The sequence below is a fragment of the Zea mays genome, chromosome 1, assembly GCF_902167145.1.
Source record: "Zea mays cultivar B73 chromosome 1, Zm-B73-REFERENCE-NAM-5.0, whole genome shotgun sequence".
NCBI lineage: Eukaryota > Viridiplantae > Streptophyta > Magnoliopsida > Poales > Poaceae > Zea > Zea mays.
In genome coordinates, this window is record NC_050096.1 from 198181413 (window position 1) to 198251887 (window position 70475).

Consider the following 70475-nt stretch of genomic DNA (forward strand, 5'->3'; position numbering starts at 1 on the left):
GAATCTGGCTGCAGCGGCGATACTACTCCGAGCGATGTCGGAGCCATCCACCACTGAGGGGCGGCGTATCCAGGGAGAACTCAAGAATCTCCTGGAGGATGTCGCAGTACGACGGGCCGAGAGCTCTGCCTCTCAAAGGCAAGGGCACCCCCCGGAGCATCGCGCCGCGACTTCCCGATTCATGCGGGAAGCCTCGGTCCACACCGGGCGCACGCGGGACGCAACGCCTGCAGCCCCGGGTCGCCTCGGCAACGAGCACCACCGCCGCGACCGTCGAGCCCGCCTCGACGAGAAGGTGCGCCGAGGCTACCACCCCAGGCGTGGGGGACACTACGACAGCGGGGAGGATCGGAGTCCCTCGCCCGAACCACCCGGTCCGCAAGCTTTTAGCCGGGCCATACGACGGGTGCCGTTCCCGACCCGGTTCCGAGCCCCGACTACCATCACTAAGTACTCGGGGGAAACGAGGTCGAAACTATGGCTTGCGGACTACCGGCTGGCCTGCCAGCTGGGTGGAACGGACGATGACAACCTCATCATCCGCAACCTCCCCTTGTTCCTCTTCGACGCCGCCCGAGCCTGGCTGGAGCATTTGCCTCCTGCGCAGATCTCCAACTGGGACGACCTGGTCAAAGCCTTCGCCGGAAACTTCCAAGGCACATATGTGCGCCCTAGGAACTCTTGGGATCTCCGAAGCTGCCGCCAGCAGCCAGGGGAATCCCTGCGAGACTACATCCGGCGATTTTCGAAGCAGCGCACCGAGCTACCCACATCACCGACTCAGATGTCATCGGGGCGTTCCTCGCTGGCACCACTTGCCGCCACCTGGTGAGCAAGCTGGGTCGCAAGACTCCCACCAAGGCGAGTGAGTTGATGGACATCGCCACCAAATTCGCCTCTGGTCAGGAGGCGGTCGAAGCCATCTTCCGTAAGGACAAGCAGCCTCAGGGACGCCAGCAGGAAGACGTCCCCGAGGCGTCCGCCCAGCGCGGCATGAAGAAGAAGGCCAAGAAGAAGTCGCAAGCGAAACGCGACGCCGCCGACGCAGATCTTGTTGCCGTTGCCAAGCACAGGAACCCTCGGAAGCCTCCCGGAGGGGCCAACCTGTTCGACAAGATGCTCAAGGAGTCGTGTCCCTATCACCAGGGTCCCGTCAAGCACACCCTTGAGGAATGCGTCATGCTTTGGCGCTACTTCCATAAGGCCGGGCCCCCGGCAGAAGGTGGCAAAGGCCAGTACAACGACAAGAAGGAGAGCGACAAGGCAGAAGAGTTCCCCGAGGTCCACGACTGTTTCATGATCTACGGCGGGCAAGTGGCGAACGCCTCGGCTCGGCACCGCAAGCAGGAGCGCCGGGAGGTCTGCTCGGTGAAGGTGGCGGCGCTAGTCTACCTAGACTGGTCCGACAAGCCCATCACCTTCGACCAAGGCGACCACCCCGACCGCGTGCCGAGCCCAGGAAAGTACCCGCTCGTTGTCGACACCGTCATAGGCAACGTCAGGCTCACCAAGGTCCTCATGGACGGAGGCAGTAGCCTCAACATCATCTACGCCGAGACCCTCGGGCTCTTGCAAATCGATCTGTCCACGATCCAGGCCGGTGCAGCGCCCTTTCACGGGATCATCCCCGGGAAGCGTGTCCAGCCCCTTGGACAACTCGATCTGCCCGTCTGCTTCGGGACTCCCTCCAACTTCCGAAAGGAAACCCTCACGTTCGAGGTGGTCGGGTTCCGAGGAACCTACCACGCAGTGCTGGGGAGACCATGCTACGCCAAGTTCATGGTCGTCCCCAACTACACCTACCTCAAGCTCAAGATGTCGGGCCCCAACGAGGTCATCACCGTCGGATCCACGTACCGACACGCGTACGAATGCGACGTGGAGTACGTTGAGGCCCTCGCCGAATCCGAGGCCCTCATCGCTGACCTGGAGTGCCTCTCCAAGGAGATGCCTGATGCGAAGCGCCACGCCGGCAACTTTGAACCAGCGGATGCGGTTAAGTTCGTCCCCCTCGACCCCAGCAACGACGCCTGCAAGCAAATCCGGATCGGCTCCGAGCTCGACCCCAAATAGGAAGCAGTGCTCGTCGACTTTCTCCGCGCAAACGCCGAGGTGTTTGCATGGAGTCCCTCGGACATGCCCAGCATACCGAGGGATGTCGCTGAGCACTCGCTAGATATCCGAGCCGGAGCCCGACCCGTGAAGTAGCCTCTGCGTCGATTCGACAAAGAAAAGCGCAGAGCCATAGGCGAGGAGATCCACAAGCTGATGGTTGCAGGGTTCATCAAAGAGGTATTCCATCCCGAATGGCTAGCCAACCCTATGCTTGTGAAAAAGAAAGGTGGGAAATAGAGGATGTGTGTAGACTACACTGGTCTAAACAAAGCATGTCCGAAGGTTCCCTACCCTCTACCTCGCATCGATCAAATCGTGGATTCTACTGCTGGGTGCGAAACCCTGTCATTCCTCGATGCCTACTCAGGTTATCACCAAATAAAGATGAAAGAGTCCGACCAGCTCGCGACTTCTTTCATCACACCTTTTGGTATGTACTGCTATATTACTATGCCATTTGGTTTGAGGAATGCAGGTGCGACATACCAAAGGTGCATGAACCACGTGTTCGGAGAGCACATCGGCCGAACGGTCGAGGCTTATGTCGATGACATCGTAGTCAAGACGAGAAAAGCCCCCGACCTCCTCTCTGACCTTGAAACGACATTCAAGTGTCTGAAGGCGAAAGGCGTAAAACTCAATCCCGAGAAGTGTGTCTTCGGAGTCCCCCGAGGCATGCTCCTGGGGTTCATCGTCTCCGAGCAGGGCATCGAGGCCAACCCGGAGAAAATCACGGCCATCACCAACATGGGGCCTATCAAAGACTTGAAAGGAGTACAGAGGGTCATGGGATGCCTTGCGGCTCTGAGCCGATTCATCTCGCGCCTCGGCGACAGAGGCCTGCCCTTGTACCGCCTCTTAAGGAAGACCGAGCGATTCGCTTGGACCCCCGAGGCCGAGGAAGCCCTCGGAAACTTAAAGGCGCTCCTTACAAGCGCACCCATCTTGGTGCCCCTCGCTGCGGGAGAAGCCCTCTTGATCTACGTAGCCGCAACCACTCAGGTGGTCAGCGCCGCGATCGTGGTCGAGAGACGAGAAGAAGGGCATGCATTGCTCGTCCAGAGGCCGGTCTACTTCATCAGTGAAGTGCTATCCGAGACCAAGATCCGCTACCCGCAAATTCAGAAGCTACGGTACGCGGTAATTCTGACGCGGCGAAAGTTGCGACACTACTTCGAGTCTCATCCGGTGACTGTGGTGTCGTCCTTCCCCCTGGGGGAGATCATCCAATGCCGAGAGGCCTCGGGTAGGATAGCAAAGTGGGCAGTGGAGATCATGGGCGAGACAATCTCGTTCGCTCCTCGGAAGGCCATCAAGTCCCAAGTCTTGGCGGACTTCGTGGCTGAATGGGTCGACACCCAGCTTCCAACAGCTCCGATCCAACCGGAACTCTGGACCATGTATTTTGATGGGTCGCTGATGAAAACAGGAGCGGGTGCGGGCCTGCTCTTCATCTCACCCCTCGGGAAGCACCTCCGCTATGTGTTGCGCCTCCATTTCCCGGCATCAAACAACGTGGCCGAGTACGAGGCTCTGGTTAACGGGTTGCACATCACCATCGAGCTAGGGGTTCGGCGCCTCGACGCTCGTGGCGACTCGCAGCTTGTCATTGACCAAGTCATGAAGAACTCCCACTGTCGTGACCCGAAGATGGAGGCCTACTGCGACGAGGTTCGGCGCCTGGAAGACAAGTTCTACGGGCTCGAGCTCAACCACGTCGCTCGACGGTACAACGAGACTGCAGATGAGCTGGCTAAAATAGCCTCGGGGCGAACAACGGTTCCCCCGGACGTCTTCTCCCGAGACATACATCAACCCTCCGTCAAGACCGACGACACGCCCGAGCCCGAGGAAGCCTCGGCCCAGCCCGAGGCATCCTCGGCCGCCGAGGATGAGGCACTGCACGTCGAGGAAGAGCGGAATGGGGTCACGCCTAATCGAAACTGGTAGACCCCGTACCTACAATATCTCCACCGAGGAGAGCTACCCCTCGACAAAGTCGAAGCTCGGCGACTGGCGTGGCGCGCCAAGTCGTTCGTCTTATTGGGTGACGAAAAGAAGCTCTACCACCGTAGCCCCTCAGGCATCCTCCAACGATGCATATCCATCGCCGAAGTTCAGGAGCTATTGCAAGAAATACACTCGGGGGCTTGCGGTCATCACGTAGCACCTCGAGCCCTCGTTGGTAACGCCTTCCGACAAGGTTTCTACTGGCCGACCGCGGTGGCCGATGTCACTAGGATTGTACGCTCCTGCCAAGGATGTCAATTCTACGCAAGACAGACGCACCTGCCCGCTTAGGCCCTGCAAACAATACCCATCACCTGGGCGTTTGCTGTGTGGGGTCTGGACCTCGTCGGTCCCTTGCAGAAGGCACCTGGGGGCTTCATGCACCTGCTGGTCGCCATCGACAAATTCTCCAAGTGGATCGAGGTCCGACCCCTAACCAGCATCAGGTCCGAGCAGGCGGTGGCATTCTTCACCAACATCATCCATCGCTTTGGGGTCCCGAACTCCATCATCACCGACAATGGCACCCAGTTCACTGGCAAGAAGTTCCTGGACTTCTGCGAGGACCACCACATCCGTGTGGACTGGGCCGCCGTAGCTCACCCCATGACGAATGGGCAGGTAGAGCGTGCCAACGGTATGCTTCTGCAGGGACTCAAACTGAGGATCTACAACGACCTCAACAAGTTCGGCAAGCGATGGATGAAGGAACTACCCTCGGTGGTCTAGAGTCTGAGGACGACGCCAAGCCGAGCCACGAGCTTCTCGTCGTTCTTTCTAGTCTATGGGACCGAGGCTATCTTGCCCACGGACTTAGAATACGGTTCCCCGAGGACGAGGGCGTACGACGACCAAAGCAACCATACCAGCCGAGAAGACTCACTGGACCAGCTGGAAGAGGCTCGGGACATGGCCTTACTACACTCGGCACGGTATCAGCAGTCTCTGCGACGCTACCACGCCCGAGGGGTTCGGCCCCGAGACCTCAAGGTGGGGGACTTGGTACTTCGGCTGTGGCAAGACACCCGAGGGCGCCACAAGCTCACTCCTCCCTGGGAAGGGCCGTCCATCATCGCCAAGATTTTGAAGCCCGGAACATACAAGCTGGCCAACAGTCAAGGCGAGGTCTACAACAACGCTTGGAACATCTGACAGCTACGTCGCTTTTACCCTTAAGATGTTTTCAAGTCGTTCATATACCTCGTTCTCTTTACATACACAAATAAAGTCTAACCGTCAAGGAAGGGACAGCCTTGCCTCGGTAAAGCCCGACCCTCCCTCGGGGGCTAGAAGGGGGGAACCCCCTCTGCGTCAAAAATTTCCTCGAAAAAAATCTTTCTGCCAGAACATCTTTCGTGCTTTTCGATTGCTTCGATAGCGGGGTCCTAAAAATGACGGAGTACACATAAGCGACAAGGCCGACCGAGCCGAGGGACTCCTACGCCTCTGGGATATGGATACCTCACTCATCACCTTCCACGATAAGTAACTCTCGCTCGGATAAGCGATTCCGCTGCCGAACAAGTCTTAACGCTTAAAAACTTTTTTGGCAGAACGATCTTTCGTGCCTCCTCGACTATATCGATAACAGAATCCTGCGGACGAGTAAGAGTACACGTAAGCGGCAAGGCCGACCGAGCCGAGGGACTCCTACGCCTCCGGGATACGGATACCTCACTCATCACCTTCCACGATAAGTAACTCTCGCTCGGATAAGTGATTCTGCTACCGACGAACAAGTCCTGATACTCGAAACAAGAGGAAAGGAAATGCGGCTTTATAACACGACAATGATATGTTTGGGCCTCGGCGGCCGCAAAAAACATACGCATACTACAGACAAACTGTTCCTGCAGGTTCAGACATCGATAGAGGGAACAACAGCACCCTCAGCGTTGTTTCCACCTTCGGCGGGATCTGACCCAGCCTCGGACGGCGACACGGGCGGAAGGATCTCCATCTCGAAGGAAGATGTCGGCACCGCGCCTGGGCCATCGCTGCCAGGGTCTCCTCCAGGATCCCGGCCCGAGCAGACAGCTCGGCTGGCCGCTCCGTAGCCTCAGCCAGCTATCCCCGAAGGCATCAGCCCGGCTCACGGCCTCGGAAGCGTGACTCCGAAGTTGGTCCCGCTCACGGATGACCCGGCCAGGCTCCAGTCGCCGCTGCTGCACCTCCTCGGCCTGGGAAGTCACCTGCTCCTGGGCCGACGAAGCCCCTTTTCGAGCCGACTCCGCCTCTGTCCATGCTAACACCGCTGCCTCCGGCTCTGGCTCATCGCAGAGCAGCCGAGGGTTCCGTAACTGAGCAAGAGAAGCCTTGAGTGGCAAGGCCGACCGTGCCGAGGGACTCCTACGCCTCCGGGATACGAATACCTCACTCGTCACCTTCCGCGCAAAGCAACTCACACTCGGTTAAGCGGCTCAGCTAGTCGACAGGTGAGTCCCAATGCTAGAAATGAGGGGAAAACAAGGCTTCACGCCCAAATACACAGATGTTCAGGCCCCGACAGCCGCAATGAACATACACCGGCACTCAAGGTGCCATTACAAACGGAACTTCGGTTCCACTCCCGTGGGTATGAACAACCTCCACATTGGGGGGCCTGCGGGACGACAAACTCCGGGTGGCACGCCGGCAACCTCCGCAGCAGCAGCGATGACCTTAGGGCAAATGCTGCTGTGGGAAGGCCCTCGCCCACGTCCCCGCACGAGGGGCGAGGACAAGCCGTCAGAGCCAAAGAGCCGGAGGTCTGTCCTCGAGTGGCCCCCAGCCTGCACCGGTAGATCCCCACTCAAGTCCTCGCGGACGGGCAAGCACCGACCTTCGCACGGAGGCGTCGTACCGGAGCGAGGACAAGACAATCCAAGAACACGAATGCTGCCCCTAGCGGCGTGTGACGTCTTGGACGGTCCCCCGGTGCGCACGGCGCAACAGCCGCCCGTACGGTGGGAGGGCAACCACGCTCCGCGCCCAGCGATGGGAGGGGGCACCGGAAGCAGTGCCAGGGCCAGCTGAGCGAGCGAGCCAGGCATGCTGGAGCTGACGACGCTTGCGGCCGACCAGCGCGTTGTCAAAGTCCGCCCCTCCGCTAAGCCGGTGAGTGCCCTGTCCCCTGAATGCTGAAGGAAGAGGTGGCCCGCCGGCCCATGCGGGAGGTAGAACTCCGGCTCGCCTCGCTCCCCGCCCCAGCAAGGATGATGAAGATCCTTGAAGCTGAGGGCGGGGCAGAGGCTGCAGCCCGGCTTGCTTCTCCCCACCATCGAACCGGTGGTCACCATCCTGCGTGACCATTGGTGAGGGAATGCAGCCGGGCTGCCTGGTGAAAATCCTTGAAGCCGAGCGATGGCTGAAGGGTGCCAACCTCCGTGAGGTTGCGCTCCTCCAACAACAAAATGAAAGCAACGCGGGCGCTCCCCATCTGGGGGCACAAAAGGAGGAAGGGCGCAATGCATGAGGGGAGTGCGAAGGCATGGCTACCACCCGGGGGATCAATCCCTTTTTAAAGGCGACTCTCCCCACTCGCGTCCTCAGGCGTCGCGGACTAAGTCTTCCCCCTACGACACGGGGGCTGGGTCCCACACGTCATGCAAGCTGGCCCGGAACAGAAGAAGCCAAACCGCCGCGCGCGGAGCCTATAACCGCCCCGCGGTTACAAGCACTCCTCCATCCTCGCCGAAACCAGCGGTTGAAAGGGCGGACCGCCATGCAGGTGGCGTGCAACTGCACCACGGGGATGCACGCTGATAGTCGCCTAGAGGGGGGGTGAATAGGGCGAAACTGAAAATCTCAAAAATGATCACAACTACAAGCCGGGTTAGCGTTAGAAATATAATCGAGTCCGCGAAAGAGGGCGCAAAACAAATCGCAAGCGAATAATCAAGTGAGACAGGCGGATTTGTTTTACCGAGGTTCGGTTCTCTCAAACCTACTCCCCGTTGAGGAGGCCACAAAGGCCGGGTCTCTTTCAACCCTTCCCTCTCTCAAACGGTCCCTTGGACCGAGTGAGCTTCTCTTCTCAAATCACTTGGGAATCAAACTTCCCGCAAGGGCCACCACACGATTGGTGCCTCTTGCCTCAATTACAAGTGAGTGTTTGATCACAAGAAAGAATGCGAAAGAAAAGAAGCGATCCAAGCGCAAGAGCTCAAATGAACACTAATGCTTTGTGTGGAGTTGGGAGAGGATTTGATCTCTTTTGGTGTGCTTTGCAATGAACGCTAGCTCTTGTATAGTGGTTGGAAGCTGAAAAACTTGGATGCAATGAATGGTGGGGTGGTTGGGGTATTTATAGCCCCAACCACCAAATGTGGCCGTTGGGAGCCTGTCTGCTCGATGGCGCACCGGACAGTCCGGTGCACACCGGACAGTCCGGTGCCCCCTGCCACGTCATCACTGCCGTTGGATTCTGACCGTTGGAGCTTCTGACTTGTGGGCCCGCCTGGGTGTCCGGTGCACACCGGACATGCACTGTTCCTTGTCCGGTGTGCCGGAGTGGGCGTGCCTGACATCTGCGCGCGCAGAGCGCGCATTAAATGCGCAGCAGAGAGCCGTTGGCGCGGAGATAGCCGTTGCTCCGGAGTTGCACCGGACAGTCCGGTGCACACCGGACAGTCCGGTGAATTATAGCGCGAGTGTCTCTGGAAATTCCCGAAGGTGGCGAGTTTGAGCTGGAGTCCTCTGGTGCACCGGACACTGTCCGGTGGTGCACCGGACACTGTCCGGTGTACACCGGACAGTCCGGTGATCTCAGACCAGAGGGCCTTCGGTTCCCACTTAGCTCCATTGTTGAATCCAAAACTTGGTCTTTTTATTGGCTGAGTATGAACCTTTTACACCTGTGTAATCCATACACTTGGTCAAACTTAGTTAGTCCAAATGTTTGTGTTGGGCAATTCAACCACCAAAAATTATATAGGAACTAGGTGTAAGCCTAATTCCCTTTCAATCTCCCCCTTTTTGGTGATTGATGCCAACACAAACCAAAGCAAATATGGAAGTGCATAATTGAACTAGTTTGCATAATGTAAGTGTAAAGGTTGCTTAGAATTTGAGCCAATATGAATACTTACAAGATATGTGTGGATTGTTTCTTTCTTATATAACATTTTGGACCACGCTTGCACCACATGTTTTGTTTTTGCAAACTCTTTTGTAAAACATTTTCAAAGTTCTTTTGCAAATAGTCAAAGGTAAATGAATAAGATTTTTGCAAAGCATTTTCAAGATTTGAAATTTTCTCCCCCTTAAAGGAGATCCTCCTCTTAGTGTTCAAGAGGGTTTTTATATATTAATTTTTGAAATACTAATTTCTCCCCCTTTTGAACACAATAGGATAATCAATTGATAAATATTCAACACTAGATTTTTGAATTTGGTGGTGGTGCGGTCCTTTTGCTTTGGGCTCCTTTCTCCCCCTTTTTGGCATGAATCGCCAAAAACGGAATCATTATTGCCCGCCTGGTAGTTTCTTCCCCTTTGGTCATAAACAAATGAGTTAAGATTATACCAAAGACGAAGTCCTTTTGCTTTCTCCCCCAAGGATGGAGAGTGGTATGTAGCGACGGCGAAGGTTGAGTTACGGAGTGGAAGCCTTTTTGTCTTCGCCGAAGACTCCAATTCCCTTTCCATATACCTATGACTTGGTTTGAAATAGACTTGAAAACACATTAGTCATAGCATAGGAAGGGGATACGATCAAAGATATATAAATGAGCTATGTGTGCAATCTAGCAAAAGAAGTTTCTAGAGTCAAGAATATTTAGCTCATGCCTAAGTTTGTTAAAAGATTGTTCATCAAGCGGCTTGGTAAAGATATCGGCTAATTGATCTTTAGTGTTAATGTATGAAATTTCGATATCTCCCTTTTGTTGGTGATCCCTAAGAAAATGATACCGAATGGCTATGTGTTTAGTGCGGCTATGCTCGACGGGATTGTCGGCCATTTTGATTGCACTCTCATTATCACATAGCAAAGGGACTTTGGTTAATTTGTAACCATAGTCCCGCAGGGTTTGCCTCATCCAAAGCAATTGCGCGCAACAATGACCTGCGGCAATGTACTCAGCTTCGGCGGTGGAAAGAGCAACCGAATTTTGCTTCTTTGAAGCCCAAGACACCAAGGATCTTCCCAAGAACTGGCAAGTCCCCGATGTGCTCTTTCTATTGATTTTGCACCCCGCCCAATCGGCATCCGAATAACCAATCAAATCAAATGTGGATCCCCTAGGGTACCAAAGCCCAAACTTAGGAGTATAAGCCAAATATCTCAAGATTCGTTTTACGGCCGTAAGGTGAGCTTCCTTAGGGTCGGCTTGGAATCTTGCACACATGCATACAGAAAGCATAATATCTGGTCGAGATGCACATAAATAGAGTAAAGAACCTATCATCGACCGGTATACCTTTTGATCCACGGACTTACCTCCCGTGTCGAGGTCGAGATGCCCATTGGTTCCCATGGGTGTCTTGATGGGCTTGGCATCCTTCATCCCAAATTTGGTTAGAATGTCTTGAGTGTACTTTGTTTGGCTGATGAAGGTGCCCTCTTGGAGTTGCTTCACTTGGAATCCTAAGAAATACTTCAACTCCCCCATCATAGACATCTCGAATTTCTGTGTCATGATCCTACTAAACTCTTTACATGTAGACTCGTTAGTAGACCCAAATATAATATCATCAACATAAATTTGACATACAAACAAGTCATTTTCAAGAGTTTTAGTAAAGAGTGTAGGATCGGCCTTTCCAACTTTGAAGCCATTAGCAATAAGGAAATCTCTAAGGCATTCATACCATGCTCTTGGGGCTTGCTTGAGCCCATAAAGCGCCTTAGAGAGCTTATAGACATGGTTAGGATACTTACTGTCTTCAAAGCCGGGAGGTTGCTCAACATAGACCTCTTCCTTGATTGGTCCATTGAGGAAGGCACTTTTCACGTCCATTTGATAAAGCTTAAAGCCATGGTAAGTAGCATAGGCCAATAATATGCGAATTGACTCAAGCCTAGCTACGGGTGCATAGGTTTCACCGAAATCCAAACCTTCGACTTGGGAGTATCCCTTGGCCACAAGTCGAGCTTTGTTCCTTGTCACCACACCATGCTCATCTTGCTTGTTGCGGAAGACCCACTTGGTTCCTACAACATTTTGGTTAGGACATGGAACTAAATGCCATACCTCATTCCTAGTGAAGTTGTTGAGCTCCTCTTGCATCGCCACCACCCAATCCGAATCTTGGAGTGCTTCCTCTACCTTGTGTGGCTCAATAGAGGAGACAAACGAGTAATGTTCGCAAAAATGGGCAACACGAGATCGAGTAGTTACCCCCTTATGAATGTCGCCGAGGATGGTGTCGATGGGGTGATCTCGTTGTATTGCTTGGTGGACTCTTGGGTGTGGCGGCCTTTGTTCCTCATCCTCCTTGTCTTCCTCATTTGCATCTCCCCCTTGTTCAATGCCATCATCTTGAGGTGGCTCATTTGCTTGATCTTCTACTTCATCAACTTGAGCTTCATCCTCAATTTGAGTCGGTGGAGATGCTTGCATTGAGGAGGATGGTTGATCTTGTGCAATTGGAGGCTCTTCGGATTCCTTAGGACACACATCCCCAATGGACATGTTCCTTAGCGCGATGCATGGAGCCTCTTCTTCACCTATCTCATCAAGATCACCTTGCTCTATTTGAGAGCCATTAGTCTCATCAAACACAACGTCACATGAGACTTCAACTAGTCCAGTGGACTTGTTAAAGACCCTATATGCCCTTGTGTTTGAGTCATAACCAAGTAAAAAGCCTTCTACAGTCTTAGGAGCAAATTTAGATTTTCTACCTCTTTTAACAAGTATAAAGCATTTGCTACCAAAGACTCTAAAATATGAAATGTTGGGCTTTTTACCGGTTAGGAGTTCGTATGATGTCTTCTTGAGGATTCGGTGTAGATATAACCGGTTGATGGCGTAGCAAGAGGTGTTGACCGCCTCGGCCCAAAACTGATCCGAAGTCTTGTATTCATCAAGCATTGTCCTTGCCATGTCCAATAGAGTTCGATTCTTCCTCTCCACTACACCATTTTGTTGAGGTGTGTAGGGAGAAGAGAACTCATGCTTGATGCCCTCCTCCTCAAGGAAGCCTTCAATTTGAGAGTTCTTGAACTCCGTCCCGTTGTCGCTTCTTATTTTCTTGATTCTTAAGTTGAACTCATTTTGAGCCCGTCTCAAGAATCCCTTTAAGGTCTCTTGGGTTTGAGATTTTTCCTGCAAAAAGAATACCCAAGTGAAGCGAGAATAATCATCCACAATAACAAGACAATACTTACTCCCGCCGATGCTTATGTAAGCAATCGGGCCGAATAGATCCATGTGGAGTAGCTCAAGCGGCCTGTCGGTCGTCATGATGTTCTTGTGTGGATGTTGGGTTCCAACTTGCTTTCCCGCCTGGCATGCGCTACAAACCCTGTCTTTCTCAAAATGAACATTTGTTAATCCTAAAATGTGTTCTCCCTTTAGAAGCTTGTGAAGATTCTTCATCCCAACATGGGCTAGTCGGCGGTGCCAGAGCCAACCCATGTTAGTCTTAGCAATTAAGCAAGTGTCGAGTTCAGCTCTATCAAAATCTACCAAGTATAGCTGACCCTCTAACACTCCCTTAAATGCTATTGAATCATCACTTCTTCTAAAGACAGTGACACCTACATCAGTGAATAGACAGTTGTAGCCCATTTGACATAATTGGGATACGGAAAGCAAATTGTAATCTAATGAATCGACAAGAAAAACATTGGAAATAGTATGGTCAGGTGATATAGCAATTTTACCCAATCCTTTGACCAAGCCTTGATTTCCATCCCCGAATGTGATAGCTCGTTGGGGATCTTGGTTTTTCTCATATGAGGAGAACATCTTCTTCTCCCCTGTCATGTGGTTTGTGCACCCGCTGTCGAGTATCCAACTTGAGCCCCCGGATGCATAAACCTACAAAACAAATTTAGTTCTTGACTTTAGGTACCCAAACTGTTTTGGGTCCTTTGGCATTAGAAACAAGAACTTTGGGTATCCAAACACAAGTCTTTGACCCCTTGTGTTTGCCCCCAACAAACTTGGCAACGACCTTGCCGGATTTGTTAGTAAGCACATAAGAAGCATCAAAAGTTTTAAAAGAAATGGCATGATCATTTGATGCATTAGGAGTTTTCTTTCTAGGCAACTTGGCACGGGTTGGTTGCCTAGAGCTAGATGTCTCACCCTTATACATAAAAGCATGATTAGGGCCAGAGTGAGACTTCCTGGAATGAATTCTCCTAATTTTGTTCTTGGGATAACCGGCAGGGTACAAAATGTAACCCTCGTTATCCTGAGGCATGGGAGCCTTGCCCTTAACAAAGTTAGACAAATTTTTAGGAGGGGCATTAAGTTTGACATTGTCTCCCCTTTGGAAGCCAATGCCATCCTTAATGCCAGGGCGTCTCCCATTATAAAGCATGCTACGAGCAAATTTAAATTTCTCATTTTCTAAGTTGTGCTCGGCAATTTTAGCATCTAGTTTAGCTATGTGATCATTTTGTTGCTTAATTAAAATCATGTGATCATGAATAGCATCAACATCAATATCTCTACATCTAGTACAAATAGTAACATGCTCAATGGTAGATGTAGAGGTTTTGCAAGAATTAAGTTCAACGATCTTAGCACGAAGTATATCATTCTTATCTCTAAGATCGGCAATTGTAACTTTGCAAACATCAAAATCTTTAGCCTTAGCAATCAAATTTTCATTCTCTAATCTAAGGCTAGCAAGAGAAATGTTTAATTCTTCAATCCTAGCAAGCAAATCATCATTATTATCTCTAGGATTGGGAATTGAAACATTACAAACATGAGAATCAACCTTAGCATTTAAACTAGCATTTTCATTTCTAAGGTTGTCAATCATCTCACGGCAAGTGCTTATCTCACTAGATAACTTTTCACATTTTTCAATTTCAAGAGCATAAGCCTTTTTAACCTTAACATGTTTCTTGTTTTCTTTAATTAGACAATCCTCTTGGGAATCCAAAAGGTCATCCTTTTCATGAATAGCACTAACTAATTCATTTAATTTTTCCTTTTGAGCTATGTTAAGGTTGGCAAAAAGGGAACGCAAATTATCCTCCTCATCACTAGCATTATCATCACTAGAAGATTCATATTTAGTGGAGGAGTTAGATTTAACCTTTTTCCGTTTGCCGTCCTTTGCCATGAGGCACTTGTGGCCGACGTTGGGGAAGAGGAGTCCCTTGGTGACGGCGATGTTGGCGGCGTCCTCGTCGTCGGAGGAGTCGCTTGAGCTTTCGTCGGAATCCCATTCCCGACAAACATGGGCATCGCCGCCCTTCTTCTTGTAGTACCTCTTCTTCTCCTTTCTTCTCCCCTTCTTGTCGTCGCCTCGGTCACTGTCACTAGATATGGGACATTTAGCAATAAAATGACCGGGCATACCACACTTGTAGCAAACCTTCTTGGAGCGGGACTTGTAATCCTTCCCCCTCCTTTGCTTGAGGATTTGGCGGAAGCTCTTGATGACGAGCGCCATTTCCTCATTGTCGAGCTTGGAGGCGTCTATTGGTTGTCGACTTGGTGTAGACTCCTCCTTCCTCTCCTCCGTTGCCTTGAATGCAACGGGTTGAGCTTCGGATGTGGTGGCATCATCAAGCTCGTTGATCTTCCTCGAGCCTTCGATCATGCACTCAAAACTCACAAAATTCCCGATAACTTCCTCGGGGGTCATTTTAGTATATCTAGGATTACCACGGATTAATTGAACTTGAGTAGGGTTAAGGAAAATAAGAGATCTTAGAATAACCTTAACCATCTCGTGATCATCCCACTTTACGCTCCCGAGGTTACGCACTTGATTCACCAAGGTCTTGAGCCGGTTGTACATGTGTTGTGGCTCTTCCCCTTTGCGAAGCCGGAACCGACCGAGCTCCCCCTCGATCGTTTCCCGCTTGGTGATCTTGGTGAGCTCGTCTCCCTCGTGCGCGGTTTTGAGCACATCCCAAATCTCCTTGGCGCTCTTCAACCCTTGTACTTTGTTATACTCCTCTCTACTTAGAGAGGCGAGGAGTATTGTTGTTGCTTGAGAGTTGAAGTGCTCGATTTGGGCCACCTCATCCTCATCATAGTCCTCATCCCCTACTGACGGTACCTGTGCACCAAACTCAACAACATCCCATATGCTTTTGTGGAGCGAAGTTAGATGAAATCGCATTAAATCGCTCCACCTAGCGTAATCTTCACCATCAAAAGTTGGTGGTTTGCCTAATGGGACGGAAAGTAAAGGTGTATGTTTGGAAATGCGAGGGTAGTGTAGGGGGATCTTACTATACTTCTTGCGCTCTTGGCGCTTAGAAGTGACGGAGGGCGCATCGGAGTCGGAGGTCGATGTTGATGAAGTGTCGGTCTCGTAGTAGACCACTTTCCTCATCCTCTTGTGCTTGTCGCCTTTCCGATGCGGCTTGTGGGAAGAAGATTTTTCCTTCTTCTCTTTGTGGTGAGAAGAGGAAGACTTTTTCTCCTTCCGTTTGGAGGAGTCCTTCTTCTTCTCCTTCCTCTTGGTGCGGGACTCTTCCGATGAAGTGCTCCCGTGGCTTGTAGTGGGCTTTTCGCCGGTCTCCATCTCCTTCTTGGCGTGATCTCCCGACATCACTTCGAGCGGTTAGGCTCTAATGAAGCACCGGGCTCTGATACCAATTGATAGTCGCCTAGAGGGGGGGGGGGTGAATAGGGCGAAACTGAAAATCTCAAAAATGATCACAACTACAAGCCGGGTTAGCGTTAGAAATATAATCGAGTCCGCGAAAGAGGGCGCAAAACAAATCGCAAGCGAATAATCAAGTGAGACAGGCGAATTTGTTTTACCGAGGTTCGGTTCTCTCAAACCTACTCCCCGTTGAGGAGGCCACAAAGGCCGGGTCTCTTTCAACCCTTCCCTCTCTCAAACGGTCCCTTGGACCGAGTGAGCTTCTCTTCTCAAATCACTTGGGAATCAAACTTCCCGCAAGGGCCACCACACGATTGGTGCCTCTTGCCTCAATTACAAGTGAGTGTTTGATCACAAGAAAGAATGCGAAAGAAAAGAAGCGATCCAAGCGCAAGAGCTCAAATGAACACTAATGCTTTGTGTGGAGTTGGGAGAGGATTTGATCTCTTTTGGTGTGCTTTGCAATGAATGCTAGCTATTGTATAGTGGTTGGAAGCTGAAAAACTTGGATGCAATGAATGGTGGGGTGGTTGGGGTATTTATAGCCCCAACCACCAAATGTGGCCGTTGGGAGCCTGTCTGCTCGATGGCGCACCGGACAGTCCGGTGCACACCGGACAGTCCGGTGCCCCCTGCCACGTCATCACTGCCGTTGGATTCTGACCGTTGGAGATTCTGACTTGTGGGCCCGCCTGGGTGTCCGGTGCACACCGGACATGCACTGTTCCTTGTCCGGTGTGCCGGAGTGGGCGTGCCTGACATCTGCGCGCGCAGAGCGCGCATTAAATGCGCGGTAGAGAGCCGTTGGCGCGGAGATAGCCGTTGCTCCGGAGTTGCACCGGACAGTCCGGTGCACACCGGACAGTCCGGTGAATTATAGCGCGAGTGTCTCTGGAAATTCCCGAAGGTGGCGAGTTTGAGCTGGAGTCCTCTGGTGCACCGGACACTGTCCGGTGTACACCGGACAGTCCGGTGATCCCAGACCAGAGGGCCTTCGGTTCCCACTTAGCTCCATTGTTGAATCCAAAACTTGGTCTTTTTATTGGCTGAGTGTGAACCTTTTACACCTGTGTAATCCATACACTTGGGCAAACTTAGTTAGTCCAAATGTTTGTGTTGGGCAATTCAACCACCAAAAATTATATAGGAACTAGGTGTAAGCCTAATTCCCTTTCACACGCCTTCGACTTCAACGCATCCAGCATGGAGGCCCAGGCCCACACGTCATGTAACCGGCGCGCCGGTTACTACGTGCGAAAAACTGCACCGCCACTTGCGCCAATGCCGTGCCTTCTCGACTATGGAACCGGTGCCGCGACTCGAGGCAACCCTGCGCATGGCCCAGCAATGCCAACCGAGCACATCGGTCACGGGTCAGTCAGCTGCGGGAGAAGACGCGACGGTCGATATGGCCAAAAGTGGGCCGGCAGTAATGGCGGCGGCACGCGAGCGGAAGCAGCAGTCAAATCGTCTGTAGGCTCACGTCCCCTCCTGGAGCAGCAGAGGAGCCCTCTCCCACGGCGTGAAGACGACGCGCCCGTGTTCCGTCCCTCGAACGGCTCACGCAACGACCGCCCCGCGAACCACTCGTCCCGTCGCATTAACTTTGCGGCAGGGCAAACGACGCCTTTGGCAGGCAAAGCGGGCGACGTTTCACCTCCGCCATGATGACTGCGTCAAAAAAGGTGCGCCACGCCGTTTGAATTCATATCCTTTTCCTTCTCCCCTTTCTCTCTCTTGCTACAGGGATCAGGAAAGGGGATACTCCGAAAGGGATCCTTCTCCGCGAAGGAAGCGGGCCCCGAGCCCTCCTACTGATCAGGGGTTCGAAGGCTAGCCCCTCGGAAGGGTTCGACAGCCGCCCCAGAGCACTTGGGCTTCAGGCTCATTACTGATCAGAGGTTCGAAGGCTGGCCCCTTGGAAGTGTTCAACAGCCGCCTCAGAGCACTCGGGCTCCGCGCCCACTACTGATCAGGGGTTCAAAGGCTGGCCCCGCGAAGGGTTCGACGGTCGCCCCAGAGCACGTAGAGCGAGGGATGACTCTGGGTATGTCCGATACATGGTCGAGGCTCGGGCTACGCTCCCGAGGTACCCTAGGACATTTCCGAGACCAGCAGGAGCGATTTTGTAACGGAATCCCACCAGAGGGAGGCATCGAGCCCTTGGACCCAATCGAACGGGGCCGGGTCCGGCAAATCACCTGCAGGTACTTTTGGAGCGCGCCTCTGGGCCACTAGCCGACCCTTATCGAACGGGGCACGGGCGTCCACTCGGATCACCCGTTAGCAACTCACTGGAGACACCATGTTCGGCGCCCCCAGGGGCAACATGGCGCTTCCCCCCTCCTTGCGGAAAGGCGACGAAGTGGCGTATGATAAAAGTCGAGTCAGCCCTTGATCGTCCTCTCGCTCCATGCAGAGGCTCGGGGGCTGCTCTCGCAAACCTGGCTACGGCCAAACCGTTGACAACGTCAACAGACCAGCCTGAGAACTCGGAACCCGACCATGCACCCGGGCTACCATCAGATCGCATAAGGGAACAACCAGACCGACCAAGGCATCACGAAAAGCATTAAGACCTCAAAGGAGTCAAACCACTCCTCCGAGGCCTCAGGGGCTACACCCGGCGGGTGCGCTCGCGCGCACCCACCGGAACAAAATGTAACCGAGAAAGGTCGGTCCCCTTGCAAAAAAGTGCGACAAAGCCTCCAAGCGAGTACCAACACTCCCTTTGAGGCTCGGGGGCTACTGTCGGGTACCATAATTAGGGGTACCCCCAACACTCCTAAACTCGGCTGGTAATCACCATCAGCGCAAGCTGCAGAGACTGATGGGCGCAATTCAGGTCAAGGCTCCGTCTACTCAAGGGACACAATCTCGCCTCGCCCGAGCCCAACCTCGGGCAGGAACAGTAGTCCCAGGCGAATTCACGCCTCGCATGAGGGCCTCCCTAAGCAACGGGCGCACCCTCGACTCGCTCGAGGCCCAGCTCGGGCAGGCTTCGCAGTGAAGCAACCTTGGCTAGATCGCCTCGCCAACCGACCGTATCGCAGGAGCATTCAATGCAAGGATCGCCTGACACCTTATCCTGACGCACGTTCCTCAGTCGGCAGGGCCGAAGTGACCGCAGTCACTTCGCCCTTCCACTGACCGACCTGAAAGGAAAACAGCGTCGCCTGCCCCGTTCCGAATGCTGTGCCACCCGCCAGGGTGAGGCTGACAACAACTAAGTCCAGCCTCAGGCACAACAGGAAGCTCCGCCTCGCCCGACCTTGGGCCTCGGCCTCAGAAGGTGGTCTCCGCCTTGCCCGACCCTAGGGCTCGGCCTCAACCTCGACCTCGGAGGATGGTCTCCGCCTCGCCCGACCCCAGGGCTCGGCCTCAACCTCGACCTTGGAGGATGGTCTTCGCCTCGCCGACCCCAGGGCTCGATCTCGGCCCCGACCTCAGAAGGAATCGCGTCCTCACCCAACCCCGGCCTCGGCCTCAGGAGGAGTCTCCGCCTCGCCCGACCTTGGGCTCGGACCGATCACGCCACAGGGGGTATATCATTGCCCTACCCCTAGCTAGCTCAGGCTACGGGGAACAAGACCGGCGTCCCACCTGGCTCGCCCCGGTAAACAAGTAATGATGGCACCCCACGTGCGCCCATGACGACGGCGGTTCTCAGCCCCCTACGGAAGCAAGGAGACGTCAGCAAGGTCCCGGCAGCCCCGACAGCTGTGCTTCTACAGGGCTCAAGCGCTCCTCCGACGGCCACGACACCGCATGCACAGGGCTCTAGCACCTCTCCGACAGCCACGTTGGCATGTACATAGGGCTCTGGCTCCTCTCTGCCGGACACGTTAGCATATTGCTACACCCCCATTGTACACCTGGACCCTCTCCTTACATCTATAAAAGGAAGGTCCAGGGCCCTCATACGGGTGGGTGGTCGCGCGGGAGGACGAGCCGACGAACAGGCTCTCTCTCTCCCTCGCGAACGCTTGTAACCTCCTACTGCAAGCGCATCCGCCCTGGGCGCAGGATAACACGAGCCGCGGTTCTCCCCCCTTGTGTTCCATCTCGCGCCGACCCATATGGGCTGGGACACGCAGCGACAATTTTACTCGTCGGTCCAGGGACCCCCCGGGGTCGAAACGCCGACACTAAAAGACGAGAAACCCTCTCTTCTGAGTTCTGATTCGATATCCAAGACCTCAAATTTCCATTCAAGTTTCAAGAAAACGGCAACCTGTCCCATCTACTAATTTTATCGGATGATTTGGGCCTGAAATTTGGACCCATTACAAAGTTAGGCTGAAGCCCATATTCCAGCCTACAGAAACATTGAAAGTAGGGAAGGTAACGGGTACATATTCGTCGAGTAGTACCATTCCATATATGTAGCCATCAAAAAAATTCTACCTATCAGGTTATCCATATATTATCGAGGGTATAAAATCTTACCCATACCCGTACCTGCGCGGTCGGGTAACCCGTACCCGTTAGGAAAGTCTTAAATTCGAATATACCATCACTCAAAATATTATAAACATACAAAACAAGTTAAATTTCACGTATAACAAATCATATGATGACATAATTTAGTAGCTAGACAAAAGATAGTTAGAGAAGGGTTTTATTTTAGTTAAGATAGACTCTATTAGATGGTTATAGTGCATTGATGCGGATATAATCTCTACTACTAATTAAGTACCTATTGTAGGCGTTCACAGCCAACCGTGGTGCACGTTCTGCCGCATCCAGACCGTCCAACCCGCATCCAACGCCCCTGCCGCGCTCGTCCCTCCCGCGCTCGTCCCTCCCGCAGCAACCGCGCCTTCGCACGCATGTGCCGCAGCCCCCGCAGCAACCGCGCCTTCGTTGCCCCCGCAGCCGTTGTTCTGCCTCTCGCTTCCCTCCCAGAATCTCGGTCGCGCCATTCAGGGACTCTCCATCCCTGCCTCCGCCATCATCGCCCCACGCTCGCGCTCCGTCGATGGAAGGCGTCATTCTAGGGATCCTCCGCGGCTCCACTATCCTCCGAATCCTTGGCCCGCTCGTGATATCCCCACGGCCCCGCCGCTCCCACCCCTGTCCTCCCGACCTCTTCGCCGGGTCCTTGTTCCCGTCGTCGACCGTGGCCCATTCCACCAATCGGCATCACCCTGGTCTCCGACCACCAGCCCCGCTTTAGTTCGCCACTCCCTCCCCGTCGGTGCGGCGGCCGTCGCCGGTGCTAACGCCAAGAACGTCTCCCCGCCGCCGGTGGCGGTGGCATGGCCAGGGGAAGGAGGGGCGGAGGAGGCCGTGGCGAGGGGCAAGGAGGAGTGGCAGCTCACGCCGCTTGACATGGGCCTTGGCGCCGGCGAGGGGTGGGACATCGCCGACGCCGTGGCGCCGCCGGGGCTCGCCCCCGACCACACCTTCCTCAGGTGGATCATCGGCGGCGAGGACGCGTCTGCGGCCATGGGGTCTGTCATGGACTCGCCGGTCCTTGAGCTGGACCACGCGCCGTCCATGATGTCGCTGGCGTTCGGTTCCACCATGCCGTTCGCGCCGACCATGGAGGACGCCAAGCCGGTGCCCTTCGGCCACACGCCCAACTTCTTCGGCTCGCACCCGTCCCTGGACGCGGCGCCGTAGCCGAAGCGACCCACCCGATGGCCGGCGCGTACAAGGCCTTCTCCGAGGTGGCCCCCGTGCTCCAGTTCGCGCACCTCACCTGCAGGCTGTGCTGGACGAGCTTGGGGCCGCCGGCCGCATCCACGTGCTGGACCTGGACATCGGCACGGGCGAGCAGTGTGCGTCGCTGATGCAGGAGCTGGCGTAGTGCTGCCCCGCGGCGACGCTCAAGGGGACTGCATTGGTGTCGCCGGCGTCGCACCACCTGCTGGAGCTGAACCTCATCCACGAGAACCTGTCGGGCTTCGCCCGCGAGCTCGGCATGTTCCTCCAGTTCGCGACGTACAACGTGGACGCCCTGGATCCCGCGGAGCTGGTGGCCATCACCAGCGGCGACGCCGTGGCCGTCCACCTCCCCGTGGGGTCAGCCCACGTGGCCGCAATGGCGGCCGTGCTCCGCCTCGTGAAGCGGCTCGTCACCAAGGTGGTGGTGTCCGTGGACCGCGGCTGCGACCGCACGGAGCTGTCGTTCGCCACGCACCTGCTACAGGCGTTCCAGCCTTGCGTGTCCCTGCTAGACTCCAGCGACGCCATGGGGGGCGCGGACGCCGAGGCGGTCGGCAGGATCGAGCGGTTCATGGTCCAATCCGACGTGGAGCTGACAGAAGTGTTTACGACCATTATTTTGTTCCATCAGATGCTGCTGGTACCCAAAAAAAAACAAAACAAAAAAGAAGAAGCTAGGATCATTCGCACCGCTAGGATGCAAGTTCTAATCCCTTGGGGTTACTGGATCCGCCTAAATTTTTTGCTTAAGTGAACTAGAGTACCTTTTGTTAAGTTGTATGATCTGACAGAAAGAGAGAAATAAGCTAGACTCGTGCAGTTAACGGACCCTTTGGCTTGGTGTGTGCACTGCACTGCACCCATCGCGAAGCTTAAAAGTGGGCGCATTACAGGCGAAGCAGAGTTGCTAAACCAAGCAAGTTCCAGTGTCTAGCCCTCCCCTAAAAAAGCACTTATGCTTCCAACTCCTATCTGGATTGACGTAGGATTCTACATGAATAAAGCTATAGCAGGAGCCTCGACTTTAGCACACAGTACGTTCGCACGAGGGAGAACGGCAGCCACAGAGAGAGAACTCGACGCCGGAAGCCAGGCAGAAGATCCCACACCGGGCCGCTGAACCAAGAGAGCGTGGAGCCGGAGCATGTGGGCCACGGAGAAATTTTAGCTGTGTCCCTGTGCGGTCGGGCCGTGCTGTGCTGTCTGTCCTTCGCAGTCCACAGCTCTGCTCAGCTCCCTCTGTTATCCTAGCTGCAGTGGCCCGTTGTCACGAGCAGAGAGCTGCCTGCACAGGCAGGCAGGCAGCAGCCTATCCTAACTGCAGTGGCCAGTTGGCCGCGCGCGACGAGGCTCTTCTGTCCGTGTTGCTTTTCCCTACGTGCGAGTGGAGTGGACTGAACATCTGGACCGGTTGTGTGGTAGACGGGGCCGGTGCTGCACAAGTACCTGTGACACACGCGACGGTGCTTGCCTCTGTCTCCACGTTGTTACAAAATATTGCAATTGTGACCAATACAAGGGGTGTGTCAGATTTTTCCCAATTGATATACTACTTAGGATGTGTCCCTTCATGTGAATATAAATAGGACATCCCTATGATAAAGTATCAACGACTATCATTCTCCCTATCTCGTTTTCACTAATAACAGAGACTTATCGACATTTCTAAAAAATTAGATTAGTTTACAAGGTGTCGACATTTGCTTATGATTAAACATTCTATATTTACTCTTTAGAAATAATTTATGCGATATTGATAATATTTGTTCTACATAAATTCAATTTATAATAATATTACGTATTTATATCATTCCATATTATGTTTAAGCACGAATTTTATCGTCAACATTATGCTCATGTTGCCCGTCGTCAAGGTCCTGAGCTGTTATACACTCATCAATTTGTGTTTCGTAGCATCGCACGGGTACGTACCTAGTTACCTATAGATAGACAGGTATAAGTAGTACCAACCTGTACCTGTCTAACCAATGGATAGAGGTTCTTGGCTATTAAAATATCCATAAATAGAGAAATTATTCTATATAAAATCCGTCAGTTATTTAGGTTTCGGTTACCATTGTCCTCTCTAATCCAAGGCAGGAATATTTTCTGAGTGTCGTCGAGGAGCCCACATGTCATGTCACGGAAATATTAGGTCGGGGCTCGGGCGGGGCCGCCGGCCTCGCCCTCGTCGCCGAGTCACCACTCACCACACACCAAACAAAGCAGGGGCCAGGGGAGCCCACTTCGAGGCCGCGGCGTTGGCTGTCTCGGTGTCATCGTCTCCTCTCGTCTCGTTCTCTTCTCCTCACCTCCTTCGTTTCGCGGAGCAGAGCGAGCAGCCGGGACCGGACCTCCAGGGAGCGCACCGCGGAGGCTAGCGAAGATGCCCGGGCTCACGGCACCGTCCGACTACGCGGAGGAGCCGCCGCGTCACCCGGCCCTCAAGATCAACTCCAAGGTCAGCACTACTACCCCCCCGGAGATTTGAGTGATTGGGTTGGGTTGGTGCCTTGTGGTGTCGCTTTCGCGTCGATGGCAATCGGCGGATTCGTTTGTGGCTTGGCCCGGACGCGTCCGAGGGCATCTACGGCACCGGCGCGTTGATCAGACCGCCGCCGTTGGTGCTGCGCAGCAGCGGGTAGCGCTCCGCTGCCCGTTTGCGCAGTGATTAGCAAAGCGTGATGCAGCACGAGGTTTTGTAGTCTCTGATCAGTGTGGAAATAGGCTGCAGTTTCATTCTAGTAACAAGGCGAACGGGTATGTAATTTCGGCCGCAGTGCGCGGCACTTGGATTGGATATACTAGTTCTCTATTGTTGCCAGAATGGTGCAGTGTGTGTGTCTGCGAAGCTATTTCTGGATAATTGTAAGAGTGCCAAGAGCTTTTCCTGAATGAGTTTATATTTTAGTAGGAATTATTCATAAACTACACAGTAAGACACCGAAACGGGGGTAATCAGCGAGCATCATTCTGTTTGCAGGAGCCATTCAATGCTGAGCCTCACCGATCAGAGCTAGTCGCATCTTACATCACCCCAGTGGATTTCTTCTACAAGAGGAATCATGGACCCATCCCTAAAGTCGAGGACCTCTCAAGGTTTCTCAGCACAAGCTGTGAATTCTCATTTATCATTGTGATATGTTACAGTTTACCAAACACTGACACTTTATATGAATGGATCGACAGATACACTGTTTCCATTTCTGGTCTCGTCAACAAGTCCATTCAGCTATCGATGGCTGACATTTGGTAATGTTTAATGGTTTTATTCTAGTGACTAATAATGTGATATGAGTGTTCTTTGCTCTTGATTGAATAATTGACACAAAACTTTGCATTCAGGTCTCTTCCAAAGTACAATGTCACAGCAACTTTACAGGTTCATATATATGATTGCCCAACTAATCATTCTGTGACACATATATGTTAGTATGGCTAATAACCTAGGTGTATAACATTACGATCCTGTCATTTACAGTGTGCAGGAAACAGGAGGACTGCGATGAGTAACGTACGGAAAGTGAGAGGTGTTGGGTGGGACATATCTGCTCTTGGAACTGGTAAGTGACGAGTCCAGAACTGCCTTTGGTGAACCCATTAGTGGTATGCTCGTGTTAATGCTCAAGGGTAGTAACACCTGTGATTATGTGAAATCTTATGAGTTCTAGACTAGGAATAAGCCCTTACTGATTACTCTAGTATCAAACTAGCAGTTTGGGTGAACCTCATGAACTCTCATATCAACTAATTAATAACACATGTGCTACCGGATCATATGCAACACTGAAAAATTCTGTCTTCTGATTGCCCTCATAATTTTTTTAATTCTAGATACTAGCACTTTGCATTTGCTTCTTGACTAAAATGATTCCTAACAATAGTATATCTACTGATGTTTTGTATGGTTCCAGCAACTTGGGGAGGTGCCAAACTATCTGATGTCCTTGAGCTAGTTGGAATACCAAAACTCAGTTCAGTCACGTCTCTAGGAGGGAAACACGTTGAGTTTGTTAGCGTTGACAAGTGTAAAGTGAGTGTGCTGATCCTTATTGACTGGCAATCACTTTTATGGCAAAGCCTCCCTGCTAGTGTCTTATTGTTTGTGTCACTGTGTCAGGAGGAAAAAGGTGGTCCTTATACGGCATCTATTCCATTAAATCAGGCAACAAATCCTGATGCCGATGTATTACTTGCATATGAAATGAATGGAGAGGTGGACAGAAGATAACTTTTCTTTGCATAACTGAAATTCAACTTCAAACAGTCTCGATATTATGTTTAAGTTATTCTTCAAAACAGTAGTTTCTTTATTAATGCTGTTGTGCCATTCAGCTACCTGTTTGCCTTTTCAGTATTCATTTAATCTGGATTTATTTTTAATTTTCGTGCTATAAACTACCATGTGTAGGTACTCAACCGAGACCACGGATACCCGCTCCGGGTTGTTGTACCTGGAGTTATTGGTGCACGCTCTGTAAAATGGCTGGACAGTATCAACGTAAAAGAGGAGGAATGCCAGGTTTTCCGAAACTACGGATACAATGCCTTTATCGTCTTTATTTTCTGTGTTCAAAACTGACTGCTATTCTTAACCAGGGGTTTTTTATGCAAAAAGATTACAAAATGTTTCCGCCAACCGTGGACTGGGACAACATTAACTGGTCAACTAGAAGGCCACAGATGGATTTCCCTGTGCAGGTAGGTATGCTGCGTGCATGCATCAGTGGTTCGTCATTGCTGATATGTGCTGCTAGGTTTCTGAAGAACTTACTATGTTCGCTTACTTTGATCGTCTAGTCTGCTATCTGTACACTGGAAGATGTAGATGTTATCAAGGAAGGACAGGTCAGTATGTTTCCATAACAACACATACTCTGAGACTGAATCCTGTGCGAGTACCATGGGCAGATTTCAAAGAATTTTTCTTCACACACCGCTATGCTTTGCTCGCTGCAGGCTAGGATTGCTGGATATGCACTTTCAGGTGGTGGCCGTGGCATTGAGAGAGTGGATGTATCAGCTGATGGGGGTAAGACCTGGGTCGAGGCTCGTAGATACCAGAAAGACAATGTGGCGTATGTGTCAGATGGACCTCAAAGTGATAAGTGGGCTTGGGTTCTCTTTGAGGCCACATTAGACGTACCAGCGAATCCTGAGATCGTAGTTAAGGCGGTAAGTGAAGTCTATCTTGACACACTATTTCACTCAACTTAGAACAGTTTGTGAGAAATACATCTTGTGTGGGTACAGGTGGACTCAGCTGCAAACGTTCAGCCCGAGAAGGTAGAAGACATATGGAATCTGAGGGGAATCCTCAACACGTCTTGGCATCGGATCAAAATCCAGAGATCTTCGTGCGTTGAAAGATCTAAGCTGTGAAATTAAGTACGCAGCTGACCACTTGGAGAAAGCACACTCACTTTACCATTGTCCCTGAATAATAATTAGTCACTTCAACTTTATGCGTCTGTGGAGTAAGGTTGTACGAGTGTTGTGGCTGTGTCATTATGGGATTTGAGCTCACTTGGTTTCTGTGTAAATGTCAGCTGCTGCGGTTTTTTTTTGGTTGGTCAGGTTTGATATCGAGAAATATCCATTGCATTCTGCGTTTGAAAATACTATCGCAGCATAGAACTGTTCTTTGGGCAAATGGCAGCTCTGGGAAGAGGTGCGCTTCATATCGCAGCTGAGAAATACCAATAAAAGAGAAAGAAAGATGTGAACATATATATCCCCTTCAGCCGTGGGAATGGCAATTTCAGTAGGCAATGATATACTACCTCGGTTCAAATATTTGTAGCTCTCTAGTTCATTTTTGAATGAACTAAACCGCAACAAATAAAAATAAACTAAACCACGATAAATAAAAAAGAACGGAGGAAGTAGTTAGCATTAACATTCTCGCTAACAACAACGGAATGCAGCTGCCGTGCGACGTGGGTGTCAGTGATCTAGATCGAAGGAAAACAACGAAGCATTGATATGCCAAATTACTGATGAGCAATGGATTAGCCATACAGGCCCTAAGTGCTGCCAGCTACCCCATCGTGAGTTCGTGACCGGTGTTCCTGCCCTGCAAAGGTAATAATGGGATAAAAACATCTCAAAGTTAGAACAAGTACTGCAAAATAAGAACTGCATAATAAGCAGGAAATGAACCTGCCGAGGACCCCGTGTACAGCAAACACATGTGCACTTACATCAGTTGCCATTTGGTCCCTGGTTGAGAACAAGTCCTTCAGCATTTTGTCCAAAGAATCCTTAGCTAACGGAGACTTCTTCACTTCTTTCTGTCCTGATTCTAGAGAACCCTTAACAGGTGCTGCACCGTTCTGAAGCTGCAGCGACAACAGCAGTTTAGCATGATCAGATATCTCATCCATCCTAGAGCACCTCACATTTCCGTTGCCATTCAGTAGTTCAGGTAAACAATTGTGAAACGATAGCTTTAAGGTCAGCAAGATTAGATTAACATCCACGAAAGAGTGTCACACACCTCTGCATTAGCAGCATCTCGGTGCTCTGACGTGTCTCCATTTTGGTTCGATTGGCACTCTGCCGCGCTGGAATGCAGCGCGGCTTCCTACGGAGCGGAGCGAGAAGGATCAGAGAACGATCCAGACAATGACGAGAACACGTTGTCTGAGCTGAGCATCGCATTGCCGTGTCAGCACCTCACCCTCCTCACCTGATCCTTGGCGGCATCCGCCTGCCACTCCGGCTGGAACTTCTGCAGCAGCAAGGTGAGCAGCTTCTGCAGCTCGGGGGGCACCTCCTCGGGGAAGAGCTTGGGGATGTCGTCCTTGGCGAAGTCCTCGTTGACGCACCGTCTGATCAGTATCCTCAGGCACACCAGCAGCTGCAGCACCAGTTGGGTACTGAGCGGTCTGGACCTGCAACGCCCGCCCGCCCGCGACGCGAGCGACGGCGCAGGAAGGAAGGAAGGAAGCAACGAAGAAAAGCTGGAAATAGGGGTACTGACAGGGTCGAGCTCGGCGTCGGAGGAGAGCTGGAGGGCGTCGCGGGCGACGGTGCGGTCGGCGGCGTCGAGGCCCGTGCGGCGCGTGCGCCAGAGCGCCTGCAGGATGTACTCGACCGACTCCTTGGACCCGGCGCGCGCCAGCAGTGGGAGGTGCGCGTGCCCCCACAGCGCCGCCGACGCGCCGCGCTCCCGCTCCATCTCCGGTGTTCTGTTCTGCCCTACCGCCGCCGATGGGGACGCGCGGTGGACCGGTGGGGGGCTGCTGGAAGGTGGCGGTGGTGAGGTGAGGTGTCGTTTCGGTTATGGTGGGCAGGAAGGAACAGCCCAGAAGATGACCAGGTCAGCCCAATTACATTACAGGACACGGTGGCTGCTTACTTGTTGAGGCCCACGTAAGTTAATGGGCTTTACGAAGGCTGGACCAACAAAATCATTCAGTGCCCGCTTATGGCTCCATCTCTCGTTGGTTAGGAGGATGGTAGGGGGACTGAGACTGAAATAAACTAATTTCTCTCTTAATCTACATCAATTCCCTTCTAACCAAACATGACTTTAGAGATATTTTAGGAAACCAAATTCCTTTCAGGACTGGAGAGGATTTAGAGAAAAATGAACTAGTTTCCCCTTCAACCTCCTCTAATCCAAGATGAGATTTGAGTTTTCAAACTAGCCCTTAGAGAAGGTTGGTTATCCACTTATCCTGAAGAAGTGCATTTCCACGCGTCATATGCACCCACCCAGGTTGCGGCCAACATTGTGCATATAGTTGGATTTTCATTGTGTCTAGCTACCAAACTCACTTCAAATGGAATATCAGATCTAGTGCAATTCGTAAGATACATCAGTGCTCCAATCACGTTATGGTAAGAAACTCCATATCCCAATGATTCCTCATCATTACTCCTTGGTCTAAAAGTGCCATTATCATTCTCAAGGGATATTAATCTTTAAAGGGTGCGTTTTGATCACATTAAATATTTCAGAAACCTAGCTATAGGTTGACTAGTGTACAAATATTCTTTCAGAGAAATGCTCGATATGTAGGCCCAAACAAAGCTTGGTTTTCTCCAATTCTTTCAATTTTCAAATTCTGTCTTAAGATGGACGGTAGCCTCATCAATATTCCCCACGTATCTTATGATATCTAGATCATCAATGTAGACCAAAATGAAACAAAAACTCTTATAAGATTTTTCAATGAACACGCAAGGAGAAGAACATTGTAATCGATGTTGGGTTTCTGCGTGAACACTTGTGCTACAATCATCGGTTTTATCTGACCACCATATTGTCTGCAACCCACTTTCCAACGAACACCCATTTGAAGGCAACTAGGATAACTCTAGGGAGTGTGTGGCTGATAGGGCCGAATCCTTGCTTCTTTGTAAGTGAGCACAGTTCTATATCTATTACTTCTTTCCATTTAACCTAATATGAGCGCTTCTCACACTCTAGCATGAACCTGGGTTTAGGGTCCTCATTAGTCACAAGTACCGTAGGGATAAAATTATTGTCAACATTTGCACCATATCATCTGAATCATTCCAAAGTCCTTATTCTATTGTTTGCGTGCATATTTGGAGTAGGACGTACACTTTATGGCGTGCCACTTCTAGAATGTCTTAGAGGAAGTGTGATGCGTTATCTTCAGTAACTTACCACTACAGGCGTTCTAGCTTAGCTAATACTAAATTATCTAATTTCCTCCTCCTAATTTTTTCTAGGATGGGTATTGTGGCCAAAGTTCGTACCCTGCAGGAGTATATCTATGTATCTGGTGCATCTGCCACATGATTTCACCACTCCATTCAGAAAGACTCCAATAAAAGAATGCCCATCTTCAAAAGTTTACATGCAGATTTAGAGAAGTGAAGTCATTGCTCGCCGAGGCTCATAATCACACTCTGACCCCCTGAACTGCTGTTGCATGCTAAATCAAAGACTTTTACCTGTAGTGCTTTCTCCCCTGAGCGAGGAGGCAACTCCTGTGAGTGTGAGTTGTTGCTTGATCACAGGTTAATCTCGACTAACAAACGGAAGAGGAAGACGAGACTTTTTTTATTTTTTCGTTTGATGTTTCATTCCATCTGATTCTGAGCCCATTTTCGCAGGAAAAACCAGAGCAACGTGTGATGGTCGATACCGATACGGCAACCATCTTGGGCTCTAAACTCTCGGCCACCGGGACAAGGTACTACGGTAAGATGGCAGGTTGCTATACCTCTCGCTGACATGCCATCTTGCCCTCGCAACGTTGACATGCCAACACGAGGCACACACAGCATGATGCTAGGATGCCCTTGTCACCATGCACAAGCTTGAATTCAGATAAGCAACATCGATGCCATAATAATAATAAAAATTAAAATAAAAGGTAAAACCAGATTCGAACGCCATGCTCTGAGTCCAGAATATTGGGATGCTCTCAGTCTCGTGGTTAGGAACAAGCAAGAACACGGAAGTTTCAAAGCTCACAGAGGCCTGCCGGCAACCGCCTATTGGCCCAAAAAAATGGCTCTGTTACTTTCAGATCAACCAGCTAGTGGCCAAAAAAAAAAGGCATGTCGCCCTCCAAAGGGCGCACATGTCCAGTAAAGCTGAACAAAAGCGGCACCCATCCATTACTCCAGTAGCGTGCGGCTTCAGCTGGAGAGCTCAGCTCGCGCCAGAATTCAATCCGCTGAAGATGCAGCGCAGCCATCAGCGTGATATAGCACACCCATCTTTTTGTTTCAGTTTCATTATCATTAGTAGCACATGAATGAGTGAAAAGGAGAAACGTCTCAGAGAGAGACGAGACCTTCCCAACTTTCCTCCAGAATTAATTATTATCGTCACTAAGGCTGCTGTTACTATTGATTAAAATTTCAAGATGCCACCAGATCAGCTAGAGTAGAGAGAGAGAGAGAGGCCATGCATGCTCTCATGGCGAACACCAACCACACCACAAATATGCTACGTGTCTTGCAAGCAAAACCAGCATCTAAAGCCACTAGCAGCAGCAGCCACCACTGTATTTCGCAGCTTTCCTGTCACATACACATGCTAAATCCATGCCCTCCACGGCCACCACCTCTAAGCATGTAACGTACCGCGCGCAGCTGAACTCGGCCGAGCAATTTCTGCTCTGAGTTTGTCAGGTCCGAGAGATGGGATCACTCAGTATGGCTGAAAAAGCTCCCGGCGCTGCGTTGCCAGAGTCTTCATGTGCATACTTGCTTCAAGAACTCAAGGTACGCAGAGCTTTTCCAACAACAACAACAAAAAAAAAAGAATATATATCTGTTCAGTTCTTACTGAACTCTGCATTGGTTCTTAGATGATATGGGATGAAGTTGGGCAAGAGCAGAGCGAAAGGGAGAGAATACTCGAAGAGCTCGAGCAGGAGTGCCAGGAAGTTTACCGAAGAAAAGTAAACAGTGCCAACATGTCCAGGATCCAGCTGCACCAAGCCTTAGCTGAATCCGAGGCTGAATTTACCAACCTGCTGCTATCCCTCGGAGAAAGATCGTTCCCGGCACGAGTAAACACCCTGATCTCGCGGGTATCGTCATATTTATTTATCCATATCCAACAGGGAACAACTGGAAGCTAACCTGGAAACGAATTTCTGCAGCCCGAGAAAATGGCAGGCACCCTGAAGGAGCAGCTCAATTCCATCACGCCCGCCCTACAAGAAATGCAGATGAGAAAGGACGCCAGAGTAAAGCAGTTCGTGGAGGTTCAGACTGAAACACACAGAATCGCTTCTGAAATCGCTGGACGGTTAGCGGGTGGAGCTGTCGCTGTGAATGAAGAGGACCTGTCGCTAAAGAAGCTCGAGGAGTTCCAAAGCGAATTGCGAAGGCTGAAGAGAGAAAAGGTACGCATGCCATGCCTCCTTCACCTGATAATAAACGTGCGATGTCGTAAGACAATGCTATAGCACGTCTGGATCTGATCTCGTTTATTTCCTCCAGAGTGACCGCCTCTGCAAAGTGGAAGAATACAAAGTTCTAATTCACAATTTTGCGAAAGTGATGGGAATGGATCCTTCAGAGATACTTGCTAGTGTTCACCCAAGGTTGCTAGATGGACCAAATGAGCAGCAGACGAAGAATATCAGTGATGACATCCTTAACAAGCTCAATATGACTGTTCAGCAGCTAAAACAAGAGAAGAGCAATAGAAGGGAAAAGGTGATTTGCCATCCTTGTGGTTCCAACCATTTTAGCCAGTAGCCCCATTCGCTTCAGCGGCAGCATGAAAAACAGAGGATACATTCAGGTTCTCAGGGATAATAAAATATTCTAATACAATACTTAGTTCAAGAATAGCATAAAGAGAATACTCATTAATAACGTTAGTATTAGCAAGTTATTCCTGTTGCTAGTTCTAACAGGAAATATACCATGCGAATGTTCAAGAAAAAGAGAGAGAATCTTGAACTGCATTAATATCTTATTACTAATGCAGGGGTATTCTTTTGTAGCTCCAAAACCTTGTAAAAGCATTAACAAACTTATGGAATACTCTGGATACTCATATGGAAGAGCGTCAACCTTATGGGCAAATTAAGGTACTCGCAATGACTTCAGTAAACGGTATGCTAGGTCCTGGAAGCCTCACACTTGAGACAATTCAACAGGTAAAAGACCAGAGATTAAACTTCAAAGCAGAATGAATTATGTCATACAAGTAACTGTCTTGAAGCTGATAGGTTGAAACTGAAGTTCAGCGGCTGAGTCAGTTGAAGGCAAGCAAAATGGAAGAGCTATTCGTAAAGAAGAGAGCAGAAGTCGACGAAATTTGCAAGAAATCACACATGGGCATGCCTTATCAAACAGAAATGGACAAAATAATGAATCTGATAATGTCAGGTGCGTTCGGCACAGTTATATGCCATTTTCTCTGTTTCAGCGCTTAAGTATATTTACCAGTCCCCAATGTGTTGACTAATATAACTATTTGGGGGAATAAATGAACAGGAGATGTGGTCCATGATGATCTATTAAAGACAATGGATGAATATATATACAGAGCAAAAGAGGAGGCCACAAGCCGGAAAGACATAATGGATAAGGTTGACAAATGGATGGCTTCATGGGATGAAGAACGATGGCTAGAAGAATACAGCAGGGTGCACTAGCTGCCTGATGACCATAGCCATGGACATTGCCTTCTCTAGAACTTTAATTTTTACTATGTTGATTATAATTTTCCACAGGATGACCGAAGGTACTCAGTAAGCAGAGGAGCGCACAAGCACTTGAAAAGGGCAGAGCGTGCTCGAATTATAGTTAACAAAATTCCAGGTATGCATCATACCTACAGAGTAAAATGGTAACTGAAATGCCACATATATTTACAAGAAATTGTGCAGGCTTGGTAGAACAGTTAATGGTCAAGACACAATTCTGGGAACAGGAGAGAAACAAGATCTTCTACTATGATGAGGTGCGACCCAATGAACTGAAAACATAATCACCTGATCCGAAATCATCCTTTCAAAATTTGGATTTTAACTTGTCGTAAATATTTATCCTAGACTAAACTAGATCGTCCCATGTTTTCCTTTTTTTTAAAATGCAACTAGTAGCTTCTTCTTGAACTACTACCATGATTTTATATTGCTCTACAAAGAATTAAACTTTCATACTTCAGTGACCAAAATACTGAACAAATGTAACAATTTTGGTATTGTAGTGACACATAGAAGCATTTCAAATTCACACCTTTGTAAGTTATGGATAGAGGCTAGGTATTTTTGGCAGGGCAGTCACCGGATAAGGTGGCAGCATTGTAACGTTGGTTTCATCAATTCAACCTTCTCCTGTAAAGCAACCTTGTGAATATGCTTATTTGCAACAGCAAACTGAATAACACAATAGATTACGTATGCAAAATTGAATAGAGGTAATCAAGTAAAAACAAAAACTAAAGAGAGTAGAAAGTAGAAAAAAAGGTAGGCGGTAGGCCACTAAGAACCTGAAGGGAAGCCATATGATCATTTCTTATAGTTTGTAATTATGCTACAGCATCGTTGACACAACAGCATTCTTCCAAGGCCATCATCTGAGGGTATTAAGTATAATAATGAATGCTCTCCCTCCGTTCCAAATTATAGTTTCCTATAGCTTTGTCCTAAATCAAATTTCTCTAACTTGAACACTTTTTAGACAAGCAGATTAACATCTACAGGTTCAAATTTTACTCTTACTCTTAAATAAATGCACTATTAAGGCAAATTTCATGGAGAATTTAATGAAATTAATTTGACGCTGTAGATGTTGGGTGCATTTTTCTATAGACTTGATCAAATTTAAGATATTTCACTTAGGACAAAGCTAGTTTACAACAGAGGTATTAGAATAGTTGATCCTGATCGTGAAAGCAAAAGTGACAGTGAAGAGAACATACTTGTAGGCTGGTGCTAAGAAGTTAAGTCTATTTTGCACATGGCAAGGCATGGAAGAAACGGTATCATGTTCAAACCGGCAAAACTAGAAAAACAAGAATTTGCCAGTACATAGAAAAACTGGCAAACTGGCAAAACGGTATCATGTTCAAACTGGCAAATTCCTGTACATAGAAAAACAAGCAAGAGGCAACCTGCACAGCAAATTTCTTGTACTGGAACCATAATTTAGAGCATTTCATTACAAAATCAAAGTAGACATGAAAGTCAGCTAGATTGATTATCAAGTACTGATTCCAAATGACAGAAAGTCTTAATTTCTTGAACAAAACTACTAACATAAGCTTCTGCAGCTCCCGCTTCTAGCAATGCTGAAAGACTACATGTTCACGCTCAAAGAAAAAGAAGAAGAGAAATACAGGCAACGGGTGAGTAGTTATTCGTCAATTGGTTGTTGGTACATGGAATCACATAATCTAGCTCATAAAGGGTGCTCAAATAAGGGGCTTGCTCTAGGAATTTAGTTCAAAGTTGAAATAAATCCTAAGGATTTGGATTCCAACCCCCCATATCCAAACAGTATCCAAGAATAGAGACCTACTACCAGTCAGGATGACATTGCTTTCATAAACATTTCTTTACAGGAGAATAAAAAGATACAGACTCTACTTGTAAAGAGGCATGAGAATTCAATAATGTTAAGGCCCAACACAAGCTTCAGCCGTCCATCAAGCAGAGGCTTCAATACGAGTCCTGGCTCCACATCCATCTGGAGCAGCCAAGTTTCTGCAAAAGTTCAGCTGCCTGACTCAGAGAACTCCCCAGCTGAAAAAGATATGCGTGCAAAAATAATTAGGAACAGAGGTACGCAGGGCATTTTGGGAAATAACAGAAGCTGTTCAATCTCTCATGAAGATAAAGCAGAAGTCTCCACAGTGAAGCAAGGCATTTCACCAATTTAATTTTTTCTCACTTTAAATTTCTACAGAAATTGTCTGCCTGACGTGAAGTTGCAACAGCCCCCTTAAGCTATTAGATAAGTGAAGAAAAGTATGTTTGTATGCAGCTTACACCATATTCATATATATATATTTATTTATGTATGATTCATTAAAATGTTATTTCGGTGCCGAAGTACTAACAGAGATCATCGAATGAAAAGCACAAAAGGGGGAACGTGAATTACCATGTTAGCAGAACAATTCTACGATTTCTGGCAGCATATCAACCATTTCCTTGCAGAGGGTGTGAAAGACACCAATTAAGATGTGTACGCCCACTTCTATCATGATATAAAACCTGCCAAGCCAATTGTCAATGAGAGGACCAGCTAAACATAAAAAACAAAGCAGACACTCATGGTTCTGCCCAAAGCCATAGATGGAAATTGTAGTTTTTTTGGTGTGTGTTACCTTCACACAGCACCTTCTCACTCACATTATACTTCACCACTTTACAAGTAGACCCTTACACTTGTTCATAATTACACCAACACTACCCCTCAAAATAGGCTAAATATATTTAACATTCGCATCTTGTTACATGCCAACTCATTATCATTAGGACCTAAACCTTTTGTGAGACTATCCGCTACTTGATTACGAGATTTGACATACTTCAACTTCAAAGTCCCACTATCAATCTTCTCTTTGATAAAGAACTTATCAATCTCCACATGCTTCATGCGATCAAACTGAACTGGATTATTTGCTATGTTGATTGCTGCCACATTGTCACAATGGAGCAACATTGTCTCATTCTTCAACACTTGAAGCTCCTTCAAGAGGCCCTTCAACCATATCATTTCACACACTGCTAGAGCCATTGCTCTATGTTCAGCCTCTGCAGTGGACCAAGATACCACAACTTGCTTCTTGCTTCTCCATGAAACCAGATTACCTCCCACAAATACACAATATCCAGAAGTGGATCTCCGATCATCCCTACTGCTTGCCCAGTCCGCATCACAATACCCCCTCCAAATTCATATGTTGATTTGGTCTAAACCACAATCCCTTGTTAGTGGTTCCCTTCAGGTATCTCAGGATTTGATAAACTATCTTCATATGCCCAGTTCTAGGATCATGCATATACCTACTCACCACACTTACTACATAAGCAATGTTCGGTCTTGTATGGCAAAGATATATCAAATGACCAACTACCCTCTAATATATTTCCCGATCTATAGGGTCACCTGACTCAACACAAGTTTGGTGATTCCTATCAATGGGTGAGCCACATGGGCGACACCCAAGCATTCCTATCTTTGACAAAAGGTCGAGGACATACTTTCTTTGGGAGAGAATAATTCCCTGAGATGATCTAGCTATCTCAATCCTAAGGAAGTATCGGAGTGGTCCAAGGTTCTTTACCTCAAAGGCTCTACTTAGCCTTTCCTTCAGTTTCTTGATCTCCTTCGCATCATCTCCAGTGGTCACTATATCATCAACATAAACAGCTAGAATAGTGATACAAGAGCCCTGATGTTTGTAGAAGACTGTGTGATCTCCATTGCATTGATGATAGCCCATATCACACACAACTTGCCTGAATCTATCAACCATGCACGTGGTGACTGCTTTAGGCCATAGAGCGACTTCTTAAGTCTGCACACTTTCCCAATAGTCTGTTTATTTGCAAATTCAGATGGAATTTCCATATAGACCTCTTCCTTCAGATCACCATGGAGAAATGCATTCTTCACATCCAGTTGATGAAGAGGCCAACCAAAGTTGGCCGCACATGAGATTAAGGTCCTCACCGTGCCCATTTTTGCCACAGGTGCAAAGGTCTTATCATAGTCGATCCCATATGTCTCACTATATCCCTTTGCCACCAGTCTTGCTTTGTACCTGTCAATCTTTCCTTCAGGAGTCTGCTTTACTGTGAAGACCCACTTGCACCCCACCGCCTTCTCTCCTTCTAGAAGGTGAACAAGTTCCCATGTCTTGTTCTTCTGAAGGGCAAGCAACTCTTTCTTCATGGCATCGTTCCACTTTGGATCCTGTTTGGCACACCTCCAATCCTTCGGAATAGATATTGTTTGTAGAGATGCAATGAAAGTTCTATATGTAGGAGAGACACTAGAGTATGAGACATACTTAGCAATGTCATGTTCATAACAATAAAGAGAAGGAGGTTTCCCAGCATTTACTCTAGGAACTCTTCTTTGCGCAAGAGGTAATTCTTCATGTTCAGGAATGGGAGAAATATGGATTGGAGAGACATTACCAGCTGGGTCTGGAGAGGAGTCTGAAGAGAGATATGGGACTGGAGCTTCAACACATCCAGGTTGTGGTTTCTCCCCCTGCTTCTTCGTCTGCTTTCGATAGTATACTATAGGTTGCTCCCCCTGTTTGTCATTCACCTTTACCCCAATTGAACAATCATGTCGCTCCCCTTATTTCTCATTCAACTTCCCTGCAGTAGGACATGGGATTGATCCAACAATCACTGCCTCATCATCCTTTGTCTCCTCCTGAATATTAATAGTTGGATCACCATGATCCCCACTACTTTCATCATTACTCAATATTTGTGTAGTTATGTCACACCCGGGTTTTAGGGGTCCAAAGCCCGGGCGCGAACATAAACACCAGGTGTGCTGGGACCAAGTCTCACACATATGATGCATAGTGGCACAGGATCGAATGTCACATCTTTACTATATAACAGGAGTTCTATACAAAATAATTAAATAATTACATCATATGAGGAAACGATCCAGCAACCCAAAGTTGACTGGGAGACGACGACCTAGATCTCTCTCACGAACTCATCGCAGCATCCTCCATGCGCCTCATCCTGCGGTACCTGTTCTTGACCTGTGGGGGGGTGTGAGACAGCAAGAGTGAGCTCACATACGTTCATCGCTCAACAAGTTGTGGGGAATAATGTGCATGAACTCGCCAAAGGTGGGAGCCCACGTGAAGTGTAAGGCTTACCAAAGAGAATGGTTAGAGCTGAGCATTGCTTTTAAAGTTGGTCAAAATTTTATTAGCAATTACTAAGTATAAGTAAATACCAACCCAATTAAATAGTAGAACAGAAGTAACAACATCACATGCGATGCAATGCATATGACAAATTGAATTTAAGTTCTATAAATTAATCATGTGAGGGTCCGAGCTGCTCATGACCGTGAGCACGGCTAGTATACCAGTTTTACACTCTACAGAGGTTGCGCATCTTTACCCACAAGTCATGTTACCCATCTGCCAAGGGATCGCGACTTCCCATACACCTCTACCGAGGAGGCGAGGCAGGGTAACACTACGAGGCCTTTACAAAGTTCCACTAGCTTCAGAAAACCCGCTACAGTTTATAGGAAGCTCCAATGCAGGAATCCCTTGCAGGACCGCCATCGCAGCAAAATCCTCCCGAGGGCCTCCCTACACTGACCACTCCCCTACTGCTCTTGCCCCTTTCGGGTAAGGTAGTCTTCCACTAGCTTTCCTAATTAATCAGCCAAGGGGTCCCATTCCTCCCTTGTGGTAGCACTGTTTTCCCGGGTGGTCGCTCCATGTTCCAATTAACATAATGATCTTATCATGAACAGTAATAATAAACGGATAATAACAGTGTGATCATGAATAATGTATCTTCATACCCAAAACCACATAAAGCACTAGCAAGTACTACCCAAAAAGTTCAGTGGTAAACAAGGTATAAAGATAATCAAACTAGGGTAACCTATTGGGTCCCATCAAAATTAACCTATGCAGATCATTATGATTAATTAGAACATGAGTGGGTAAAAGGAAGTGATCAAGGGCACAACTTGCCTGGGACTTGAGATACCAGGTACCAACTTGCTCTTCAGATGACACGTGTCCTCACGCTAGTCGTAGTAATACAAACAAACATGGTATAGGCAAGATTTACATCACACCAATCATAAGAATAAATTGCGTAATAACAATCTACGCGTCGCTACGAGATCGTGGGTTCGAGAACCGCTAAATTCGGGGTTACGGTTAAGGTTTATGGAAGATCTACGTGATTTAAATATTAAACTATATTATAAATTGATTAGTATTCATCATATGAGAGAATATTCTATAAGTAATTAACCCAACCTTTAATCTAAGTTATTCTTGATTATTGATTATCTTTTAGTCAAATTATAATTATAAGATCGGAATATTATATTAATATTAGAAAAGCTAATACAGAAAACATAGATTAATCAAATTAGTCACCTAATTATAAAAGTATGGGATATTATATGATCAATGTTGCTACTGTGTAGCAAATATTTATACGAAGCTAACACAACTTGAACGGATTGAAACAGAGTTAAAATGAATTAATTATGATTTTCCGAAGTTATTTAGTACCTAGGATAAAGTAATTCAAGTGAATAATTTTAATTCAAGTTTCATGGCTAAACAAAGGTACTAGATGATGAACAATATTAAAACAAAATTATTGCAACTGGAATGGATCAATTTGGAGCTAAAACGAATTAAATATGAATTATACAAGTTTCTGGATTTATTTGTGTACTAAAAATCAATTTCTATATTTAAATATCAGATTTCTCTGTTCCTGGGCCACCCACATTATTACAGACAAACTCAGGGTTAAACTAGCAAAGATCTGGCAGACTCATGTTACCTCTCTCGCGGATGGCGGGTTAATTCAACGAAACCCGAGGGGCTCACTTAGAAAGTGACTACGGCGAAGGGGGTATGAGCAGATTGCACCGTTGGATCGCCATTCGACAGCTCAGATTAGATCTAAATTGAGCAGCTAACAGAGCCATCGATCCCGCGATCAGTGGTGGATATTTGATCTGCCTAGAATTCGTCCATCAGGGGATCAACGGCCCAGATTGGACGATGAGCCAATACGCCCGGGATCTAATCCAGAGCACCCATTTTCTGATGAACGGCCACCGACCATCTTCTACCTCAATCCGCGCTTAGCAGCGGTGTCCAGTCCCAACCGCGACGGCGCCATGGCCACGACACCAGGCCTCGACGCCCCAGCAAACCAGAACTCCCAACCATCGGATGATCGATGCTACGCGCAGCAGGGGGTACGGTGATTCACGCATGTGTTTCCATACCGGAGATGAAGGGGTCGATATGCTTGTCTTCGCGAACAGGATGGTGCACAACGGAGCGTTCGCGCTGGTTCTCCAAACACCGCACGACAAGCACGCCTGGGCACACAGAGGTTTGGGGGAGATCCTACCGAAGAGCTATGGCGAAGGAGGAGTCCAAGGTTCACAGGTTGATGAAAATGCAGGTTGACGACAGCGCCCAATTTCCCTCCGCGGCGGACCATGACGCCCCCCTTGGTTTTGCTTGGGCGACGATAGGACCAGAGGAGCCCGAGTTAAATAGACATGGGACGGCACCAGATTACAACCACCCATGCGGAGATTTAGCCAACAACACCCCCCTGATCCCCGACGTGTAGGTCGGCGCCTAGTTGAGATTTGGGGCAGAGTCCGTGAGGTTGAAGACCGACCTGAAGGAGTGGCCCCACACGTAAGTGACTCAGAGAAAAAGATAAGGGCGCTGATGGGCCAGTGAGGTGCGATTTAGTCTTGGGCCAAGCGGGAAAATAGGGCCCAGATGCGTTTTGGTCCCATTTCTGTTTTCTTTTTTTATGATTTCTATTTCAAATTCAACCATGATTTTGAATTTCAAGCAAAATTTTGATGTGGATAGAAATCGTATCTTCATATTTATTCTTATTACTGTTACTATTATTATTTTTATTATTTATTTTCCTCCTCACCCTTTAATTCAAAAAGGAATAAAGGATTATCATAATTACCTTTCTCAAATTCTTTACTATATATATATATATTTATGTGAATTGAGGTCAAATTAAGTCTTAATTCCTTTGTTCAAGCAAAAAAAAATATTCATCACAAAATCATCGGCATGAGATGCATATTTCTAAACTCATTTATTTGTTATCTGACCAATATAATTTCATTACTTGTATGCACAAATAGGAGTTCAAATGATCTCCAAGGTTCCATAAATTCTCAAACACTAAGAATAATTATATTTATTTATTTATTTTCCTGATACAAATTTTGGGCTTTACAAATCCTACCCCCCTTAACAGAAATCTCGTCCTCGAGATTAGTAGACAATGAATGCTGACAGTTTAGTTTGTAGTTTAGCTTTTATTCCCTGATTAGTTCAAGAATCAAAGGTTTTCTTTTCTTAATATTAATGTATAGGTGATTAGGAAAGTATGAACTTCTTTTTATGTCGAGCCATCCGATAGGCAGGACAAGAGATAGTCAGATCAAGGGTAGGTTGGGTGAGAAATATTTGGGCAAAGTAAGACTCCATCCGAGATGGTGGATTTTGACTTATTTGGAGACTTGGCTTGACTCTTTATCCTTTCTTGACTAGGTCGTTATCTTCCTTCTTGGGTGTTGGTGTCGCCATCTAGAGTTTGGAAGCTTTAGATAGGTAGTTGTTTGTGAAACCTAGGATAGGTCAAAACTTGGTTTACTTTGACTTTAGGTTGGACTAGATGAATTAGGCAACCCATCAGGTAGGTCAAGTAGTTGTGTATGGCCGAGTTCATCTGAGGCATCAATTTAGGTTAAAATATGTTTATAGGGGTAGGGTCTAATCTATCTCACAAGTATCACTAATCCGTTTAAGTAGACCACATTAGATTAGATCGCATTAGATCAGATCTAAGTTATATTTGTGTGACTAGATTAGACCAGATAATATCTAATTACTTTGGATTAGATCATGGTTGTTACACTAGTGCGGGATAAATATGCTTATTGGGGTAAGATGAATCCATAAGACTAAGGTAGAATCTTTTGAGGTCAGTTAGATCTATTAAGATAAGATGAATCTATAAAGGTAATAGAGTACCTTTTTAAGATAAGATGGATCCATTACGCTAGATATGTTAGAATAAGTTAGGATCTTTTGGGATGAGATGGATCTATGAGTGTAGGATAAAATCTTTTAAGATGGGATGAATATTGTTAGGCTAGATACTTTTAATGAGGGATAATCTAGTTTGTCTAGTTATTTTATACATATTATCCTTTATGCCTATATGTATATGCAGATGTAATTGTGGACATTACTCCACAACTCATCACACTCAATCAAAGATCCAAATCAAACAAGTATCATAAGAACAAGCATTCAAGTTCATAGATATCTATAAAAATATTTTTGTTTTTTTGTTCCTAAGATTAGGTCTCCTAGTCCTAAAGTCACTTTAGGCACATGATTTCAAAGTGTGAAATCCACATTTGTCTTTAGATAGAAAAGGTAAGAATAATCAGAGTAAAGCGGAAATAGACGAGAATTGATTAAGAAAAGTTTAGAAAGGATCAGAGTAGCAAAGGTAAGTAGATAATGGTTGTCCAGTTCTATCTAGGTTTCGTCCTACAGTCAACATTCCTCTGATACCACTTCTGTCACACCCGGGTTTTAGGGGTCCAAAGCCCGGGCGCGAACATAAACACCAGGTGTGCTGGGACCAAGTCTCACACATATGATGCATAGTGGCACAGGATCGAATGTCACATCTTTACTATATAACAGGAGTTCTATACAAAATAATTAAATAATTACATCATATGAGGAAACGATCCAGCAACCCAAAGTTGACTGGGAGACGACGACCTAGATCTCTCTCACGAACTCATCGCAGCATCCTCCATGCGCCTCATCCTGCGGTACCTGTTCTTGACCTGTGGGGGGGTGTGAGACAGCAAGAGTGAGCTCACATACGTTCATCGCTCAACAAGTTGTGGGGAATAATGTGCATGAACTCGCCAAAGGTGGGAGCCCACGTGAAGTGTAAGGCTTACCAAAGAGAATGGTTAGAGCTGAGCATTGCTTTTAAAGTTGGTCAAAATTTTATTAGCAATTACTAAGTATAAGTAAATACCAACCCAATTAAATAGTAGAACAGAAGTAACAACATCACCTGCGATGCAATGCATATGACAAATTGAATTTAAGTTCCATAAATTAATCATGTGAGGGTCCGAGCTGCTCATGACCGTGAGCACGGCTAGTATACCAGTTTTACACTCTGCAGAGGTTGCGCATCTTTACCCACAAGTCATGTTACCCATCTGCCAAGGGATCGCGACTTCCCATACACCTCTACCGAGGAGGCGAGGCAGGGTAACACTACGAGGCCTTTACAAAGTTCCACTAGCTTCAGAAAACCCGCTACAGTTTATAGGAAGCTCCAATACAGGAATCCCTTGCAGGACCGCCATCGCAGCAAAATCCTCCCGAGGGCCTCCCTACACTGACCACTCCCCTACTGCTCTTGCCCCTTTCGGGTAAGGTAGTCTTCCACTAGCTTTCCTAATTAATCAGCCAAGGGGTCCCATTCCTCCCTTGTGGTAGCACTGTTTTCCCGGGTGGTCGCTCCATGTTCCAATTAACATAATGATCTTATCATGAACAGTAATAATAAACGGATAATAACAGTGTGATCATGAATAATGTATCTTCATACCCAAAACCACATAAAGCACTAACAAGTACTACCCAAAAAGTTCAGTGGTAAACAAGGTATAAAGATAATCAAACTAGGGTAACCTATTGGGTCCCATCAAAATTAACCTATGCAGATCATTATGATTAATTAGAACATGAGTGGGTAAAAGGAAGTGATCAAGGGCACAACTTGCCTGGGACTTGAGATACCAGGTACCAACTTGCTCTTCAGATGACACGTGTCCTCACGCTAGTCATAGTAATACAAACAAACATGGTATAGGCAAGATTAACATCACACCAATCATAAGAATAAATTGCGTAATAACAATCTACGCGTCGCTACGAGATCGTGGGTTCGAGAACCGCTAAATTCGGGGTTACGGTTAAGGTTTATGGAAGATCTACGTGATTTAAATATTAAACTATATTATAAATTGATTAGTATTCATCATATGAGAGAATATTCTATAAGTAATTAACCCAACCTTTAATCTAAGTTATTCTTGATTATTGATTATCTTTTAGTCAAATTATAATTATAAGATCGGAATATTATATTAATATTAGAAAAGCTAATACAGAAAACATAGATTAATCAAATTAGTCACCTAATTATAAAAGTATGGGATATTATATGATCAATGTTGCTACTGTGTAGCAAATATTTATACGAAGCTAACACAACTTGAACGGATTGAAACAGAGTTAAAATGAATTAATTATGATTTTCCGAAGTTATTTAGTACCTAGGATAAAGTAATTCAAGTGAATAATTTTAATTCAAGTTTCATGGCTAAACAAAGGTACTAGATGATGAACAATATTAAAACAAAATTATTGCAACTGGAATGGATCAATTTGGAGCTAAAATGAATTAAATATGAATTATACAAGTTTCTGGATTTATTTGTGTACTAAAAATCAATTTCTATATTTAAATATCAGATTTCTCTGTTCCTGGGCCACCCACATTATTACAGACAAACTCAGGGTTAAACTAGCAAAGATCTGGCAGACTCATGTTACCTCTCTCGCGGATGGCGGGTTAATTCAACGAAACCCGAGGGGCTCACTTAGAAAGTGACTACGGCGAAGGGGGTATGAGCAGATTGCACCGTTGGATCGCCATTCGACAGCTCAGATTAGATCTAAATTGAGCAGCTAACAGAGCCATCGATCCCGCGATCAGTGGTGGATATTTGATCTGCCTAGAATTCGTCCATCAGGGGATCAACGGCCCAGATTGGACGATGAGCCAATACGCCCGGGATCTAATCCAGAGCACCCATTTTCTGATGAACGGCCACCGGCCATCTTCTACCTCAATCCGCGCTGAGCAGCGGTGTCCAGTCCCAACCGCGACGGCGCCATGGCCACGACACCGGGCCTCGACGCCCCAGCAAACCAGAACTCCCAACCATCGGATGATCGATGCTACGCGCAGCAGGGGGTACGGTGATTCACGCATGTGTTTCCATACCGGAGATGAAGGGGTCGATATGCTTGTCTTCGCGAACAGGATGGTGCACAACGGAGCGTTCGCGCTGGTTCTCCAAACACCGCACGACAAGCACGCCTGGGCACACAGAGGTTTGGGGGAGATCCTACCGAAGAGCTATGGCGAAGGAGGAGTCCAAGGTTCACCGGTTGATGAAAATGCAGGTTGACGACAGCGCCCAATTTCCCTCCGCGGCGGACCATGACGCCCCCTTGGTTTTGTTTGGGCGACGATAGGACCAGAGGAGCCCGAGTTAAATAGACATGGGACGACACCAGATTACAACCACCCATGCGGAGATTTAGCCAACAACACCCCCCTAATCCCCGGCGTGTAGGTCGGCGCCTAGTTGAGATTTGGGGCAGAGTCCGTGAGGTTGAAGACCGACTTGAAGGAGTGGCCCCACGCGTAAGTGACTCAGAGAAAAAGATAAGGGCGCTGATGGGCCAGTGAGGTGCGATTTAGTCTTGGGCCAAGCGGGAAAATAGGGCCCAGATGCGTTTTGGTCCCATTTCTGTTTTCTTTTTTTATGATTTCTATTTCAAATTCAACCATGATTTTGAATTTCAAGCAAAATTTTGATGTGGACAGAAATCGTATCTTCATATTTATTCTTATTACTGTTACTATTATTATTTTTATTATTTATTTTCCTCCTCACCCTTTAATTCAAAAAGGAATAAAGGATTATCATAATTACCTTTCTCAAATTCTTTACTATATATATATATATTTATGTGAATTGAGGTCAAATTAAGTCTTAATTCCTTTGTTCAAGCAAAAAAAATATTCATCACAAAATCATCGGCATGAGATGCATATTTCTAAACTCATTTATTTGTTATCTGACCAATATAATTTCATTACTTGTATGCACAAATAGAAGGAGTTCAAATGATCTCCAAGGTTCCATAAATTCTCAAACACTAAGAATAATTATATTTATTTATTTATTTTCCTGATACAAATTTTGGGCTTTACAAGTTATCCCTTTCTCCACTTCTGGTGGAATCATACCTCCAACAATCACCCCTCCTGAAGCTCCACTAGCCTCATCACCACTGGCCTCATCACTACCTCGACTACTGTCATCCTCCCCCTCTCTACGGTCTCCTCCATCGACCGGAGAGAAGTCCTCCAGGATTTGATATGGATCAACTTTCTTTCTATAGTATGGGTCTTCCTCAGGAAATGTTACATCCATACTCACTAATAGTCTCTTACCAATAGGGTCCCAACACTTGTATCCTTTCTAAGTAGATGAATAACCCACAAAAATGCACTTGACTGCTTGAGGATCCAACTTGCTCACCATAGGTCGACGATCTTTTACAAAACAGACACAACCAAAGACCTTCGGTGGAACACGAAAGTCACACTTTCCCAATAGAAGTTCTGCAGGTGATTTCATATTAAGTATTCTTGAGGGCATCCGGTTGATGAGGTATGTGGCCGTCATTACTGCCTCACTCCACAGATACTGTCGGAGAGGAAATCTCCGGCCGGGTGGCGGAATGCACCCGCCCTAAATCCTTAGATGAGGAAGGGCCTAAGCATTTTGCCTGTTAGGTTGAAACAGGAAGAACGCAAGAACACTCAAGGATTTAGAGTGGTTCGGGCCGCTGGAGCGTAACACCCTACTCCACTGTGTGATGTATTGAGCTCGAGAGCTTGTATGAACTTGTGAGCGTCTAAGTGTGTATGTGTCTGTTGGCCTAGATCCGCTTGAGCTGAGTTGACTTTACTTGACTTGAGTCCTCTGTGACGTTGCGTGCCTCCCCTTTTATAGCTAAAGGGGGGCACATACAAGGGTGCTGAGCCCCGACATGCGGGCCCAGGGACATAACGGATGTAATACTTGGAGCAACTGATACTCGTTGCTGGAGAAATCTTCTTGCGCCCTGATATCCGCGATCTGCGTAGCTTTGACGTGCAGGGGAAGCCTCCCTAGCGACGTACAAGTGATGATGGTCAGAGTGCACCTCGCAGCACGGGCGTACTATTTGGCAATGGACTGGACAGGCACGCCGCCTGCAGGATGTCCTTGACGCCACCTACCAGCGGAGTGGACAGAACACATTAAATGCTGAGGCGGCACATCGCCTGTCAGCGGAATAGTCAGGCGGCGCATCTTCTCCGCAATAAATGCAGAGACCGCGCAGCCCCAGAGGCCTTACGTCAGGCTCCGCCCGCTGGCTTACGTCACGGGCGATATGCCACGTGGCTGCATCGGGCCTCCGCCTGAGCGGAGAGCAGAAGTGTACATGGTATGGTCTGGACACGTGTCGGCCCCGGACCCCCGCCTGGCCTTGATTAAGGCCTGTGTATTCTTTGTCCTAGAATCCCGGGACCCTGCTAAGGGTGGCCCAGACCCTACACAGAGAGGTCCGGGACCCGTCCCGGGGGTCCGGTCTGTACCCGCGGAGGTCCTAGACCCTGCCCGGAGGTCCGGTCCGGATATGCTAGGGTCTGGACCCACCGTTGATACCTTGGAGGATATTGTCTCTCCTAGCCACGTGGTGGCCCTGGAGCCGTCCACGTGGTGGGGTCAGGTGTTTGTTCACCACGCGACTAAAGATAGCCGCATGGACATCGCACCTCCATACTGTAGTAACAGGTACCCCTTTTCCAAGGTACTGACAGTGGCCCTCGGGCCCGCCTCAGGGGAGGATACGAGCCTGCAGGTGGGGCCAAAGCTGGATTGTCGATTGGCGCGTTGCTTCTGAGCGCTTGCTGGCGAAATTACTGCCAGCCCGCCTTTGAACACGCCAACTGCCACGCCTGTCCCTGTGGCTGACTGACCCATGACCTCCGCACTTAATGGCTTTGCTGAGCCATGCGCGGGGTGCCTCGATACCGCTGCATTGGTTTTGAAAATTCACCTTCTCTGTCCTCTGCGGCGGCCCCGAGGAGGCGCGGTACTGGCGCGAGCGGCGGTTCGATTCCTCTGCACCCTGGAACCGGCGCCCATGGAGGATGACTAGTGGGCCTGGGCCCCTGTGCAGGAGACTGGGCTGTTGGTTTCGTCGGAGGTGAAGAGGCGCATTGCTGCAGACGGTGGCGTGCTCTTCACGCGGCGGTTCGCCTTCTCCGCACATGGAGATCGACGCCCAAGGAGTATGACTCGTGGGCCCGGGCCCCCGCGCCAGGGACTGGTCCGCTGCTTCCGGCGAAGGTGAAGAGGCGTGTTACCGCGGGTCGGTAGCATGCACCTTGCGCGGTGGTTTGCCTTCTTCATACCCAGGAACTGGCACACCAGGTGCATGATAAGTGGGCCTAGGCCCCCATGCCAGAGGCTGGGCCGTTGTTTTGGCAGATGAAGAGGCACACTACCACGGGCGGCGGTTCGCCCTCCCGTGTCGGTTCGCCTCCTTCACACTCGGAGACCAACGCACCAGCTGTATGACTTGTGGGACCGGGCCCCCGTGTCATAGGTTGGGTACTCTGGTGTGCATCGGGGGAGACTTCTCGTGGCGTTTCGGGGCGCGAGTAGGGGAGTCTACCTTTAAAAAGGGGTTCATCCCTCGAGTAGTAGCCATGCCTTGCTTCTCTCCCACTCGCTGTGCCCTTTCGCCTCCGAGCTCTCTGCGCCCCTTTGCCTTCAAGGTCTCTGCTCTGCATCGCCGTAGTTTGCCATGGCCTTGTAAGTTCATCTTGAGCGTGCCTAGACTGAGTGGGTGCTCGACATGGTGTGCCGCCTGCTTGGATGGGATGCGCCGACGTTCGGTGGTAAGATTTGCGCCGGCGCCATCCTCCTCGGCGAACTTGCCGCCTGAGAGTTCGTGCTCTTTGTCTTCAGCCTCCCCAGCGGGTTGGTGTTGCCGATCTTGCCTTTCTTTCGCTGGAGGTGCACGGCCTCGTGGGGGCGGCGCTCTTCCACCGGTGCTTAGCTTCAAGGATGTTCATCAGCCTTGCGGTGGTGGAGAGCAAGCTGGGCTGCGGCTCCGTCTTCCACATGAGCTGGTGACCCGCCTCTCCCTCCAGCATTCGGAGGGAAGGATGATCACTAGCCTTGTGAAGGTTGGAGGCAAACTTCGGCTACGCGGCACCGGCCAGACCGCAAGCGCCGTCTGCCACCGTGCTTCCAGCTCCTTGGCTTGGATGGTCTTGTTGTCACCCCCGTAGGAGGACGGGGGAGAGGGCCTCCTCGCCATGGTGCACACGCTGAGGTGGTTTCCGCCGCTGGTGCAGAGGTGGTCGCCGCCGCTGACAAGCCGCTGGTGCAGAGGTGGTCACCGCTGCTGGTGCACAGGTGGTCACTGCCGCTGGCAAGCCGCTCGGAGCTAGCTTTCAACGCGACCCTGCTGGTGAAGAGTAGTCCATACCTGTAGAGTAGAGATGGAGCTAGGACTCCTCTTGAAGGCGGATGTAATAACTTTTGCTTTTTGTAAGGTACTTTTGAGTACTATTTATCAAGCAGTATTAGCACTTATCTGTGTACCACTTGTCCCTGTTGTGTGTGGTGTTACCGACTCCTTCCTGGTACCTATGTGCCCCCCTAGGATGCAGGCTCGTTGTGACGAGGTTGGATACCAGCATACCTAAGAAAGAGTTGGCAATGACCCCCAGGAGGTAGCCTCGACTGGGACCTGGGCCTGAACACAACTTCGGCTAGGGAGCGTTAGTAGTACACCCATAGGACCCATCATCTATCATTAGCCATCCTTTGATACAAGCACGGGACCTACAGGTTTTAGTCTGGGAAGCCAAGTTGTGTGTCCGTACCCCCTGGACCGCGGTTCCAGATACTAGGACAACCGTCGCAGAGTGGTGGAGCGTGCAGGCTCACGGTACGGGACCAGGCTGAGCGGCTACACGGCTCCGGACCACCCCAGGAGACAAGTGTCCATTCTCTAGGGCCGGACCTCAGGTTGTCGGACCCACAGGACTATAGTTCCAAATACTCGGGTGCCCGTCACAGAGTGGTGGAGTGTGTAGGCTTTTGGGTACGGAACCAGGCTAAGCGGCCACACTGCTCCGGACCACCCCATGGAACGAGCTCCTATTCTTTAGAACCGGTCCCCAGGCTACCGGACCCCCTGCTTTTGTAGAGGGGTCCTAAACTGCAGGCCTGGCTACTCAATTCGGATGTCATCATGCCAGGACAAATGGGAACTGTGCGGGTGGGTTAGGTAAAAAATAATATCCGGGAACTGCAGGATAAAACCGTGGAGGCAGGAGGATAAGACTGTCATAGGAGCGCATCTGGGGTGGGGGGTAAATCTTCTCTTTATAACTCTACATGCATGGGTGCAGGCCAACAGGCCGGGTTTATGAGGGCGGACCTCACCGGGCTGGCGTACACGTATGCGCAACCTAGTTACAAAAGGGAGAAAGACTAAACCCCACAGACTTGCTCCTATGGATAGAACTTACAGAGATGCTCCAGGGGTTAGGAAGAGGTGCTCCAGCTGTAGCAAGGTGGTTACCCTTGGGTCGGCACATTTCCGTCACCTTGAAAAGTTCCTCTCAGCTGGGGAGCGTTTATGGAACACTCCTTGGTTCAGTACTCACCATTGGGCTAGGTCCTGACCCAGGGTTCCCTACTATGCACGAACCGTTTGTAGTGCCTGGGTGCCTGGTTGCAACGTGTATTTCGGGTCGCTGCTTGCCCTTTGCGTTCGCCGATGGAGCCCACATCCTTGCGCTATGGCCGCTCCTGTACAGACTTATCAAAAGACTAGACCCGTGGTGAGTCCATAAAGGTTTCTAGGGGAAGGCAGGCTTCAGCCCCGTAGACTAGGGAGTGTGGGGTCCCCTTGGTGGCCCGTCTAGCCGTCGCCACCGGAGTAGGAGTCTCCAGTGATGACATCCTTCAGGACCCCCTCGGGTGACTAATACCCGAGGTCCCGTTCAGCCGCGGCCACCTCGCCGTCGTCGACCCTTTCCTTGCCAGGTCGGCGATGAGGTGGGGAGCCATCCTTGGAAGACTGCTCACACCGCTCGCTGACGCGTTTCATGAGGTCAATGATCTCGCGACACTCCGCGGCGCTGTGGCGACTGTTAGGGTGCATAGGGCATGAGCCGCTGTTACCCCTCTGCGGCCGTGGGCGTTTGTTGTGGTCGCCTCGGCCCCCAGTCGCAGCTGCAACGACTAGAGCGGTTGACCGCGGCTTCTCGTGGCCACGACCCTTCTTTTTTCTTTTTACCATCCCGAGGGACGGTACCCGAGCCACCCATCTGGGCGATCCCGGTGTTTGGAGCCGAGTGCCATGCCCGGCCCTCGGCGGCCCTGGCACACTTGTCGGCCAGAGAGAAGAGCGTGGTGATAGTCTCCACGTCATGCGTGGCCAACTTCTCCAACATCTTTTCATCGCGTACTCCCTGACGGAAGGCCGTGATGATTGAAGCATCTGAAATACGAGGTATGGTTCCTCGTACCTTGGTGAAGCGGGAGATAAACGTCCGGAGAGTCTCTCCGGGTTCCTGCCTCACTGCGTGGAGGTGGGCCTCCACGCCGTGTTGTTGGTAAGCGCTGGCGAAGTTCGCTGTGAACCACACGCAGAGCTCTTCCAAGGAATAGATTGATCCTGGGGTAAGATTCATGAGCCAAGCCCGGGCAGGCCCAGACAAGGCGACATGAAAATATGTCGCCATCACAGCGGTGTTTCCACCTGCACCTGTGATAGCGGTGACGTACACCTGCAGAAATTACGACGGGTTTGACGTACCGTCGTATTTTTCCGGCAGGTGCGGCCGAAACTTGGATGGCCAGGATGCCGCGCGGAGATGATCTGCGAGAGTGGCGCAACCCACGCCAGCCAAGGGGATACCCGTCTGGAACCGGGCACCCACTGGGGCTTGCGGTGCTACCGCAGCAAAGTCTTGATCGAGGTTGCGACCCTCGATGTTTTGCCGGCGCTCACGCGCCCTCTCCAGAGAGACTCGAGCGTCATCACGACCCTCGAAGTTTTGTCGGCGCTCCCGCGCCCTCTCCAAAGAGACCCAGGCATCCTCCCCCGCACGCCTACGGTTGAACTTCGCCCGGAGGTCGTTGGTCTGTGCACCCCTCACTGAGGGCGAGCGCACAGACGCCGACGCCTCATGTTGGCGTCGAGATGACCGTGGCCTCAATCTGGTCGAGGCAGAGTGCGCCATGCCGAGCAGTCGGTCTACGTCGTCTCGCCACTGCTTCATGGCCCCCGGTGAGGCCGTGGAGCTTGGAGGGTGACGCAGCAACTCCCTGGCTGCAGACAAAGCCCCCGGAGCCGCCCTCGGCGGAGTCCAGGATGTCTGTGCGGTTGTATACTGCCGTGCAGCGTGCACAGCAGCAGTGCCCGGCACTGGGCAGTTGGGAACCTGTGGCATGGAAGAGGCAGCTTCCTCCTCCACCAGGAAATCCACCAAAGTCTCGGTGTGGTGCTCAATGATTTGCACCATCATGTAGAGCGAGAAAACAAGCAAAAACCGAAAGCCTAGGCTCCTACCTGGCGCGCCAAATGTCGGAGAGGAAATCTCTGGCCGGGTGGCGGAATGCACCCACCCTAAATCCTTAGATGAGGAGGGGCCTAAGCGTTTTGCCTGTTAGGTCGAAATGGGCAGAACGCAAGAACACACAAGGATATAGAGTGGTTCGGGTCGCCGGAGCGTAACACCCTACTCCACTGTGTGATGTATTTAGATCAAGAGCTTGTATGAACTTGTGAGCGTCTAAGTGTGTCTGTGTCTGTTGGCCTAGATCCGCTTGAGCTGAGTTGTCTTTACTTGACTTGAGTCCTCTATAACGTTGCGTGCCTCCCCTTTTATAGCTAAAGGGGGGCACGTACAAGGGTGCTGAGCCCCGACATGCGGGCCCAGGGACATAACAGATGTAATACTTGGAGCAACTGATACTCGTTGCTGGAGCAATCTTCTTGCGCCCTGATATCCGCGATCTGCGTAGCTTTGGCATGCAGGGGAAGCCTCCCTAGCAACGTACAAGTGATGATGGTCACAGTGCACCTCGCAGCACGGGCGTACTGTTTGGCAGTGGACTGGACAGGCACGCCGCCTGCCAGCGGAGTGGATAGGACACATTAAATGCTGAGGCGGCACATTGCCTGTCAGCGGAATAGTCAGGCGGCGCGTCTTCTCCGCAATAAATGCAGAGACCGCGCGGCCCCAAAGGCCTTACGTCAGGCTCCGCCCGCTGGCTTACGTCACGGGCGATATGCCACGTGGCTGCATCGGGCCTCCGCCTGAGCGGGGAGCGGAAGTGTACATGGTATGGTCCGGACACGTGTCGGCCCCGGACCCCCGCCTGGCCTTGATTAAGGCCTATGTATTCTTTGTCCTAGAATCCTGGGACCCCACTGAGGGTGGCCCGGACCCTACATAGAGAGGTCCAGGACCTGTCCCGGGAGTCTGGTCTATATCCGCGGAGGTCCTGGACGCTGCCCGGAGGTCCGGTCCGGATATGCTGGGGTCCGGACCCACCGTTGATACTGTAACACCCCAGGTGTTACCAAGGCCCTGACTCCCTACTTGCACCTATAACCTGTTATCTCATGTGGTTAAGTGGAAGAGAGGGAGCCCCAAAACCTTGGGAACCATGTATTAACCAAGAATGTTAATGACCAAGCATTTATGCAATTATCACCTATGTGTCATACCACCTAAGGCACCTACTGGAAAAGTTTGAAACCGAGCCCAAGACGTTTGACAAGATTTGGCATGGTTTTTGTCGCGAGGTGGATAGAGGGACAAGCCAGATTTGGCGTCCACAAATCTCCCTACCTAAGGCATATCTACCATGGGGACTCACATACAAGAGACAGCCCTAGGTGCTAGGAGGAGGCCTGCGCCGGATTTTTGCCAAGATTCGCACGTTTGCGATCTCGGCGAGCTGTTGAACAAGGGCAGAAGAACACTTCCACGTGTTCGACGCACTCTGAGCGCGCAAGAGCATGCCCAGCGCCCGACCCCGCATGCCCCGCGCCGCGCCGAGCCGCGCCCGTGTCTTCTGCTCGCGCCCGCGCCTATAAAGCCCACCGAAGCTTCAACCGTACTCCCCCGCGTGCTCTCCACCTCACCGGAGCTAGAGATCACCGGCATTTGCGCTGCAAACGGCGTGCCCGCGGCCACCCGATCCCCTGCCACCATGGACCGGCCTGCAGAGCCCTTCCCAGCCACGCCCGACCCTCGGAAGAGACTGTGCATGCCTCGGTGAAGCTCCCCGAGCAAGGAATCAGACTTTGCCTCGCCGGAGAAGCCAGTCCAAGTCTCTGCACCATTTTTCGATTCCTTGCGCACATAGCCTCTACGTCATCCCGTGGAGCTCATTGTGCCATTTAATTGGACTAGATAGCCGTGGTTAGGCCGGAACACTCACCGCCGACGAGATCACCCGCCTGCGCCCGTGGATCGATCGATTCCGGCCACCACCACCGTCGAGCCGTACCTCGCTGTGACTGCCAGGACCTCCCGAAGCCAACCCCGCCCCTCGCCGGACCTCTCTCACCGCCGGTAAGCCGCGCCGCCCTTTTCCTTTCCACGTGTACTGTTTACATAAGGGGAGGGACCTCAGGGGAGAAGAAGAAAAGGCCAGGGGGTTTTGTGCGCTGTCAGTGACTCAAGGGAATAGTGGCGCAGGGGTAGAAATGAGTGGATTGATTTAGGAAGAACCCAGGGTCTTCGGTGCAAAGTAGTTTTCCAGGAAACCTTTTAAAATATTCTGATTTAAATCCAAACAGAACTTGAAAAATTCATAACTTCAGTTTGGTTTACCCAAATCGAGTCAAAAAAATTTTGCCGGATCCTAAATAATGTAAACTACTTAGGAAAAATATAAAACCCCTAAGTGTTACAGAAAACTTTAAAGTTTTGATTTAAATGATTAACTGGTCAAAAGCTAAAAGAAATAAGGAAAAATAGCTACACTATTTGACTGGGGTCAAGAAAATTTAGAGAGGTACTTAATCATTTCCTAACCTGTTTGAAAATAATAAACCCCTCTGTACACCCCATTAAGATAGAATTTGCCATTTAAAACACTTTTTGTTAAAGTTAGAGAAAATACAAAAGGTGGTTTAAATAAAGAACTAGGGAGCACCCACATTTTTGTTAGTTTACTTGTTCAGTATAGTTCACTAGAAAAATTTATTATACCCTTGTTTAGTAAAGAATAAATGAGATACCTTTTATTTTACGAAAACAAGGAAAACTTAGAAAAACCCTAGAAAAATAATCCCAATGAGAAAACACCCCAAACCTTGGGATAACTAATGTTTTGTTATTATGAACATAGGAAAAATAGTAAATCTGTTGTTTGATATTTTTCAAATAATAAGTTAGTTATAAGCACCTTTTTGGCATAAAACTTTAGAAATTCACAACTAAATATCCAGTAGGCCTTTTTCTGTGATTTTTAACACAGAGGCCTAATATCACCTATGTATCTGGACAAAAATACAATTTGGTACATAAACCTCAATTAAATCACAGCTATAGTGTAAAATGCCCTTTTAAAACTTATTTTTGTTAATTTTGCACAAGTAGTATCTGAATCAGTATCCACCTTAAATTTATAGGACAGCCTGCAGTGACAAATAGTAACCCACTGTAATTTTTATAGAAGTTTTGGAAAAAGTTAAACCATTGTTGTAGTTCAAACCCACACTAGAATTCATAAATAGAAAATGAAAAAGGGAAATTAATAGTGGAGATTAATGTCACCCTAACCCAACCAGCAAAACCCCTTAAATACCTACTAAAACATATAAGGGAAATCCAAGTTTCAATCCACTATGCTTATCCCTAGGCAAAACCCAAACCTAAAGTTGATAAGCATAAACCACTAAGAGTCACGTATAACCAGGAAACCCTAAGTTACTAACTAACTTAGTTTTTCTCCACTTAGCATAATGATTATTAAATCCTGCATAATCATAGCATACATATTCTTATTCATTGCATTCTATAGATTGCAACCTCGCTGACGGAGAGTACGTCCTCGTGCCGGAGCAAGGAGGTAGCCCCGGATCCAGCACCAGAGCCTGCCCCAGAGGATCTGCCTACCCCAGCTTTGGAAGGCAAGCCTCGGTTTTATGCATAACCTGTTCTATATGATATTTTACTACATTAATGTTTGTAGGCTTGTATTGTGCACTTAAGTGTAGGAGTTGATTGAAACCCTAGTTGCATGATCTCAGGAATCATATTGAGAAGAATACTAGTATGCTAGGTCGAGTAGCTGCTTTATTAATTAGGATCTCGATAGAAGTCGAGTGATTTTTTTAGCACTCGTGCGAGGACAGCAATTGGTTGTATCCACTTTGATAACAGAATGATGATGGTCTGTGGACACGGGTCCATGGGGACGTGTGGTCTACGAGACGGAAATTGGAATAAGGATCAACGTGCGGATACCTGTGTCAAGCGTTTGAACGTACTAAACACATACCGAGAAATATGGTAAATCGGTAAGCCTAGTACCTGAGTGAACCTGTCCATAGACTTTACCCCTCACGCGACCTAATACGTGGTCTCCCATTCCGGTTATGGTGGGTACAAGTGCGGTCACTGCACGACGGCAGTCGGGGTCAGTGAGGCATTGTACGCCAAGGCGGTGAGCCCTGATCTGTTGCCAGGGAATCGATGGGGACAGTTGATGTGTGTGGGGACGGAGTGCCTCGCCACGTTGTGTGTTTAGGTTTACCTTGCAAGGATGATAAAAACTCGATTCGAATCGTCTGCTTCTCGTAGCTAACGAGACTGCTTGATCCATTGTACTGCATTGAGTAACAAGTGGAAATGTGATGATGTGGCAAAAGATGTTGATTGCTAAATTTGCTTGATACCATGAATGAGTAGATAGTACACATCTAGTCTTAAGAGAGTCACACTAAAATTTGACAAAGCTAAAACTTGATTTATAAACTCAGCTAGTGCTTTTGGCAACCAAACCCCACAGCCAAACAGCTGCATGTCTAGAGGTAGAGGAGTAGACTCCTCACACCGGGTAAGTCTAGCTGAGTATTAGTATACTCAGCCTTGCTTGTGGCATAATTTTACAGGTTCTCTGGAGGACATGGTTGCTGGAGTGACTTGGCCGTCCATCTTGCCACCGGGTTGGACTGTCGAGTGGGACCCTACCTCAGCTGAGGAGGAGCATGAGGAGTGATGGGACATGCTTCCCCATCTCTCCGTTTATTTACCGTTAGTTTTATTCCGCTGCACTTCGAACAATGATGACTACTTTTGCAAAAAAACTCCGATGAAGATGTAATAAATTTAATACTCCTTAATGTATGGTTTTATGTTTAATTGTATTTGCTATGTGCCTCACCATCGAGTGAGTACGTGGTACTTGATCCTGTTAGTGGCCTAGTCGGACTAGATCCGAGGGATTGACGGGTTATTCCCATTTAAGTGTGGTCTAGCCTCCAAGGCGGGATTTGGGCACTTAAGTTGGAATAATTCGGGCAGTTCCGCCACAGCTGGTATCGGAGCTCGTACCACCACAGAGGAATCAATAAACTATAAATACCATTCTTTTCCAAAGTAAAACTTGGTAGAAACAAATGTTGGATAGATCGTAGGACGATCAGGATAGACCTAGGACGTGAAGCCTTAGGATGATAGAGGGGTAGCTAGGTGGCTGATTGAGTAAGCCCTACAAGCTACTATAAGGGATGGGAGTTCCTCCCTATTCCCTCTACGTTGATGTGAGGTCGTTCAGGACGAGCATGCATGCATCCTTAATTAAACTAATGGATAGTTGGGTAAGAACTTTAATACAAAATGATGACAAACTAAGTACCCCAGTACCATTGTCGTTGTTATAGAGAGGCTGAGTTGTGATCCATTTTCTTTTTACAATTCTTTTTCTTTTACTTACGCTTAATCGTACACAGATGACTTCTCACGGATCCTCGGACGAAGGGAATGCACAGTCCCACACTGACGGGCTTGCACGAGAGGGTTTTCCCCGTATTTTGTGGGAGGTACTTTAGGGAGCTGGTTACACGACGCCTCCCCAGTACGCGGTGCAGCTGTTCGAGAAGCACCGAGTGCCCCGCTATAGGGTGAGGATGACCCTGGAGCCTCATCCCCTACAGCCAGGCTGGCGTTCGCTGGACTCTGAGTCTTTTGGATACAGGGCTGAGGACACTATGGAGGCAATTGCTCTTCACGGACTGACCACCTTCTGCGGATTCCACCCCTTGGAGCTGTCCACTCACCCCATTGGTTTGTTCCCCGCGGAGAAGGAGGATGACCCAATGTGGAAGGACCGAGTGGAGCATGCCAAGGATATCTGGGCTATCTACCCAGGTCAGACTGCTCACTTGACGGTGCGGTGCATGAATGCCCTGTATCGTCTGCAAATGATGCGTGGAGAGGCAATGTCCCATATAATGGCATTGTTGGAGGCAACCAAGATCACTTTGGATAACAGAGAGGAACTTGTGGTTGACTTGTCCACTGAGATGGTGGAAAAAGACCTACATGTGGAACAATTGTCAAATGAGATCCAAGAGCTTGAGGAGCTAGTGGGAACGAGAGAGAACACCATCGAGGTTCTCGAGGATCAGCTTGTCAACACTCAACAGCAACTTGCGGAGGCTAACCAGCATTTGGATATGCACCACCAGGAGATCCAGGACATGGAGGCCTACGAGGATGTCGACATCGAGGGAGGAGAGGAGCCTGCCTCCAGCTTGGACACTGCTGGCTCAGGGAGACCACCTTCCCCCGAGTCGAGCGTTGCCTCGTTTGCTCACTAGGTCGCAAGGATAGAGTTAGAAGTCTGTGATGGTAGGACTCCTCGAAGCTAGCTTAGCTTTTGCACCCTTGGGGTACTAGGCTAGATAGAGTTGAGTCTTTTGAGTTATTGATGTAATCATGATAAACTCTTTTGGAAGCGTGGTTGATGAATGCTGTCAGTCTTAATTTAAGAAGAAAAGTTTAGGCCATGTGGAATCTTTTATAATTATGCAAGAATATATTGGTTTTACCCTTTTGACTCTTTCACCGCGATTGAACCTTGAATCTCAGGAATGTGATATTGAGAATATACATGATTTTTCAGATGGCAGGAAGAGCATGTCGTGGATAGAATGAGCGCATTCCTCCACCACCACCATCACCTCCTACTCTGCAGGAGCTGATGGCTCAGCAGAACGAGATCTTGAGACAGCTAGCTCAGCGTCAGCCACCACCTCAGCACTATGGTGGTGGTGATCATCAGCGTCACCCCACGGTAGCCACTTATCAGGAGTTCCTCAGTACCTAGCCACCGTTGTTCACCAGGGCAGAGGACCCACTTGATGCTGATGTATGGCAGAGGGTAGTGGAATCCAAATTCCCGCTACTCCATGGAGTTTGTTCAGAGGTGACTAAGGTCAGGTTCGCCACCCAGCAGCTTCGCGGACCCGCGCGGACATGGTGGGACCACTATCTTGCTATGCAGCCAGCTGACCATGAAGTGGAATGGAGAGAGTTCAAGGCAGCTTTCAGGGGGCACCATATACCAGGAGGCATTATGGACCGCAAGCTCAACGAGTTTCTGGCACTCACTCAGGGAAACCGGACAGTGTTATAGTATGCTCAGGCCTTTAATGACCTGTGCCAGTATGCCAAATATCATGCAGACACTGATGAGAAGAAGAGGGACAGGTTCAGGAGGGGCTCAACACTAAGCTCCGTGACCGTCTCAACACAGTCAGGGCCAGCAACTATAATGAGTTAGTCAACATGGCCATTTCTCAGGAGGACTATACCACAGCTCGTTAGACAGAGAAGAAGAGGAAGACCCCTGTGGCAGGACCTTCAGCTCAGCCACAGCGCTTCAGGATCGTGTCTGACACTCAGAACAGAGGACCTCAGCAGCAGCAAGGACGTTGGGTGGTCCGACCACAGCAGCAGCAGCAGGCACCCAACCGCACCCAGTTTCTAGCTCAGAGGAACAATCAGCCACAGTAGCAGCAATATCGTCAGGCCAATGACAACAGGTGTTTCACTTGTGGTAACACTGGACATTATGCCAAGAATTGCCCCAGAAACCAGTAGAGGCAGGGGCAGAATGCCAACCAGAACCAAGGCTAGAGGCAGAAGGTGCAAGTGAGGCAAGGCAGGCTGAACTTCACCACCATGGCTGACATTCCAGAGGGAGCACCCATCATGACTGGTATCTTTTCAGTTTTGAATTATCCTGCTATTATTCTTTTTGATTCTGGTGCATCACATAGTTTTATCAGTGCCAAATTTAGTGCCAAGTGCCAATTACCTTTTCACCACACCAATGGGGGTATTACAATTTCAACACCAGGAGGCAGGGTTGCCACCTATCAAATCAACAAACATGTGCCTATAAAGTTTGACAGTCTGATAATTAAAACCACCCTCCTCATATTGGGTTTGGATAGCATGGATATCATATTGGGAACTGACTGGTTAACAAGACATCAGACAGTAATTGATATTGCAGCTAGGGCCATTGAGGTGCACTCACCGACTTGTGGTGAAACCACGTTATATTTGCCTGATCAGGGTTGTACCCATTCTTGTGCATTCACCATGATAGAGTCCCCGGTTGAGAGAATCCCTGTGGTCTGTGACTACCCAGATGTTTTTCCGGATGAATTGCTAGGGATGCGACCCGATAGAGACATAGAGTTCGCCATTGAATTGCAACCCGGGACTGCTCCTATATCCAAGAGGCCTTATAGGATGCCTCCAGCGGAATTAGCAGAATTGAAAAAGCAACTACAAGAGTTGTTGGACAAGGGATTCATTCGCCCAAGTACTTTACCATGGGGATGCCCGACCCTATTTGTAAAGAAGAAGGATGAAAGTCTGAGAATGTGTGTCGATTACCGCCCTCTCAATGCGGTAACCATCAAAAACAAATACCCACTGCCCCGCATTGATGTTTTGTTTGATCAGTTGGTGGGAGCCAAGGTGTTCTCCAAGATAGACCTTCGCTCGGGCTACCATCAGATCAAGATCCGTGCCAGTGATATTCCGAAGACGACTTTCTCTACTAGATATGGGCTCTATGAGTTTTTGGTGATGTCTTTTGGGCTGACCAATGCCCCGACTTATTTCATGTACCTGATGAACTCAGTATTCATGCCAGAGCTGCACAAATTCGTGGTGGTTTTCATTGATGATATTCTGGTCTATTCCAAGAATGAAGCCGAGCACACTAAACATTTGCATACTGTACTTCAGAGACTGCGTGACCATCAGTTGTATGCCAAATTGTCTAAATGTGATTTCTGGCTGAGGGAAATTAAATTTTTGGGTCACACAATTTCTCAGGATGGGGTATCAGTTGATCCCGAGAAGGTACAAGAGGTAATGGATTGGAAACCTCCTACCACAGTGAGACAGATTCAGAGTTTTCTGGGATTGGCAGGGTATTATCGACGATTCATTCCGGATTTCTCCAGAATTGCCAAACCAATGACTGAACTGTTGAAGAAGGGAGTCAAGTATGATTGGAGCCAGAAGTGTGAGGATGCCTTTCATACACTAAGGCAACACTTGACGACAGCACCAGTGCTAGCTCAACCTGACAACACTAAGCCCTTTGAAGTTTATTGTGATGCTTCCGGTACTGGATTGGGATGTGTCTTAATGCAAGACAACAGGGTAATTGCTTATGTCTCCCGAGCACTCAGACCCCATGAGCATAACTACCCCACACATGATCTGGAGTTAGCAGCTGTGGTTCATGCTCTCAAGATATGGAGACATTACTTGATGGGAGCTCACTGCAACATTTACACTGATCATAAGAGTCTCAAATACATTTTCACTCAGGCGGATCTTAATATGAGGCAGAGGATATGGTTAGAACTTATCAAGGATTATGATTTGGAGGTGCATTACCACCCTGGTAAAGCCAATGTTGTGGCAGATGCTTTAAGCAGGAAGGCCTAGTGCAATTGCATGAACATGGATGCAAGAGTCACCACCCTATGTGATGAGTTGTGCAAGCTAAACCTAGAAGTGGTTTCCTCCGGTGCTTTAAATTATATTTTCGTGGAGCCTACCTTACAGGAGCAAATAGTCATGGCACATATTGGTGACAAGGGTGTTCAGGTCATTAAGGAAATGATCAAGCAGAAAGCAGAAAAATACAAATGCTTCCGTCAGGACAGCAAAGGAATCCTATGGTTTGGAGACCGATTGGTTGTTCCCAAGGACCCTGAGCTCAGAAAGAAGATATTGGATGAAGCTCACCTTTCAAAATTCTCCATGCACCCCAACAGCAATAAGATGTATCATGATCTCAGATCCTTATACTGGTGGACCAGAATGAAGAGGGAAATTGCTAAGTATATATCTGAATGTGATACCTGCCAGAGAATCAAGGCCAGTCATTTGAAGGTAGCAGGCCCTTTGCAACCCCTTCCCATACCATCTTGGAAATGGGAGGATATTTGCATGGATTTTATCGTGGGATTGCCCAATACCTCTCGGCACCATGATTCCATTTGGGTCATTGTGGACAGATTGACCAAGACAACTCATTTCTTGCCGGTACACACCACCCACAAGACAGAAAAGTATGCAGAAATCTATGTTGATCAAATAGTGCGTTTGCATGGCATTCCGAAGACCATTGTATCTGACCGAGGAGCACTGTTTGTGGCACACTTTTGGGAGCACCTACAAGAATCACTTGGGACCCATGCAATAAGGAGCTCCACATATCATCCGCAGACAGATGGCCAGACAGAAAGAGTAAATCAAATCCTCGAAGACATGTTGCGAGCCTGTGTGCTACACTATGGTAAAAATTGGGACAAGTGTCTTTCTTTGGCAGAATTCTCCTATAATAACAGCTACCAGTCCAGTCTAAAAATGGCACCTTTTGAAGCCTTGTATGTGAGAAGATGTAGAACCCCGCTGAATTGGTCACAAGCTGGAGAGAGGGAAATATTCGGACCAGACTTGGTACTTGAAGCAGAGGAAAAGGTCAGAGTTATTACGAAGAACCTAGAAGCTCAGGCCAGGCAAAAGAGCTATCATGACAAGAGAAGGAAGCCTCTGCGGTTTGATGTGGGAGATCATGTTTATCTTAAGGTGTCACCCACCAAAGGTGTCCAAAGATTTGGAATCAAGGGCAAGTTAGCTCCCCGCTACATTGGACCCTATGAGATCAAAGCCACTTGTGGACCCGTAGCCTATCAATTGAGGTTGCCACCCCACATGTCAGCAGTTCATGATGTGTTCCATGTATCCCAGCTACGGAAATGTGTCCGCTTACCCACTGAAGTGCTACCTGAACCAGAAATTGAGATAGAACCTTACTTGTCTTATCAAGAGCACCCCGTAAAGGTATTGGACCAAAAGGAGAGATCAACGCGGGCAAGGTTGATCAGAATGTATAAGGTTTAGTGGAGTCACCATTCAGTAGAAGAGGCTACATGGGAGACTGAGGATTTTCTACGTTCTCGCTTCCCCGACTTTTTGCCCAAAGGAGTCGGTACGTAATCAAAAACCCCACCCCACCTGCCCTTTGAATCTAAATATAAGAAAAACTTAGATGTTAAAGGTAGTGTAAACTTTGAAAATGACTCAAAAAGGACTTCCTTCTGAAGTCGCAAAGAGAATGACATTCGAAGAGCAGTTAACTAGAGAACTTGGATAAAAGAAGGAGCAACACACCAACGCACCTTCATGGCGCCCCTCCAAAGGACTCTACCTAAAATCTCGGGACGAGATTCCTTTAAGGGGGGAGGGCTGTAACACCCCAGGTGTTACCAAGGCCCTGACTCCCTACTTGCACCTATGACCTGTTATCTCATGTGGTTAAGTGGAAGAGAGGGAGCCCCAAAACCTTGGAAACCATGTATTAACCAAGAATGTTAATGACCAAAAGCATTACCCAAGCATTTATGCAATTATCACCTTGGGCAAGAGAAGATTAAACCCTAGACCCTTCTTGAGCCCTTAACTCCCAAAACCCTGGTTTAAGGGGGGGGGAAAGGTTAAGCAAATGTGCAAATCATGAGTTAACCCTTAGCCAAAGTTTAAGTAACATTATAATCTACAAAATGCAGAGAGGAAACATTACAAAAAGACCCTTTAAAAAACCCCAAATCCATTCTTTAAGTGGAGAGAGCACTAGAGCTCTCTAATTCTTTCTAAGTCAAATTTTGAACCTAATCTAAAGATCCACCGCGTTCACTCAGTAAATGGCACCAAAACCACTTGGGTTGTATACCAAAAATGTGTCATACCACCTAAGGCACCCACTGGAAAAGTTTGAAACTGAGCCCAAGACGTTTGACAAGATTTGGCATGGTTTTTGTCGCGAGGTGGACAGAGGGACAAGCCAGATTTGGCGTCCACAAATCTCCCTACCTAGGGCATATCTGCCATGGGGACTCACATACAAGAGACAACCCTAGGTGCTAGGAGGAGGCCTGTGCCGGATTTTTGCCAAGATTCGCACGTTTGCGATCTCGACGAGATGTTGAACAAGGGCAGAAGAACACTTCCACGTGTTCGACGCACTCTGAGCGCGCCAGAGCACGCCCAGCGCCCGACCCCACTCGCCCCGCGCCGCGCCGAGCCACGCCCGTGTCTTCTGCTCGCGCCCGCGCCTATAAAGCCCACCGAAGCTTCAACCGTACTCCCCGCGTGCTCTCCACCTCACCAGAGCCAGAGATCACCGACATTTGCCCTGCAAATGGCGTGCCCACGGCCACCCGATCCCCTACCACCATCGACCAGCCTGCAGAGCCCTTCCCAGCCACGCCCGACCCTCGGAAGAGACCGTGCATGCCTCGGTGAAGCTCCTTGAGCAAGGAATCGGACTTTGCCTCGCCGGAGAAGCCAGTCCACGGTCGCCGGACTTCACCCGACCGCTGGTGAACGTAGACCGGGTAAGTCTCTGCACCATTTTTCGATTCCTTGTGCACATAGCCTCTACGTCATCCCGTGGAGCTCATCGTGCCGTTTAATTGGACTAGATCGTCGTGGTTAGGCCGGAACACTCGCCGCCGACGAGATCACCCGCCTGCGCCCGTGGACCGATCGATTCTGGCCACCACCGCCGTCGAGCCGTACCTCGCTGTGACCGCCAGGACCTCCCGAAGCCAACCCCGCCCCTCGCCGGACCTCTCTCACCGCCGGTAAGCCGCACCGCCCTTTTCCTTTCCGCGGGTACTGTTTACATAAGGGGAGGGACCTCGGGGGAGAAGAAGAAAAGGCTAGGGGGTTTTGTGCGCTGTCAGTGACTCAAGAGAATAGTGGCGCAGGGATAGAAATGAGTGAATTGATTTAGGAAGAACCCAGGGTCTTCGGTGCAAAGTAGTTTTCCAGGAAACCTTTTAAAATATTCTGATTTAAATCCAAACAGAACTTGAAAAATTCATAACTTCAGTTTGGTTTACCCAAATCGAGTCAAACAAATTTTGCCAGATTCTAAATAATGTAAACTACTTAAGAAAAATATAAAACCTCTAAGTGTTACAGAAAACTTTAAAGTTTTGATTTAAATGATTAACTGATCAAAAGCTAAAAGAAATAAGGAAAAATAGCTACACTATTTGACTGGGGTCAAGAAAATTTAGAGAGGTACTTAATCATTTACTAACCTGTTTAAAAATAATAAACCCCTCTCTACACCCCATTAAGATAGAATTTGCCATTTAAAACACTTTTTGCTTAAAGTTAAAGAAAATATAAAAGGTAGTTTAAATAAAGAACCAGGGAGCACCCATATTTTTGTTAGTTTACTTGTTCAGTATAGTTCACTAGAAAAAGTTATTATACCCTTGTTTAGTAAAGAATAAATGAGATACCTTTTATTTTAGGAAAACAAGGAAAACTTAGAAAAACCCTAGAAAAATAACCCCAATGAGAAAACACCCAAAACCTTGGGATAACTAATGTTTTGTTATTATGAACATAGGAAAAATAGGAAATCTGTTGTTTGATATTTTTCAAATAGCAAGTTAGTTATAAGCACATTTTTGGCATAAAACTTTAGAAATTCACAACTAAATATCCAGTAGGCCTTTTTCTGTGATTTTTAACACAGAGGCCTAATATAATCTATGTATCTGGACAAAAATACAATTTGGTACAGAAACCTCAATTAAATCACAGCTATAGTGTAAAATGCTCTTTTAAAACTTATTTTTGTTAATTTTGCACAAGTAGTATCTGAATTAGTATCCACCTCAAATTTATAGGACAGCCTACAGTGACAAATAGTAACCCACTGTAATTTTTATAGAATTTTTGGAAAAAGTTAAACCACTGTTGTAGTTCAAACCCACACTAGAATTCATAAATAGAAAATGAAAAAGGGGAATTAATAGTGGAGATTAATGTCACCCTAACCCAACTAGTAAAACCCCTTAAATACCTACTAAAACATATAAGGGAAATCCAAGTTTCAATCCACTATGCTTATCCCTAGGCAAAACCCAAACCTAAAGTTGATAAGCATAAACCACTAAGAGCCACGTATAACCAGGAAACCCTAAGTTACTAACTAACTTAGTTTTTCTCCACTTAGCATAATGATTATTAAATCCTACATAATCATAGCATACATATTCTTATTCATTGCATTCGATAGATTGCAACCTCGCTGACGGAGAGTACATCCTCGTGCCGGAGCAAGGAGTTGCTCAGGAGGTAGCCCCGGATCCAGCACCAGAGCCTGCCCCAGAGGATCTGCCTGCCCCAGCTTTGGAAGGCAAGCTCCGGTTTTATGCATAACCTGTTCTATATGATATTTTACTATACTTAATGTTTGTAGGCTTGTATTGTGCACTTAAGTGTAGGAGTTGATTGAAACCCTAGTTGCATGATCTCAGGAATCCTATTGAGATGAATACTAGTATGCTAGGTCGAGTAATTAGGATCTCGGTAGAAGTCGAGTGATTTTTCTAGCACTCGCGCGAGGACAACAATTGGTTGTATCCACTTTGATAACATAATGATGATCGTCTGTGGACACGGGTCCATGGGGATGCATGGTCTACGAGACAGAAATTGGAATAAGGATCAACGTGCGGATACCAGTGTCAAGCGTTTGAACGTACTAAACACATGCCGAGAAATATGGTAAATCGGTAAGCCTAGTACCTGAGTGAACCTGCCCGCAGACTTTACCCCTCACGCGACCTAAGACGTGGTCTCCCATTCCGGTTATGGTGGGTACAAGTGCGGTCACTGCACGACGGCAGTCGGGGTCAGTGAGGCATTGTACGCCAAGGCGGTGAGCCCTGATCTGTTGCTAGGGAATCGATGGGGACGGTTGATGTGTGTGGGGATGGAGTGCCTCGCCACATCGTGTGTTTAGGTTTACCTTGCAAAGATGATAAAAACTCGATTCGAATCGTCTGCTTCTCGCAGCTAATGAGACTGCTTGATCCATTGTACTGCATTGAGTAACAAGTGGAAATGTGATGATGTGGCAAAAGATGTTGATTGCTAAATTTGCTTGATACCATGAATGAGTAGATAGTACACATCTAGTCTTAAGAGAGTCACACTAAAATTTGACAAAGCTAAAACTTGATTTATAAACTCAGCTAGTGCTTTTGGCAACCAAACCCCACAGCCAAACAGCTGCATGTCTAGAGGTAGAGGAGTAGACTCCTCACACCCGGTAAGTCTAGCTGAGTATTAGTATACTCAGCCTTGCTTGTGGCATGATTTTACAGGTTCTCTAGAGGACATGGTTGCTGGAGTGACTTGGCCGTCCATCTTGCCACCGGGTTGGACTGTCGAGTGGGACCCTGCCTCAGCTGAGGAGGAGCATGAGGAGTGATGGGACAGGCTTCCCCATCTCTCCGTTTATTTAACGTTAGTTTTATTCCGCTGCACTTCGAACAATGATGACTACTTTTGCAAAAACTCCGATGATGATGTAATAAATTTAATACTCCTTAATGTATGGTTTTATGTTTTATTGTATTTGCTCTGTGCCTCACCATCGAGTGAGTACGTGGTACTTGATCCTGTTAGTGGCCTAGTCGGACTAGATCAGAGGGATTGACGGGTTATTCCCATTTAAGTGTTGTCTAGCCTCCAAGGCGGGATTTGGGCACTTAAGTTGGAATAATTTGGGCAGTTCTGCCACAGATACCTTGGAGGATATTGTCTTTCCTGGCCACGTGGCGGCCCTGGAGCCGTCCACGTGGTGGGGTCAGGTGTTTGTTCACCACGCGACTAAAGATAGCCGCATGGACATTGCACCTCCATACTGTAGTAACAGGTACCCCTTTTCCAGGGTACTAACAGATACTTAGGCACATTCATCTAAAACATGAGAGATCTTGCTACTTCCAACAAATGACGATTTTCCTCTCTTCTCCGGAAGACGACGAACTCCGCCTCGCCCGACCCCAGGGCTCGGGCTCAGCCTCGGCTCTGGAAGACGACGAACTCCGCCTCGCCCGACCCTAGGGCTCGGACTCAGCCTTGGCCTCGGACGACGGTCTCCGCCTCGCCCGACCCGGGGCTCGGACTCGACCTCGACCTCGGAAGACAGACTCGACCTCGACCTCGACCTCGGAGGAGCCTCTGCCTCGCCCGACCTAGGGCTTGGACCAACCACGTCATAGGGGGGGCCATCATTACCCTACCCCTAGCTAGCTCAGGCTACGGGGAACAAGACCGGCGTCCCATCTGGCTCGCCCCGGTAAACAAATAATGATGGTGCCCCACGTGCTCCATGACGACGGCGGCTCTCAGCCCCTTACGGAAGCAAGGAGACGTCAGCAAGGACTCGACAGCCCTGACAGCTGTCCTTCCGCAAGGCTCCAGCGCTCCTCCGACGGCCACGACATCACATGAACAGGGTGCCAAAACCTCTCCGGCTGCCACGACGGCATGTACTTAGGGCTCTAGCTCCACTCTGCTAGACACGTTAGCACACTGCTACACCCCCATTGTACACCTGGACCCTCTCCTTACGCCTATAAAAGGAAGGTCCAGGGCTCTCTACGAGAAGGTTGGCCGCGCGGGAGAACGGGCCGACGCGTAAGTCTCTCGCTCTCTCCCACGTGGACGCTTGTAACCCCCTACTGCAAGCGCACCCGACCTGGGCGCAGGGCAACACGAAGGCCACGGGTTTCCCCTTTTGCCTATCTCCTTCCCCCCTTCGTGCTCTGTCTCGCGCCGACCCATCTGGGCTGGGACACGCGGCGACAATTTACTCGTCGGTCCAGGGACCCCCCGGGGTCGAAACGCCGATAGTTGGCGCGCCAGGTAGGGGCCTGCTACGTGTTGACGAACAGCTTCCCGTCAAGCTCCAGATGGGTAGTCTCCAGCAACATTTCCAACCCGGGACGGTGCTCCGTTTTGGGAGTCTCGAGTTCATGTCCCTCGACGGCAGCTACGACATGATACTCCTTCCTCCGCCGCGCGACAACGACAATGGCGGCCGTCAGCCCGCCCGCCGGCGGCGGAATCGACGACGTCTTCCCCTCGTGGCAGGAGAACAACATTCGGGTTTGTCCCGTCACCTCCCCCACCGGCGGAGGAGGAGGCGGGGCAACCATGGCCAAGCAGGAGGCGGCACCTCGTCGGCTGTCGAGCGAGTCGATGGCGCCGGTGCCCCAACGGGGGACACGTCGGGCGTCGACCTCGCGTCTGAGACGAAGACGAGCGCCGTTTCCC

At 48.8% G+C, this 70475-nt stretch overlaps 3 protein-coding genes and 1 pseudogene across 6 annotated transcripts; 3 read left to right on the top strand and 1 right to left on the bottom strand.

The window, feature by feature from the left end:
* The first annotated feature begins 7155 nt into the window (after nt 1-7155).
* Nucleotides 7156-22852, top strand: LOC103645171 (uncharacterized; annotated as a pseudogene).
* Nucleotides 22853-23671: 819 nt separating this feature from the next.
* LOC103642918 (sulfite oxidase) lies at nt 23672-27153 on the top strand. Of its 2 annotated transcripts, NM_001353338.1 has the most exons (12): nt 23770-23995; nt 24518-24633; nt 24724-24786; nt 24880-24916; nt 25016-25097; nt 25449-25567; nt 25655-25750; nt 25946-26056; nt 26134-26235; nt 26335-26382; nt 26494-26709; nt 26788-27153. In NM_001353338.1, the coding sequence occupies exons 1-12, from the start codon at nt 23921-23923 to the stop codon at nt 26914-26916; spliced, it is 1194 nt and encodes a 397-aa protein (NP_001340267.1). In that variant the 5' UTR covers nt 23770-23920; the 3' UTR covers nt 26917-27153. The 2 variants fall into 2 exon arrangements, with proteins under 2 accessions (XP_008664305.1, NP_001340267.1); XM_008666083.4 differs by lacking the exon at nt 25655-25750 and having other exon boundaries at nt 23672-23995; nt 26788-27141.
* An 84-nt stretch (nt 27154-27237) lies between these two features.
* Nucleotides 27238-28827, bottom strand: LOC100192695 (uncharacterized). 2 transcript variants are annotated; one of them, XM_008682447.4, is made up of 5 exons: nt 28520-28827; nt 28226-28396; nt 28034-28120; nt 27738-27875; nt 27238-27610 (listed from the first exon to the last, which is right to left on the bottom strand). In XM_008682447.4, exons 1-5 carry the CDS (start codon nt 28715-28717, stop codon nt 27575-27577), a joined length of 630 nt encoding a protein of 209 aa, XP_008680669.1. In that variant the 5' UTR covers nt 28718-28827; the 3' UTR covers nt 27238-27574. The 2 variants fall into 2 exon arrangements, with proteins under 2 accessions (XP_008680669.1, NP_001131370.1); NM_001137898.1 differs by having other exon boundaries at nt 27266-27610; nt 28226-28762.
* Nucleotides 28828-31416: 2589 nt separating this feature from the next.
* Nucleotides 31417-36053, top strand: LOC103642932 (65-kDa microtubule-associated protein 8). Of its 2 annotated transcripts, none has more exons than XM_008666093.4 (11): nt 31417-31752; nt 31839-32063; nt 32136-32381; nt 32479-32697; nt 32991-33146; nt 33219-33378; nt 33487-33638; nt 33726-33813; nt 33882-33955; nt 35270-35344; nt 35561-36053. In XM_008666093.4, exons 1-11 carry the CDS (start codon nt 31669-31671, stop codon nt 35876-35878), a joined length of 1797 nt encoding a protein of 598 aa, XP_008664315.1. In that variant the 5' UTR covers nt 31417-31668; the 3' UTR covers nt 35879-36053. The 2 variants fall into 2 exon arrangements, with proteins under 2 accessions (XP_008664315.1, NP_001309806.1); NM_001322877.1 differs by having other exon boundaries at nt 31488-31752; nt 31839-32042; nt 35561-36021.
* Nucleotides 36054-70475: the final 34422 nt, after the last annotated feature.

What these genes read in the sequence shown, in the direction of transcription:
- LOC103642918 (NM_001353338.1), top strand. Translation starts at nt 23,921, where the DNA reads ATGCCCGGGCTCACGGCACCGTCCGACTACGCGGAGGAGCCGCCGCGT. An exon ending in ATGTCACAGCAACTTTACAG is followed by an intron (nt 24,917 to 25,015) that starts GTTCATATATAT and finishes TGTCATTTACAG; the next exon opens with TGTGCAGGAAACAGGAGGAC. An exon ending in AGATGGATTTCCCTGTGCAG is followed by an intron (nt 26,236 to 26,334) that starts GTAGGTATGCTG and finishes TTGATCGTCTAG; the next exon opens with TCTGCTATCTGTACACTGGA.
- LOC103642932 (XM_008666093.4), top strand. Translation starts at nt 31,669, where the DNA reads ATGGGATCACTCAGTATGGCTGAAAAAGCTCCCGGCGCTGCGTTGCCA. An exon ending in TAAACACCCTGATCTCGCGG is followed by an intron (nt 32,064 to 32,135) that starts GTATCGTCATAT and finishes GAATTTCTGCAG; the next exon opens with CCCGAGAAAATGGCAGGCAC. An exon ending in AGAGCAATAGAAGGGAAAAG is followed by an intron (nt 32,698 to 32,990) that starts GTGATTTGCCAT and finishes ATTCTTTTGTAG; the next exon opens with CTCCAAAACCTTGTAAAAGC.
- LOC100192695 (NM_001137898.1), bottom strand. Translation starts at nt 28,717, where the DNA reads ATGGAGCGGGAGCGCGGCGCGTCGGCGGCGCTGTGGGGGCACGCGCAC. An exon ending in CGGATGCCGCCAAGGATCAG is followed by an intron (nt 28,121 to 28,225) that starts GTGAGGAGGGTG and finishes TCCGCTCCGTAG; the next exon opens with GAAGCCGCGCTGCATTCCAG. An exon ending in GAGATGCTGCTAATGCAGAG is followed by an intron (nt 27,876 to 28,033) that starts GTGTGTGACACT and finishes TTGTCGCTGCAG; the next exon opens with CTTCAGAACGGTGCAGCACC.